We start from the raw sequence: 71608 nt of genomic DNA, 5'->3' as shown, positions 1-71608 counted from the left end.
ATACACATGACCAACTTTGCTGTCTTAAATACTGAACCATGTGTAACACAAAACAAAAAATGGTATCTTACAGTTGTTCACAACTACTCAATGATATCGACTCACAAATTTGGCGTAAGCATTACATTTTGATACAACATGATAATCTTTTGTTCCTTTAATAACTCGACTAGCTTTTTTTTTTTTGGTAGCGGGAGCTATTGTTGACACCTAATATTTGACCTCCCATAAGTTGCTTTAATTACCCGGAGTCCTCGAATATTAAGTAGAGCGAAGTATGTGTTTTTTTAGAAGTCAAAGTAATTTTCTAAAATTATTACAGGAATTATTTTACCAAATTTGTTTGGTAAAATAATTCCTATAATATCTATATCTATATCTATATATATAATAAATCCGGGCAATAAAAGAGTGGCGTGACACCTTTCTTAGGCCAGAATTAATATTTATCTTTTTTCTTAGTTTTTTTGAGATTTTTCCCTTTCTTTTGGTCTAAAAATTCTGCAAAAAACTATTAAAAATACCTTATTCATCTCTCCCCTCATTATTAGGACAATTAATTATTTTTCCTTAAGTTCTTCCTTCCTTCTATACATAGCTGTTTTCTTCTTCCTATTATAGAGTGATTTTCTTCTCAATTAGTCTCACTTAATTTCTTCCCAAAAATCACATCCCACAATCTCTTAATTACACCTCCACCCAATACTCCACGTCCCCCAAAATCTGTTTTCTCTGATTTTTTTCGTTTTTTATTGTTTTCATACATTTACTATATTTAATGTCCACATATTTTTATTGCATTAATAAGGTCCAATCCAATCGACCACTTTACCCCAATTAAGTCGTATCAGCCGTTTGTTTTCTTTTGCTTTCTATAATAAAGTGACCATTTGTAGCGTTTTTAAAATTTTTAATGAATAGAGCATAAGAAGTTGTCTACTATTTAAGTTGGAAAGAAGAAGATTGCCACAATCTTTCACTTCCAGTTTGTTCATCCTATTAAATTATTGCATGATGGAGTATTATTATGTTCTTTTGTTCTTCCAACGATTTGAGGGAGTACTATTAAGATTTATTTTCTCTGCTACAACTTTTTACATAGTTGTTTTCTTTTTATTATTAGTTTGATTTGTTTTATTATTGATCTGTCAATTAAATTTTTATGTTTTTCGGATTTTACATTATTGTATTTTTTTTTCGTTTCACTACTCCAGCAAAAGTCTATGAAATACGATTTAATTAAATATGCTTCAATTTCTTCTACCCTTTGTCAAAATTAATCTCATGTACCAATTTTTTTTTCTTATGTTTGTCCCTTTTTAGGACGAAGACCTCAAGGAGCTTTGTTGTCTTGCGGAGAATCAACTATAGGAGTAAAAAAAATTTTGAAAGACGGAAGAGACAAGACAGTTCTTGAGGTTGTTGATGTAATATTGTAATCACAAAAAAGTTACAAAAGAAATTCCTAATCTGTTGTATTCTTTTGCAGTAATTTATGTATAGAATTTTATCTTTAAGATATCGGATTCCCTATCTTTGCTTTTCTTAATTATTTTCTAAACATCCAAAGATAGGAGTCAACAAAGAAAATAACGGAGAAGGTAGACAAAATGTGAAGTTGTAGAAATGAAAGGCGGTAAAATCTGCTTGTTTCTACCCCTTAATTTGTAGTAGTTATTCTTTTTTTGAAAAACTTCATCACTCTTTGAACAACTAAAATAATTTTATTTATACTTAGGCCTTTTGTTTTGATAGTACCTATATTTTGCTGAAATAAGCTATTCTATTGTATGCATATGCGTAAGAAATTTATTCTATTCTATCTCGAGGAAATTTATAACGGTAGCACTTGCACATAAAAGAATTTGACATTTTTCTGGAAAACGAGCATGTAGGGAATTAAGAAGGAAAATTGAAAAACAGATAGAAAAAAGAAAGAAAAGGACAGTAATAAATATAGAAGAGATTCTTACGATTTAATTCAGTGAATTTGGGTTATATTTATTCGATTTCGATTTTATTTTTCCTTTTTATTCTTCTTTTATTGTTGTTATTAATTTGGAATGAAAAATAGAGAAAAATATAAAAGTAAGTGTCAGAAATAAATTACACCAAAGTGTTAAAGTTGATCAGTCTAGATCTGAAGTCTAAAATAGTTTTTAAGTAAGCAAATGTTTATAAAATTACTTAAGCGTAATACTTTTTCATTTATCTATTCTTAAAAGATCTGCTAATGAAAACTCAGTTCATCTAAGTCTACTTCTAATAAAAGATATCATAACTTTTATTTGATATAATATTAATTATTGTATGCCTATACATAAAAAAATTAATCTATTCTATCTCGAGTAAATTTATAATGATATCAATTATATCCCTTATTTATTAATGTTATGGTTGTACCGCACGAAGCACGAGCTACTACACTAGTTTATAAATTAAGACTCTAACATCACAAAGTCGAGGATTGACTTATCATCATTCTTCCCCCACAAAAATGTCACCTTTAGTTTTAGTAAAATTTCTTCGTAAAGTAACAGTTGTATGATCATATCTGTATTTTAAAATCATAAATTGCACGTGTAAGCCGAATCATGTAGTGTAAGATTTTATAAAATAATATTATTTAAAAAATTAAATAAATGATTACACATAAAAGAATAAAGTATAAGTTCTGCGAATGATCAGCTTGGATGAATATGTGTTGATTTGTTAGTCAAGGTTAAGATGATTGTATATCATCCAAACCTACGAAGATGGTTAGTCAAAGTTTAATAAGATACATGTGATATTTGTTAATTTTTATTGTATGAAGAACAAACGTGCAATGAAGCATATCTAACCTAATACTTCCTTACAGCCTATAGGTGATATTTTCGATGTATGTTCTTTTTATCTGTTTTGATTGACAGCTTCATGTATTTTCATGAGCAATTGTTACTAAAAGGTTGTTCTTTAATAAGTAACTAAATGTCCTTTTTTAATCTATTCAATTTTTGACTTTAGTGGAAAAATTATAACTACCATATAGTTTGACTCTAAAAGCTATTCAATTTTTGACTTTAGTGGAAAAATTATAAGTACCATATAGTTTAACTCTAAAAGCTAAACGTGACAAGTAACAGTGAACGAAGCTAGTATAACTTTTTTTAACACTATAAATGTGTATAACCTTTTTTTTTTTTTTTTTGGTTTAAGAAAAGTTTTGCATGCCCAAATACTGGAGGAGAGTGAGCCAGAAGGCCTTGAATGCTATAATGGCTCATCCATAAACTGTTTCATACCCACATAATCAACGTCCCATTTAAATAGTTTCTCCAGCAGCCCATCAGTTTTTTCTCTTTTGATAATCAACAGTTCATTAGTGACATAAAAGTTTTATTTCGTCCTTTTCGCATCTCACTCATAAAGCCTGTTTAGATTAGCTTATAAGTTGGTCAAACTAGCTTATAGCTATTTTTAACTTATTTGACCGTTTGGTAGAAAATAGTTTAAAATAAACCAAAATCAAGAAGTTGCTCAACCCAACTTTTTTTTTTGCTTAAAAGTCATTTTGATTTGACTAATAACTTTACCCTTTTATTCCTTATATTTTTTGTTAATTTCAATACTACCCTTACTTCTAAAACCCTTTAAGCATTTTTATTCAAACACGTAACTGCTTATTTATAAAATAACTTTCCTTTTTTCAGCTAATCCAGACGGGCTCTAAGCCTAATGTCCATTCGGTCATCTACTTTGCCAAATATGGCCGAACTACTCCTTAATTACCATTTAACCATTTTTTTTTTTTTTTGGTAAAACCTTAGTTCACCATTTTTGCTGCCTTCTTTTTCTAGGCTTTGAAGCTTTTGTTTCACAACTTCAACCTCCCAGCATCTCCTAGCTAAGGCATTAAGGATGATAAGCCTTTCTTTAGGTAAACCCGCGCAATGTGGGCACTTAGGTGATCTATCCAAAAGTTAGATGCTTTTCCATTACAACCATGTGCCAGAAAGAGAATTGCCTTGGGTGAGTCTGGGATTTGCCGTATAATGAATAAGATTTTTCTCCAGTTTCCCCATACAAAACCAAAACTAGAACACAAATTAAAATGAGAAACGTATTAACAACAGGCATCAGTATAAGACGCTAACTATAAAGGAACGTAAGAAAAATGTCAGCACACGAGTTATTCATTTTGTAACTCTTTCTTGGATGAATTGTTTCCTATTGTGCAGTCTCAATATCCAAAGCTTGTAAAAATAGTGCAGATACATTGTTATATATAGTTATACATTGTTTATACATGATTATACAAAGCATATACAGTATATATACAAAGCATATGTAGTGTAATTTGTATATAGCTATACAGAACAAATACATTATCTATACACCGTGATGTAATGGGCTACATCGGTTGCAAACTTGATGCGTGGGAAATATAGCTATACAAAACAAATACATTATCTATACCCTGATGATACAGTGGGCTACATCGACGGGAAACTAGATGCCTGAACCGTATATATGAGTTATTTCCCCCAAAAATTTCACCTTTATTTTCGGTAAAATCTCCCCATAAATTAAGAATTGTATGATCATGTCTGTATTTTCAAATCATAAATTGCACGTGCGTTGCAAGTGTATGCCGAGTCATGTAGTGTGAGATTTTATAAAATAATATTTTTAAAATAAATAACTATACATAAAAGAATAACGTATAAGTTTCTGCACATAATCAATTTGGATCTATATATGGTGATTTGTTAGACAAGGTCAAGATGATTGGATATCATCTAAAGCTGAGAAGATGGATAGTCAAAGTTTAACCAGATACATGTGATTTTTTTCTTAATTTGATTGTATAAAGTACAAATGTGTAATGAAGCATATCTAACCTAATACTTCCTTGTGTAATATTTCCTGTATAAGTTCTTTTTATCCGTTTTGATTGGGAACTTCATATATTTCCATGAGCAATTGTTACTAAAAGGTTGCGTTCTTTAATAAGTACCTAAATGTCCTTTTTTAATCTATTCAATTGTTGATTTTGGTGGAAAATTGTCACTTAAATAGTTTTCCCAGCAGCCCATTAGTGACATAAAAGTTATATATCACCTTTTTCGCACCATATATTTTCGATTAGGGTTTTTGTGCAGCTACAAAGCAAATACAGTATTGACTTTCTGAATTTTTTGCATATACACACACCCAAATAGTTGACAAGGCTATTGTCACAACTTTAATTTTCCAGATCACGTCAATTTTCATATGTGATCGATGTAAGTTTACTACTCTTGATCTTATTCTTTTGTGTGTTTCTTTTCAACAAGCAAATTTAACATTTCACTTTTCCTCTTCCATCAATTTCAAGACATTTCGAGTATGATTTTTGTGTTAACAATATTTAAACGTCAAATAACTATGATTCCTAACAGAAACAACAAAACTTTCATCCTACTAAGGCAAAACTGACAAGTACGGAAAAATCCAATATTATGATGAGTGATAATTTTTTACTCTACAGTTTAACCCCTTTTTTAGTTTTATTCTTTAAAATTAGACCCAATTAAAAGAGGAGCAGCCCGCCACAATTTTTTAACTTTCTAATGAGTGCTAATCCACCAGTTTTGACCAGCTTAAAATGTCTCAAAATGACATAACCTACCCATTCTTTGAAAATTACCTTCCAAATCCTTCCACAATTATGCATTTTTATTTTCAAGATTTTCATCAAAATTGATAGAAATTATTATCTCCAAAACTCTCTGATTTTGAGTGTCTATTTCTTCATCCATATCTCCCCCCACCCCCACCCCCAACCCCCCGGAATCTCATGTAAAATGCTTCAAGAAAACAACTCTAATCAATCAAACAAAGCATAATTCAAAAACAGACTGTCAAATTTGACCTCAGCTGGCAAGTATGCCCTCCAATTATGAATGTGACAAGTAGGCACCCCAACTTGTCTCCACCTTGTAAGTTGAACACTCCAACTTATCAAATGATCATCTAGACACCTCTAAAATTTACGTGCCACGTCAACATTACTTATGCACCCAAAGTTGGAGGACATACTTGCTAGCTGAGGTCAAATTTGAGGGCATGTTTATGTATTATGCCACCAAACAACTATAAGAGTTTATAAATTGAAAAGAATTAATCATAAGATTGTTACTTCAGATGCACTAATATTGATACACTCCCTCGTCTAAAATTTTCTGTCGTGATTTTAAAAATGATTGTCTCAAATTATTTGTCGTTTTAAAAGTTCAAGACAATTTTTTTTTTCCGTTTTAGCATTGGTAGTAGTTGTTTTGAAGATCACAAACAATTCAATTATGGGTTGATATTATGATTGCTCAAATACCATCATGGGTAAAATAGTTAAAAATCCATCCTAATTAATTTCTTAAGACTTAAAGAGACGTGTAAAAGAATCACATTTTGTAGAAACCGACCGCATGAGGTTGATAAATAAATTGCATTTTGTAGAAACCGACCGCATGAGGTTGATAAATAAATTGCATTTTGTAGAAACCGACCTCATGAGGTCGCTTCTTGATTATCATTACTCATAAATTTATAGTTACCGACCTCATATGGTCGGTTTACTTAAGAAAAAATATATATTATCGTAATTTTCCGACTATGTGTTGGTAAAGTTAAATAACAAAAAATATTTTTGATAAAACCGACCACATATAGTCGGTAACACAAAAAATTTAAAAAAAAATATTCAACATACCGACCACACGAGGTCGGTAACTTGAATAAATAAATAAATACTAATATAATTTACTGACCTCATGTGGTTGTTAATGCTTTTGCTGAAAAAAATACTAATTTAATAAATCGACCATATGAGGTCGGTATGTTAATTTTCCTTTTTTTTCTTTTGGATGAATAATGTACCGATCACATGTGGTCGCTTTTTTCCGACCTCATGAGGTCGCTAATTATTTGCGACCTGCCCATACCCGACCTACTTTCAAGGTCGGTTTTGAGGTCGCTTTTTTTCAGAAACCGACCTCGTGGTATATGTAATGTGGTGTTGGCAGATTTGTATGCTTGCACAAGTTGTCAAGCTCTTGTTTTGATATTTATATGTCATTATGTTTGCAAGTTTATGGTTTTTTCTTGGTTCATGTCTTGGTTATAAGGCTGCAAATTTAGGATCTCATTATTTTTTGTTATGTTTACTCTAAAACTGAAATGAAAATAGTTGCTTGTTTAAATTTCGAACAAATCAATTTGTGTAACCGAACCAAAATAATTTAAAACGAATCGAATTGAACCTAGAATGGATCGAGTTTGGTTGAGAATTTTAGAAAGTCGAAAGTCAAAATTTCAACTCAATGATGACCAAAACCGAACTGATTCATGCACAAGCCTAGGTGGAATGTTAACGAGAGATCTTGGGTTCGAGCCTCTTTGTGAGCACTTCACCCACGAAGTGGGTTTTCCAGCATAAATTCGAATTTCGTCGGCCCCCCCGCTAATACTGTTATCGAGTGGAATAAAAAAAAAAGGCTTCCCATTTGCTTATATCCAATAATAAATATCTCACTACCCTTTTGTCCAAAATTAGCTCTTAATTCCACTATCTTATTCCTAAAAGATATAAATGTAAAAAACACACTTGAACTATCTTTTTTTCGTGATTTTCCTATCTAAACTATGTGGCCGAACTATCACTACTTATTTATCAAAACACACCTCAATTATTCCGTGTTCATTTTTCCTACCTAACCTCAACTATTAATTGTTCTCTTTTCGTATCCGAACTATCACTACCTTTCAGGTAGGAAAAATGAACAAGCAATAATTAATTGCATGGTTTGCCTTTCAAATGGGCTGGTGTTTAACTTTTCCTCCTCAAAATTGAACTTATGCCTTACGGACATAAGTTCTTGAAGGTGCTAACATAACTTGAATATTATGATGCGCAAACTCATGCCCTTCTAGACATGCGTTCGATTTTGAATTGAAAAGTTATAGACGAGGTCTATTTGAAGGACAAAACTAAAGACCAGACCAAAGAGGGGGCAAAGTGTAATGACCCTCTAAAATGGTCTCTTAATGAAAGATGAAACTCAATTGTTAAAGGGTGAAGCCCATGCCCTAGAACACAAATTACAAAATTTGGCCTAAGAACTGAAGCATTTCACAGAAGTAGAAGTAGGGGGGCGTAAGGTGTTTGACAAAATTCCAAAGAGAAAAAGCAGATTCCATCATCACCAATCTTCTTGCTTGGTAACCTTGTATGTTTTTATCATTTCTTTCAATACTCTGTTTTAGTTGTTGGTTTCTTTTTGGGTATGTGTATTTGTTCTTTAAGTCAATAAAAGTTACTTCCTTTTGGTAGTTTCTTTTTAAAGCATAAGAAGCTATTTACGTTTGTCCTAAAAATCTTATAAAAATAGTGCTTTTGGATGCACTTTTCACCTACAGCTGAGTCAAGAAATACTAAAAGTGATTTCTGTCAGATACTTGTGTTGGTGTGAGGTACCTAGTGGCATAGTCGAGGTTAGTGCAAGGTGGCTCAAAACGCCACCCGTCATAGGAAAACCATAGAAGGATCCCTTGACCTAACACAATTTACACAGAAGGGGATTGATAATGTGCAACAAAGTGTGTAATAAAACACCCTTTACATTTTCAAAAAGAAAAAAAAGACCGAATATTTATTTTGGAAAATGAGAAATGGAAAGTGCACGAAAGGGGTTCTGGCCTAGTGGTAAATGGAGTGAGTTCCGTCACCGTAACTGTGTGTATATGTGGTGTGGAACTTGGGAGTGAAAATTGGGGGTCTGTAGTTTTTCCTCGGTATGTGTTTAATTTGCAACTTCTAAAGTATAATTTCTAAATATTGTTTGCCACTTGCATTCTTCTTTGCTAAGGAAATGAGGAAGTGGTTCAACATAACCCTTTACATGACCCTGCAAAGATTGTTTTTTCCAGATATCTTAGATATAAAAAGGAAGATATCTTAGAGGTTTGACATAAAGCTAATTTTTTTTGTGTTGCAATGATGAACTTGCTAAATTATGTCTGGAATTAGGAAAAAGAACTGTTTCTCTGTTTTAATAGACCACAAAACCAATTCTCCCGACATACTTCATATCTAGATGACTCTGTAGTTTTGTACTGTAATAAACTAGTATTTTGGATGCACTTCTCACTTACACCATGTCCCCTTTTAGGCTTTTCCTACACCAAAGAAGGCTCCGTTGGCCTAACACAATTAAACACAGAAGGGGTTGATAATTTGCAACAAAGAGTGTAATAAGACATCTTTTACATTTTCAGAAAGAAAGAAAAACTGAATATTTATTTGAGAAATTGAGAAATGGGAACTGCACCCAAGGTTGTGGCTAGTGTTCAATGGAGTGAGTTGAGAACCGTGAGATCTCAGGTTCAAATTCCAGCGGAGTCAAAAATTACTATAGGTAAGTCCGAGCAACTTAGATACAGGTCATCCCCAGAATACTATGGACAGTGCCAAAATAGGTGGTTGATAGTCTTTCTGCTTCCATTGCACATAACCTTGATTTGTTGATAGTAATAACATTTCTTGCAGAATCAGTAACCTCTCCTTTTTGCAAATTATCTTTGGGCAAGACATGCTCCTTTTGGACACCAACAGATAAAATACATAACCTTGATTGGGGCTTGATTTCCATCTCTGTTTAGGGTGGTTCCTGGTTTTCATTTTGTAACAAGACGTCACAGTGAATTTTCCATCTTCCTTTCCTTTCCGTATTAGTCTCTCTGAAAAATTCTGTCATATCTCCTAAAAATAATATTTCGTGAGTTATTGCTTCTGTTCTGAGCCTACAGTCCTATCCCCGCCCTGTGCAAACTAAAAACTTTAGGGGATTTTGTCTCTCAAAGCGGAATGTCAATGACCAAGCCAGTTGTCATGCCAAAAGGATAAGCCTTCTAATATCACCAACCCTATTCTATGTTGAAAGGAAAAAATGGCCAAAGTTGTCTTTCTACATAGACCTACTCCATGAAGTAGAGAACTGCTCTCCTTACACTGTTCATTTTGTTCCACAAACTTTGCTACAACAAGATTTCTCTATCTAAGCCATTTCATCAGAAGGCTTCTAGCATGTCTTCTTGAGTTTCTGACACCTAGACTTTCTTCTTCCTTCCGTTCAATGACTCTGCTCTATTTCACTAAACTGAAAGTCTTTTTTTTCTTGTTGCCCTGCCATTGAAACTCTCTTTCTCACTTTATCAATCCTTTTTTCAACCTTGGAAGACATGTGGAATAAAGACGTGATGGTGGGAAAGAACACCGTTAGTGAAATGGAGCTAATGTTGTTGTTGTTGTTTTTTTTTTTTTTAAAAAAAAGAATAAAGTCTCAAGGGCTATGTTACTCGGACTCTTCAAAAATATCGACGGGTGCGTGTCGGATCCTCCAAAAGTAGTGTATTTTTGGAGGATCCAACACGGGTGCGGCAGCATTTCTGGAGAGTCCGAGCAACTTAGCTCAAGGGTCTTTCTTTTCTTGTGAACTAATATTTCTTATTTTAATTCATTTTCAATTTGATAGTTATCGAAACTCGAGATGTATTTAAGAGTCATAAGGCAAAAATACTTGCAGAAGAATTGAGTCATCTTTTCCCCGGATTGTTACCAAATGCCCTTATGCGTGCTTAACTCTGTTCCCTGTCCTTCTCAGATGGATACTATACATATTTCTCAATTCTTTTTCTTTTTTTCTTATTAAAAAAAAAAAAAAGAATTGTGAATTACATATAGTATCCACATAATGGCGTTAACAATCAGAAGAAAAGGTGACTCCACCTTTTCAGATCTTCCGTCATCAAGAATCTTAATTCTTGGTAAGCTTAAAATGTGTTTTCAGTGTCATTATTTTTGTTTTTAAATTGTTTCTTTCTTAAATGAATTAAAGTCTATTAGGCAGGTTCTATCTTCTTATTTATACCCATTTTTAGAGGTTGGTTTCCTTGGGTATGTGCTTGGGTTCAGTAATTGCGGTTGGTGTTTTCTGCAACTCTCGGTTTTGTTATCATGTTCGATTTTCTTAGCAATGTTGGGTATGACGTCATCGTTCACTCACCACCGTGTTAAACTTGCCAGGAAAGTAAGGGTTTTGTAAATTGTGGGAATTAAGCTACTAAGCTTAGTTTGGTGGTCGGCAATCTAGTTGTAGTGTTATTTGATGTCAAATCCAGTTCACAGATTTTAAGAGTGAAAATTACCAAATACTGGACAAAGTGTTTCTCCTTATCATGTAGCTATAGATGTCCACGGGGAAGCTTAGTAGCAGCAAAAGACAATGTGATTATTTTATGTGCTCTTTTTATTTTTCCTTTCCAATAACAAATCTGTATAATCCCCTGGATTGATGAAGTATTTATGCAAGGCATTCTTGCTTTAGAGAATGCAATTCATTGATATTAACAGGAGATGGATGACTATTGTCTGTTTACCATGTGCAGATAATTTGGAGATTACTTACCTTTATATTCTTGTATATTTTCTGCAGATTCCCATTGGCATTGTATGATGTGGCCTGAGAGCAAAAGGAACGGTTGTCAAAGTTTACCTACTGATCGACTTAGCAACCTTCCAGAGAATGTTATCAATTCCATTCTGATGCGTTTGTCTTTGCGAAGCTGTGAGGACAAGCATCTTATCGAAGAAATGGAGGTATAAATGGTGCAAACTTCCACAGTTGACGCTTGATTATAAACTTTGGGACTCGACAAATGACTTACTATCCCCTTCTATTAAGTTCACAAAAATTATGTACCACATTTTGACCCTTCATTCAGGACCGCTTACTAAGTTTACCCTCTCCATTTCTGAACTGAGAAAGTATCCTAGGATTGGCAGTTTGATATATTTCCTCTCTAGGAATGACATTCAGGATCTTGTTCTTGAATTTTCGGAGTGGAACCGATACAGATTGCCGCCTTCATTTTTCACGTGTTCGCAGTTGAGGCATTTGACTCTCCAAAATTGTGCAGTATGTCCTCCACCATCCTTCAAAGGATTTGATATGTTAAGTAGCCTGAACCTGCGTGATGTCACAATTTCTTCCAAATTACTAGAAAGTTTAATCTCTTATAGCCCACTGCTTGAGAAGTTAGTGTTGAAAATCTCAGATACTTCAAACCACATTCAAATTAACGCTCCCAATTTGAGATCCTTCGACTTCACAGGCTGTATAAAATATATTTCTTTAAGGAATGTTCCTCTTCTTTCGAAACTCTCTCTTCCGAGCCAAGAGTCTCTTAAGGAATCAGAAAAATGTGATTTTGACAAATTTTTTCAGTTGCTTCCTGCTCTTGAGCATCTCTACTTGGAAGGTGGAACTGTTCAGGTAAATGTTGCTTCAGACCTTCATTGAAATGCATTGTCGTAAAAGTACCATCTTTTGGGCCTTGAGTCATCCTTATTTTTCACTTTCGCTGTAGTTCTTGGTTACAGGTGCAGCTGAAGTACCAAGAAGACTTTCCTCTCCTCTTAACTATCTTAAACGTTTTAAGATATCTCTGGGTGGATTAGCTGATGTTTCCTTTGCTCTTTGCTTAATAAGAAGTTCCCCATGTTTACAAGATATTGACATTGAGGTTATTATTGATGTTTATATTTTTCTTTATCTATTTTTTTGTGTTATTCATATGAATGACGACTTTCTTACTTTCTTCTAGTTAGATCTTCAATCTTCTTGATCTTTCGTAGGCATATGGCCTAGGGTTTGAACCTGTGCCGGCGACTAATAAAGTTAATGAAGTATTTGCAAGGTTCTCAGATGTGACATTGAATCACCTTAGGGCAGTTCAACTTGAAGGAGTAGAAGGCATGGAGCACGAATTGCAGCTTATCAAGCTTCTATTGACCAAATCTCCGATGCTGGTGAGAATGCTAATTGAGCCATCATCATCTGGTTGCGACTATGATGAAAGAAGAGACAAGATACTAGCAGAGTTAACAACAATTCAGCGGGCATCAACTAAAGCTGAAGTAGTTGTATTTGATGAGTATGAGTTATATAGAGACGCAATGTGAGGCAGTATATGGTTGTGTTTTGCCCGACAGAGAGAATTTAATATCGTATTTCTTGTTTGTTATCATTACATTACTAAGTGTTTAAATTTGATTCCTGTTCTTGAATGATCTATGAAAATGAGACTAGGAAATATGAGTCTACACTATGGTAATTTATTTTCAGAGTTTTGTGTTTCTCTACTTTGATAAGAAAAATCCTTTTGGCATTTTCTTAGCAGTATGTCCTTTTCTGAGGCCACTCTTTATGTTTTGTATCTTTTTAGAAAAACATACGCAAATATAGTTTTTTGCTTTACAAATGAAAAAATAAACCTAGAATGAGAAAAAAGTATCTTCCGTTTCTCCCAACACTCTTTATCTTCTTCTTACAAAGTAATACTCTTTTTGTCTCAATTTATGCGATACACTTTTCTTTTTAGTATGTCTAAAAAAGAATGATGCATTTCTTTATTTGGTAACAATTTAACTTATTTATAAAATATAACGGATACTTTTCCTTATTTACAACATATATCAATTTATTTACAAAATATAACGGATCTGATAAAATAAAAACTCACCCTTCCATTCCCCTTTTCACCCACCTTCCCTTAGGGTTTTCTCCCTAAAATAATATCCTATACTGTTTTGTAATCTCGTTCGAATATCCACACTACATACAGACCCACCATAGCCTAGGGTGATAGCTGCATTTGAACTATTTTAATTAAGGGAAAAGGGTCAAAAATACCCCTCTACTTTGGGAAAAGGGCTAAAAATATCCTCCAAACTAATTTTGAGTCAAAAATACCTCTCACATCATCAAAGTTTTCACATATACCCCTGTCTTAACGGAAATTTCCAAATCTGCGAAGGTAATCCAGTTTCATTTTTTAAATTCGCTTCATTATTTAAATCCGACCCAACTATATAAAAACCTATGATCTTACAATTAGGGGTGTTCATGGTTCGGTTTGGGTCGGTTATTGGTTAAAACCATAACCAAACCAATTTAGTCGGTTTTTAAATGTCTAAAACCATAACCAAACCAAGTAAAATAATAACCACCGGTTTGGTTATTGTCGGTTTGGTTCGGTTTGGTTCGGTTTTTCGGTTTATGACTAGCCGTGACAATTCAAATATTCTCTCTCTACATTCTTCAAATTTCTTATGAAGCTCTTTTTTCCTCACGGCCCATAAGGATGAACTTTGCTGCATATTGAGGGAAAGACACGCTGTTGGCAAATCAGGTGGACCAAACTTGCAACGCAGTTTAGATTCAAAAGAACAAGTCAAACAGAGGTTTCAAAATACAAACAACCCTTATGCTTATGACTTATTAGAGTTGACTTGGATTGTTGGACATATTCTTTTAAGACATGGGCCTTAAAAATAAGTAGACCAAAATTAAATTAATAATTAAAAGGTATAAAATATCTTTAATTATTTATGAAAAGCTAATATTATACATATAAATAATTATAAATTTTATGTATATAATTATCGGTTTGGTTCGGTTATTTATTCGGTTATTTTTTACTATAACCATAATCAAACCAAATATTATCAGTTTTTCAAATTTAAAACCAAACCAAACCAAACTAAACCAAATGTCGGTTATTTTATTCGGTTTGGTTAAATTTTCGGTTTGGTTTTGATTTTAACCAAAACTGTGAACAACCCTACTTACAATCACATTTTTTCACCTTGGTCTACATGTTTAAAGGGGATTGTAGGATTGTAGGTTTTTATTTAGTTGGATCGGGTTTAAATAATGGAGCGAGTTTAAAAAATGAAATCGAATTACCTTCACAGATTTGAGAATTTCCATTAAGATAGGAGTATATGTGAAAACTTTGATGACGTGAGGGGTATAAGTCCTTTTTCCAAAGTCGAGAGATATTTTTGATCCTTTTCCCTTTAATTAAAGTTGACCTTTGGGAATTTGTTCTAGTTAAGTTTAATTTGTTTAATCTCTGTATTAATTCTGTTCAAACTTCATTGGACTATACCATTTTTTCCTCAAATCCTCTCTCCACTGTGGGTGATTGAAGAAGAGTCCAAATACTGCTCAACAGCTGAAGCACACATAAGGGTACTTGATAATATTTGTAATCCTAGTTCTTGGTAAGCTTAAAAATGTACTCTCTTTTCTTCTTTTTTTTTTTTTTCAAAAAAAAAAAAATCATTACCTTCCTTTTTGGTTTGACCATATTTATTGTTGGCCATGATGGTTAATAAGCTTAGAAGAAGCAAACAAATAATTTATGTAGGATTGTTAGAAAGTGGTCTTGCTTTAAGAATGATATTAGTGGATGTATATTAAGCTATGTTAAATTGATTCCTTTACTGCTACATATCTACTATATATAGGAATGTCAAGTGTTTTTTTCCCAATTAATTTTTCGTGTATTTTAAAGTATCTGTACCAACTATCCACGCCATTATCAGACACATTCTTTTTTGATATGGGTATATCAAGACAAACTAATTATCTGTCCATGTAACATAGATATTAATAGGAGATGGTCGACTAATTTCAACTAGAAGGAACCTTTATTTCTTATATATTTTGATTTGACAGTGTGAATAGCAGTTCTATCCAGATAGTTTGGGGATTCCATACTTCAAATTATTGTTTGTTTTCTACGATTTTTGGTGATTACTGTTATAAGTGATCCTTTTGCTCTTATGTTGATTTGACAGTGTGAATAGCAGTGTTGTCCTGATAGTTTAAAGATTTTGTCAGTTTTCCGCATATGATTTAGAGATTCCTTACTCCGTAATGTTGCTTATTTTCTACAGCTTCTTGGTTATTATTGTTACATGATGTCTCCTAAAGGAAGAAATCATTGTCGAAGTTTACCTTTTGACGTCCTTGTCAACCTTCCTGATAATGTAATTGATGTCATTCTGACACATTTGCCTTACAAAGATGCTGTGAGGACAAGCGTCTTATCGAAGAAATGGAGGCACAACTGGTGTAGACTTATAGAGTTGACGCTTGATGAATCTCTTTGGGAAACACAAAAGGATCTACTAAATCCTACAGCTAAATTTAGAAAGATTATCTACCATCTTTTGACCCTTCATGAAGGACCCATTACTAAGTTTACCCTCGACATTGCCAATTTGAGAAGCAGTCCTGATATTTGCGACTTCATATATTTCCTACCTAGGACTGACATTCAACATCTTGTTCTTCACCTTCCATGGAAAAAGCTATACAAATTTCCTTCTTCACTTTTCAGATGTTGGCAGCTAAGGCATCTAAATCTTCATAATTGCCTAATTATTCCTCCATTGGCCTTTGACAGATTTGATAGGTTAGTCAGTCTGGAACTATGTAGAGTCACAGTTTCCTCTGAATTTCTCGGAATTTTAATATCTCATTGCTCGTTGCTTGAGCAGTTGGTGCTGAAAATATCGGAAACTTCAGACATCATTGAAATTAATGCCCCAATGCTGAGATCCTTTGATTTCATGGGCAATATAAGTTTTATCTGTTTAAAGAATGTCCCTCTTTTGGCAAAAGCATCTCTGATAAGCAAGAGTTCTTCTACGGAGGCAGAGAATTTTGATTATGCAAAGTTTTTCGAGTCTTGTTCTGCTCTTGAGCACCTACTCTTGAACTTTGGTTATAGCGAGGTAGATGTTGCTTTATGATTTCATTGTTTGCACTTTCACATATGGAACTTCTTTTGGGTTGAGTCATGTTGAATTTGGGTATTTTTACCTAGTTCTTTGCAGATGAAGTACCGACAAGGCTTCCCATTTATCTTAACCGTGTCAAACGTTTTCACCTGCCTGAAATTATGCTGAAGGAATCATATAAGCTCTCGTGTGCTCTCTGCTTGTTAAGAAGCTTCCCATATTTGGAATATCTCAAAATTGAGGTTCTTAATGTGTGGCCGGTATTCCTCTTTCTTTGTTTCTTTCTTTGTTTACTTTTTGCTGGTTTTTCTTCATGCTTCTTAGATCCTCAATAATTTGAGAGTTGCTTCTTGTTATCTTTTTAGGTTTACAATGAAGTTGATAGTATTCAAGAATCCCTTGACTTCGAACATTTCTCAAATGTCACATTTAATCACCTCAGAAAAGTTACGCTAGTAAGGTTTGGAGGAACAACGCCTGAAATGCAGCTTATCAAGCTTTTGTTAGCCAAGGCCCCAATGTTGGTGAAAATGGTAATCTATCCAGTATTTTATCTTGACACAAGATCAGAAATACTCGCTGAGCTATCCAAATTTCGGCATGCATCACCTACAGCAGAAATAGACTATCATATGGAAGTTAAAACGGAATAGGTAGAAACAAATGTCGATGTAGTAGTATAACATTGTGTCTTGCCTTTCCGTAATAAGATAAAGAGACAAGTGATTATCTGTTTGGGAACATGAGCATTTTTGGATGGATGTTTTGATTAGTTTGTTCTGTATAACATTGTCATTACATGTTTAAGGATTTTTTTACATTTTAGTGCCTGCTCATAAACGATTTGTGGAATTTACATACACAAGAGTTGATACTGTGGTGGTATTTTTCATTATTATTTTTTAAGGTGGTGGTGTCCGGGCCAACTTTTGTGCCTGAGTTTATTTCAATATTGTGTTGTGAGTGGCAGTGTTAATCCTATACATGTTCAATTCCTTATATATGGCAAACTTGAGGCGTTTCTTTATTCCTGGAAAGTAGATCCGTGCAAATTTATGCTGGTGTGAATTTTATAGTTTGTCCTCTAGCTAGCACATATGCAACTTTTTTTTTTGTTCGAACAAGAAAAATACTCAATATGGTATGATATATATTATTCAGTTGATCTCCTGTTTTGTGGAGCTTATTCTGTTTTCAAGCCAAAGTAATGTTGTTCTTGTTCGTTGATTTTTAAAATATTTTTATCGTTATAAATGCCATTTTGTATAGGCCCCAAGACTTTGTTCTAGCGATAGGAACACAACTCGTAACATGTGATTAAACTTAGTTGTCGAGTTTTGAACTTTGCGTAAATAGGTTTCGGGGATTTCTCGATTAAAAAAAGGGAAAAGGGTCAAATATACCTCTTTACTTTAGTTTATTAGTTAAATATACTCTCCGTTAGCCAAAGTTACTAAATATACCTCTCCCGTTAAGAAAGTACACAAATATACCTCTCAGCTGACAAAATCCCCAATTCCACCCACAATTACCCGATTTAACTAAAAAAATATCTTTTTGTATACTGACACAACCAATCATAATTTGTTCTAAAAGCCTTGGGTTAAGTGCTTCATACATAATGGTTCTCCACTCTTAAAGTTAGAATTCGAGATTTCTGATTAAGGATGAAGAAATTTTTACCACCATACGACACGTATCGTGGTTCATTTATTTATACTCTTCTGTTATTCCATAATTAAAAAGGGACATGGACAAATGAACAATAATAGGAGATACAAAGAATTTTCCGTTGTCAGTAATTTTCCGTTATAGAGAGTTGCTAAATTGCCACACCAATTTGACCCAAATTTGATCACACTTATGTAAAAACCATCACAACCTCTATTATACAATTTTAAATTAAGATAAATTTTGAGGAAAAAAGATAGAAATGACATTAAGTAAGCATAAATTATTAAATTTGACCTAAATAGTCATATGAATTTACCAAATTTGGACCATAGCAGATGAGATCTCGTGAAATATAATATTTAACAGTATAGTATCAGTTGATGAAATCGATGAAGTCACCCAAAGGTTTTAAGTTATGGAGAGACATTCGAGGGGAAAAACCAAAAAAAAGTTTAGTATAAGTAGATATGAAATAAAGAGCCCGTTTGGATTGACTTAAAATAAGTACTCCTTTTAAGCACCAAGTTTGAAAAGCACTTTTTAATTGCTTGAGTTCATTTTATTAATGAGTAGTTACATGTTTGGATAGAAGTGTTTGGTAAGCACTTTTTTTTGTTTGTTTGTTAAAATGACCTTAAAGTTGTTAACAAAAAGGTAATAAAAAAATATAAGAGGTAAAAAAAAATATATTTAATCAAAGGAGTAGCTTTTTAAGCTAAAAAGCAATAAGTTGGGGTTCACCAACTTTTTGCTTTTGACTTATTTTATAAGTCAATCCAAACACCCTCAATATGCAATGCAAATGTAGTCAACACAAGAAGAATGAAGTTTAGGTAAGATTAAAGGAAATTGTTGTGCCAAAATGCAGATAATATAGGTATTAAAGACTGGTTTCCTTGAAAATGACTTTTGAAACTTGTGACATTAAATATGTCATAATAATTGTGTGACAGATTTTTGAAACTTGTAATTTTAAACATGATATAATATTCGTATAGCTATAAAAGGTTTTCATTAAGGATGAAATAAGAAATTTAATTTTAAATTATTTTCAAAATTAGAAAGAAATAATTCTTTTTTAGAGCCAATAAAAGGATATTAAGGTCGCATAAACCAGAACGAAAGAGCATAAGTTATCATTTCAATATTCATATTGTTTTATACTGATACAATTCCGTACATATGCTTTTTACTATTGTATCTGATGCGACAGTTAATGTATAATGACCATCCAAGGACCATAAGATTAAACTATCAAAATGATAAAGTTACCTTTTTAAGTAACAATAATTCAATCAAACCATATAAACAGTCCATGTGTTATATATTCTAACGTTACAATGAATGCTATTTCGGATGATCTAGCATTACAAATATTAATTAAGCTGTCTAATTTTATCAGTTGAATATCAGTAAACATAACATATCAGATTTTGTAAAATAATACAGAGAGATCTTAGTTGTAAGTGGACCTAAAATATATTTCATAAAATAATACGAATCACTTTATCGGAATGTAACAATATAGTAGCAATTGCAGACGGGATCGACATGAAACCTTCTTCACAAAAATCCAGTAAAACTAAACGGTCAATTCCATAAAAGTACTCATTCCGTACATTTTTACTTGTTCATGTTTGACTCAATACATCCTTAAGAAATAACTAATAAATGATAAGTTTACCAAATCACCCTTTGAATATAATAGTAAATTTAATATTTTAAGAAATACATTAGAATTGATTATAATTAATAATAATGGTAAAATTAGGAACTAAGTAATAAATTCTGTCTCGATTTACTAATCCAGACAAATAAAAATAAATATATATTTTTAGTATACTGAACAAGTAAAAATAAAGAGAGAAGTAACATTTTTCTCTATTCAAAATGTAAGTAGGAAGGACATAGAAATGGTTGCTCTTTTTAAACCTCATTAATTACACTCACCCTGTTTGACTGTTTTTCACTTATAGTCCAAGAATGTGGTGTAGTGAATGAGCTCTCCTCCCTTAATTAAATGTCTCGAGTTGAAGCTTCGGTATGAAGCGCTTCCCCATAAATGTGCCCTATCGGCGTGAATCCCTGTAACAGCCTAGCCCACTAGTGATATTGTCCGCTTTGGGCCTAGGCCCGCACGGCTTTAAAATGCGTCACTAGGAGGTAAGACATGCTTACTTATATACCAGCACCTCTCCTGTGTTATGCCGATGTGGGACTTTCCTCCTAAGCTGGGGTGTCACATACACCCCCTCTTATGGACTCAGCGTCCTCGCTGAGGTTTGCCCCACCGCATGGGATTTGCCTAGACTCAGCTCTGAGGTTTGCCCCGCCTACCCGGGATTTGCCTAAACTCAGTTGAACTCTAGCCCCCCATCGACAAGGCTGACACAAGAGTGGCTCTGATACCATCTGTAACAGCCCAGCCCACTAGTGATATTGTCCGCTTTGGGTCTAGGCCCGCACGGCTTTAAAACGCGTCACTAGGAGGTAAGACATGCTTACTTATATACCCAGCACCTCTCCTGTGTTATGCCGATGTGGGACTTTCCTCCTAAGCTTGGGTGTCACAATCCCAATATAGTCGGACTTGAATGCAGGTATCGGGTAAGGAAAAAAAAGAAAAGAAAGAAGTTGTTTTTCACACTTTTGACGTTTAGACAAAATACTAGTCCATCCTTTATTTTATATTATTTATACACTCTTAATACAACTTACATTTTATATTGTTTCGTGTACACTAATACATATTTTAATTAAGTTAAATCCACATTTTGACGCTAGGCAAATATTAAGTCGTCCATTTACAAATCTTTTATTCTTTAGAGGCATTACACATTTTCACTCATTTTTTATCCACAATCTCTTATACTTATTTTTTTACCAATACTTTTTACAATTATTTTGTTTCTTTATTATTTTGATAGGATATTCATTAAACAAACACTCTTTTTAACTAAATGGTAGAAACAAGTCAATTAAACTTCACTTTTTTGAATAACTTCGTTATATAAAATCTTTACACCAATGAATATTCGTAAATTATTTTTACATTCTTTATACACTAATATACCTAGTTATACAATTCTTTATACATTTTAGGTTTGACGTACACTCTTTTACACTTGAAATATGTTCTTTATATGTTTAATAGACATACAATCTTTTAATATACATAGACGCACATTCTTCATATCCTTGATATATATATTTTTTTTTATAGTCTTACATTTTTTTTTATATATTCTTAATATAGTTATACATTCTTTACACTAACATATATATACACTCTTTGTACTAACAGATACACTTTTATACTTACGAGGTACATTCGCTTTATACTCTTTTATATATATTTTTTTTACTATACATTCTTTATGAATACTTGATACTTGATATAAATACATATTTATACACTGTATATACTTAGTATATTATCACCTAGTGTAGCTTTTCATGAAGTCATAACATTTTGAAAACAGGTAATAATAATGATAAATAGATAGATAATCTCCCTCTAGTGTTCAGTTAAACTAAGTCTAAGGACTGTCTTCGGGCAGACTCTGAGGGATGCTTAATACCTTCCCCTCGGGGTAAATAAAACCCTTATCTAAAATCTCATAGGTTTCGTGGACTAAAATGGAGTAGACACACAAATACATATAGGTTTCCTGATTTTCCTAAAAAAAATAAGGTGGCGACTCTAACCCTTTTAAACCAGTTAGAAGAACCGTGAAGTTGCAAACTATCTTGGACTCGTTCAAAATAGGGAGTAACACCCATGCTAAGATCATTTGACTTCAGAGGCAATATAAGTTCTTTTTACCTAAAGAATGTCCCTCTTCTGGTAAATGTATCACTGGTAAGTTATGATAAGCCAGATGATCTTGATTTTGCAAAGGTTTTCGAGTCTTGTTCTGCTCTCGAGGACATCCACTTGGACCTCTCTAATACCGAGGTAAGATGTTGCTTCATGACTTCATTGTTGTGCACTTTAGTGGATGGAACTTCTTTTGGGGTTATATATATATATATCTTGATTTTGGTAAAAAAATTCCTAGATCTTTGCTGAAGAAGGAGATGAAGTACAAAGAAGGCTTCCTTTTGATCTTAACGGTGTCAAACGATTTTACCTGTTCGAGATTATAGTGATGGAATCATATAACCTCTCATATGCTCTTTGCTTGATAAGAAGCTTCCCATATTTAGAATATCTTGAAATTGAGGTTCTCAGTGCTTTGACTTCTTTCGTTCTTTCTGACTTGGTGGCTTTTTACATACTTCTTCGATCCTCAATAACCTGAGAGTTGATTTCTTGTTATCTTTATTAGGTTACTAGTGAAGAAGATTCTAGTTCTATTCTAGAATCCCTTGAGCTCGCCCGTTTATCAGATGTGACATTTAATCACCTCAGGGAAGTTATGCTATATTGGTTTGCAGGACAATGCCGGAGATGCATCTTCTCAACCTTTTGTTAGCCAAGTCCCGGTGTTGGAGAGAATGCTAAGCGATAACATTTTCTAGATTATGAACCTCTTGACACAAGATTAAGAATATGCGCCGAGGTATCAAATCTTTCGCGTGCATCACCTAAAGCAGAACTAATATGCTTTGACTGAGTCAGATGCGCCGAGGTATCAAATCTTTCGCGTGCATCACCTAAAGCAGAACTAATATACTTTGACTGAGTCAGATCGTGCTTTGGCTAGAGTTAAAATTGAAAAGAGAGAAACAAACGTCGATTAGTAGTATATAATACTGTGTTTTGCCTTGCCATAATGTCAGCTTCGGAACATGAGCATTGCTAGATGGATGTTTTGGTTAGTTTGTTTTGCAATAACATTTTCATTACATGTTTAAGGATTTCTACATTTACTGCGTGTTCATGATTCATGATCGTGAGTTATCAAATGTGGCTTATACATGAATTGACACTGTGGTGGTTTATTTCAATGTTATGCTGTGGGGTCGCAATGTGTTAATTCTCTACTTGATAAATTGCTTATATGTGGCATTGGTCGAAGGTGATTAAGACACCATGCTTTATGTTTTCTTCTTCGGCTTTAAGGCTAATGTGTATAATTAGATGACATATTTTAAGTAGTCAACTTATTTACGTAATATGCACTTGAGTAAATGCGCAATTTCCCCCCCACAATTTGACCGGGACGTGTCTAGTTGGAATACTTTATCATGTATTAATGTGCTCAATCAAAACAAGATTTAGTTCAAGTGTTTAAATAAAGTTTTTCTATGAAGTTTAAGGGGTTGTCCTTGTATCCCGTCTTCTTCTTTTGTCCTGTTTTGGAGGGATTGAGAAACTGACTCAATTTTCAGAATTATTTCTTAACAACTTAACCAATCAAAAGAGGATACACCCTTTTACTGGTGAAAATTATTCGCATCAGACGTTTATATCAAACTCATAGATACATTAAAAAGGGTTAGTTGTCACCCTATGAATCCTTAATTTCCAACTTCTGAAAATTTCAGCTATTAAAATTTCTGAAATGTCATCTAACCAGCACTAGAACATAAAAGTTAGCACATCTCTTTGTAACCAGATCTTATAACATTTTCATCTTGAACTAGGTTGTCTACATAAAAGATCACATTCACAAACAATGCAAGAACTTGAGGAATACATCAATTTTTTTTTGTTATAACCATTGGTCTGACTATTATGATTGATAAATATTTATCCGCACTTGATGTTTACACCAAATCAATTAAAGTTACTATGATTAAGTGATTTAATGATGCGGGTTGCATAAAGCTTATTAAATGGGAAGCTTTCCCTACGTTATACCTGCACTCGATGTAGACTTCCTACACTTAGTTCAAGTAAGTACAATATTTAAGGATCAAAATTTTAATTGATTTCAAAGTCTTTAATTTTAGAAAAATGGTGATTTCATCCAAGAAAAAATTTGATTTTAAAAAGTAAAAAAAAACAAAGACATTTTTGCAAAAAATCTTCCTATTTTTAAGACTTTTCATTTACCACCAAACATTATGGTGGAATTTTAGCGAGAGGTCTTGGGTTGGAGTCTCTTTGTGAGCACTTCGCCCACGATGTGGGTTTTTCCAACACAAATCCGAAATTAGTTGGCCCCCATGCTAATATTGTTACCGGGTGGAACAAAAAAAAAAGGCTTCTCATTTGCTTATATCCAATAATAAATATGTCACTACCCTCTCTTAATTCCACTACCTTATTCTTGAAAGAGTTAAAAGGTTAAAAAAAAAAAAAAAAAAAACACTTGAACTATCATTTTCTCGTGATTTTCTTATCTAAACTATCAGGTGTATGAGTTTTCTAACTGAACTATCATCAACTATTTATCAAAATACACCTCAATTATTAATTGTTCCCTTTTCCTATCTGAACTATTACTGTTATACCCTATTTTAACTGGGGTCAAAATAGTTTACAACATCCGGGTAATTCCGGGGTTATTTAAAGTTAGGAGTCGCCACCTAATTATTTATGGTGAATTAGGGCACCTAAGGTTAATTAAAGTCATTATCTAAAGTCGATTTTATTTTAAAGTCTACGAAACCAAATGATTCTAGGTACGGGTTCAACTAATCTAGAGGGAAGGTATTAGGCATCCTCTAAATTACATTAATAATGGTTAACCGACCGGACTCAATTATAGGTTAAGTGTAAATGTAAGAAAGAGATCTAAAGTCTAGGTGTTGAGAGAGACATAACTAATTAATATATATTCGAAGAAAAGGGAATATTTGTACGGAGTTTGGCTACATTACTTCATTTGTTAAACTCTGATATTCTTCTATAACTCATTTTTTCTTCTCTGTTTTATAGTGTTCCGTAAGAAATAGCATGTAAAGATACTAATTAGAACTTGATTTATGAAATGAACCTAAAAGTATTTGATGTGTTTGGTAAAGTCTCTCCTTTTGTATTTAAAGGCAAAGGTCAAAGTCTATCTGAAAAATGACTAAACCCGTTTGTTGAACGTGTCGAACTTCTTGAACTAGTTGTACCTAAAAATTGGGTTCGAAGTGTGGTCTCTAACATTCGCTAAAATTCATCTAATATTAACAAACAAAGTATTAGTCATAAAGTACAAATTAGATGCACACAAAGAGAAACATAAAATAAAGTGAAACTTACATAAACAGCTACCTTTTAATAGCTTCTAACAATTTATAGCTACTTTTTCTATATTTACAAATCGTAGCTAGTTTTTGTTGTATTTGGTTGTATTTCGCATTTTTGAAATACAGGGAAATACACGGAAATACAAAATCTGGGAGAGTTCGCATTTTTGAAATACACTGAAATACAAAATCTGGCAGAGTAAAAATAGGCTGTATTTATGGAATAGATTCTCTTCTTTCATTTTAAATGGTAAGTCAAATTAAATCAACCATGTATGACGCATAACTGTTGAAGTTCCATAACAACCCACGTTTCTCTCTCCAAATTACTCCATTCCAAACTTTTAGAAATACTTCCAAATACAGAAAGATATACACTGAAATATAATGAAATATGGTTGATTGTTTAAGAAATATAAAATTGTAGTATGTGTATGTACAATGAAATATATCAGAAACTGTTTCATAAATTAGAAATATATTAAAATACAACAAAATAGACAACTGTTTCATTTCACTATTTCTAACCACCATCAATCATAGCTGTCCAGCCAACATTATCCTTGGTAGAAACCAGACGAAATTCATCCATTGCCTTATTCACCAACCCATGATCAAGATAGCATGATATCGTAACAGTAGAGGCAACAATATATCTTTGAGGCATTTCATCAAACACCTTCTTCGCATCATTATATCTCTGAGTGTCATACTTACTTGAAAAGATTGTAACTTGAGCATATGCATATCTTAACGAGAAGGAAAAAAAAATATTAACAGGATTGAGATTGAGGAATAGTTGTCATTTGGTGCATTTGCAGGAGTAGTTGAGTTCCAACAGATTTGAGTCACATTTACATGTTGGTAATACCTCCAAGAAAAAGTAGGGAATTGAAATCAATTTCTACTAGATCATTGAATCAGTTATATACTGTGCAATCACAAAAGCTTAAGCTTTACGGTTATGATGTTCATTATTCCAAATCCGATCAACTTGTTTGAAGGGAGCTCGATCTCAACCGATGACAAGAGGAGAGAGAATTTTTTTCTGGCATCACCGACGGCAAGAGCAGCCTTAGCTGCGGGTGGCGCTAAGGAGATGTCGGAGCCGAGGCTACAGTGAGGGGAAAGGGAAAGAGGAGAGAGAATTTTTTTAGGGTTTGGAGAAGATGATAAATATTAAATGTGTAGTGAGGGAGAATAAAGAGGTACATGTATTTCAAAGACATGGAGGCAGCACTTGTGCAACCCAAACACACTTGAAGAAGCGCAGGACATAGAGGGATGAAATTTTATTTCCAGTTTTAAGAACCTATGCTAAAAAAAGACAATACTCAGTAAGTTACTATGTGCAGTAGCAACATCTAAATTGCAGAAGAACAAACAGTCAATACTCACAGCCACTGTTTCATATTAGCATTAATCAAAACAGAAAACTTAAACTTACGGATGAAAGACAATTATGGAGATGGTTCAGTGCCGATCTGTTTTTAATCACATACCCAATATACCTAAGATATACACACCACGGTGTGTATATAAGATGTATATCGAATGTATACCTTCTTCTTATCTTGATAACCCACTGTATATCCTATGTATATTCGGCTTTAAATAGATTCTAAGTCCTGGAAATTCAGTCTAAGCATCCAAACTACAGTATACGTCTTTCAAATTCATTTTAGCAATTAATATTCTATCCTAACAACTCCCAAACATCAAACAAATAACATGACGACAAAGAAACTACATAATTAAAAAAAAAAGCAGAATAAGCTAAAAGTTTTAACTAAAGCATAAACTAAAGACTAAAAGCAATAAGTGTATCACAGTTTACCTTTTGTGTGTGCAATGAACGGGGCGTCGAGGTCTCGGATTTATGCTCGACTCGAACGCGACGAACAGAGGGTGCTCCGATTGAACCCAAAATTCGATTATATGAGAATATAGTGATTTAGAGTAATATACGGCTACTGCTTTTGGGACCCGAAAAAGAACTCAATTTCAACAAATCCAAGATTTTGAGTAATAGTCGGAAATATCGAAATGTTGAATGTGGTAAAGTCGGTTTTTCCCCAATCAGTGTTCCATCCCCTTCGGCTACGGACTCAACGATGTATTTATAGGTGAAGTGACTAGGGTTTCGAGGTTTTTGAATTCACGATTTTTGGCTCCAAACAAAACTAAAGAGCCGTTTGAAATGGTCCGTGAATCGAATCTTTAAAGTTGCTCCTTTTTCAGAAATTTCAGAAGGGTTCTTGGCCATTTGTGTTGACTCGAACGTTGAAGACAAGAAGGGAAAGTTTTTACGCGAAAATGGGGGCAACAGGTCTGCCATGGTTGAAAGAGGGTCTGTGTTTTGCTGAAATGGGGATGAGTCGTGAAGAGAGAGGAAGGGGAGGGAGAGAGAAAAGGTTGGTCGGGTGAGGGATAGTGGTAATGGACTGATCCATTTTGTTACATCCCGTATTTTCATGCGTTGGAAAGCGTGCGAGTTAAATGATATTAGTAACGAAAATGAGGTTATCCTCCAAAGCTTGTAATGGTACAGATGTGTTACAAATATTTGAAGTTAAACAAATCTAAGAAAGTAAGTTTTGTTGAGGTTCGAAATTTATTTGATGAAATACGGTCAAAGCTATAATAGCCCGTATTTTTGGACTAGGAAATTGAACCATCCAATATTAGCAAATTTACCCGAGCCAAAGGATTTGGTAATATTCAAGCATGAAAATAAAGAACTCAGTGTATACGAGGATGAAGTCCCGAAATGATTTAAGATGGAAGAATGTGACGACGATGATTAAAAATAATATTTTATGTGTACCAAAAGGGACTATGGACTGGTGCTATGTCACATAATCATGGCAATGAGTATATGAAGTATATTAAAATAATTGTTATTAAATTGAATTGAGATCAAGAAATTAATTGTGGTATTAATTGAATAAGATGGATAATTGCCACTTACAAAAACTTACATGGAATCATGAGGTGGCAGCCATTTAATGGGAGGGACCACATACTTAATAGGTGGCATCAAAAGAGACTAAGTTGCTCTTCAAAGAGTACAAATATGCTGCCTAGGGGTGATGCATACGTGAATTCCAACACAAAGTCACTTGGACAATTCATATAGCAAGTAAATAAGAATAAACCAAGACCAAAAGAATCTTATTGAAGAATGTGGGCAGCCATACGACCATGGCTTTGAAGTTCATCTTCACAAAAGAATTATGTTGAAGAAAAAAAATGATGAGCAGCCATACACGGCCAGCCTTAGCTTTGAAAAATTGTTTTTAAAAAACAAAATTGAATCATAAGATGCCCCAAACGTTTGAGGGAGGCAGCCATGGTGTTGAAGAAAAATTTGCATTGTTGAATATTTTGATCAAGTTTCAAGTGCAATACAAGTTCAAGGAGATGATAGCAACATTGGATATTAAGTTGGGGAAGAAGAAATTGTAAAATTGGAGCAATTGAGTGTAGAAATTCTCCCGAGAAAAATTTGGTAAGATTTTCTTATTTTATGGTGTAATTGTGTTAATAGTGTTGGAATAGAATTATTAGAATTGGATTGGACGAAATTGGAATTTAGAAAATGCATGAAATCGATGTTATAGGAAATTGTGGGTTGAAATGGGTTAAGAGAGATTGTTGGGTTGTTAGAATTGCTATGGGCTGAATTGTGAGAATTTATTACGTATATCTCTGTTGTTGGTATTTCTGTGTTAACAGGAGAATAATTGGAAATTCGGGTTAGGCGAACATATAGAGGAAATGCTGCTCGATTTTCGTTAAATCTTTAATAATGAAAAACCCTTAACGAGAAAGTATAAGTTAAGGAATAAGTTCTATAAGTGACGGCCTACGGATTTACGAACTAGAAAGTATAGTTACTAACGATAATGTTACTCTTTTATATAAATAGGCTAAAAGGGCGGCGAGGCGAAAAGAATTCACGAATAGTCGCTGACAGGTATGTAAAGCAACCTCCCTTCTTTTGGCATGCCTTAGTTCAATAGGCTAGATTAAAGCCTTAAGGAAAATCCTATGATTCAAAATACGAGCATGATATGATATATATATATATTCCTTGGCACTCTTATGTATGATTTGATAAAAGTATGAACCTTTACGTCTTTGAAATAATCGCTTTCGGAACTTTGTAGAGAAAGGTTTCACTTTAAGGATGTTCGTAAATCTTGAATGCCAATTTTTGCACATAAATGCTCGGATTATCTCAATATTTTCGTAAGAGCCTATATGGCATATGATATGTATGTTTTCCATAGGCGGGCCCGACTCGGGTAAATACCCACCCGTGGGTCCCGCGACTTTCCTTTATGTAATTCGGACGACTTTTGAAAGAATTTGGTATGATTATCATTTCGAATTTCAAGTATGGTCATTTACTTATATTTGAGTCTATGATAATGATTTTATGCATATGGTTACTCATGACTCTGCTCGTGCGTTCTGTTATATCTTTCGCCGGTTCCCGGGCCGGTTCTGTTATCGTGCGCGCTTTGATATACTCCGGAGTTATGCTGTGTTTATGGTTCACCGAGCTACTCGCAAAAGAGGGTCGGGTTCCACCTATATTTGGTGTTATGCTGTGTATGGCGTTATGTTGTGATGTGATATGTGACGGGGATACGGAGATTTGAAACTTTCTGGTGTTATGCTGTGTTATGGCGCCATCGACGGGTGGGCGACCATATTCTTCTGTACCCTATGCATTACTTACATATTTTTGAAAGTAAGCAAATTTTGATATGTTGGATTTTCACTTATGTTTGGTACTTCCATTTCGTTTATGTCTCAGATTTGCTTTCTGTATATTCTGCTTTGCATACTCAGTACATATTTCGTACTGACCCCCTTTCTTCGGGGGGCTGCGTTTCATGCCCGCAGGTACAGACGCACAGTTTGGTGATCCACCAGTTTAGGACACCCTCTTCTGTTGTTTGGAGTGTTCTTCTCATTTCAGAGCATACACTTTTGGTATATATATTTTGTTCGCTATGTATGTATATATTCGTTCAGGGGTACGGCGGGGCCTGACCCGCCATATGATTCGTTTGGTCTGTTTAGAGGTCTGTAGACGTATTTGTGGGTGTGTGTGCCTACTTCTGTACGAGTGTGTTTGGTATGATCCCATTCGTTATGGCAGCCTTGTCGGCGTGCATTCGTATATGTGTTTTGGGCCGTTGTGCCATTTGACAGCCTTGTCGGCTTTTGATATATGTGCATTTGTTCGGCGATGTATATTCCGCCGCCTCTTCTGATTCTGATATAATGTTTTGTACGCGCAATCGCGCAAAATAATATTCGTTCTCAACTCTGTTTAAAAATGATGATTTAGTTTGTATGTCCGTTTGGGTGCCCAAGTAGGGCACCGGTCGCGGCCCACGGGGCTGGGTCGTGACACATTTGGGCCATTAATTGGCTGAAAAAATGTTGATCTTTTCTCCTCTATTTTAATTATTCTTTGGGTTTCTAATTTAATAACTAGTACCATATATGCTATGTGAAGACAATTAATAATTAATATGTAGAAAAATAAGGATTTAACAAAGTGTTGTCTTGTAATTAATTTAACGAGTACGAATCCTAAAATGAAACGATGACGACCATTTAAAATTTGTAATAAAGTAATGAAAGTAACGATGTTAATAGTAATAAAAATAGTAGTGAAAACAAAGTATTTAGCCCGTTAATAAATTTAAAAGCCCAAGGAAATAAATTGGAATAAAGGAGGGATAAAATTGAGTGTCAACAATTACTATCTTTCAAATAGGAAAAATGAACAAGTAATAATTGAGGTGTGTTTTGATAAATAGTTGGTGATAGTTCAGATAGTAAATATCTATTTAATTGCACCGTTTTCCCTTCAAATGGGCTGGTCTTTAACTTTTGGCCCTCGAAATTAAACTTATGATGGACATTACGATGTGAAACGGTATAGGGACAAAAGTGCAAATGACCCTCTAAAAATGTCTCTAAATGAAAGATGAAACCCAATTGTTAAAAGGCCAAAGCCCATGCCCTAGAATACAAAGTACAAATTTTGGCCTAAGAGCTGAAGCATCACACAAGTAGAGGCATAAGGTGTTTGACAAAAGTCCAAAGAGAAAAGGCAGATTCCATCATCATCAATCTTCTTACTTGGTAAGCTTTAAATGTGTAAGTGTTTGCTAAGTCAATAAAAGTTACTCTCTCCGTCTCAATTTATGTGATATAATTTAATTCGACACGGAGTTTTTTTTTTTTTTTTTAAAACTTATGTTCTAAAACAAGTAATAGATATTTGTATTATTATAAATTATTTTATTAAATTTTAAGTTAAATTATTTCTAAATATAAAAATGTATTTACTCTTTTTGGGACAGACTAAAAAGGAAAGTGTGTTGCATAAATTTTTAGGATAGAGGGATTACTTCCTTAACGTAGCTTTTTTGAAAGCATAAGAGCTATAAGTGGAGTCAAAAAACACTATAAGTAATATCTTTTTATTTGCTTAAGCTAAGGTTGGTGGGTAGAGTTACTAGATACTTATGTTGGTGGGAGGGCAGCAGGTACCTAGTGGGATACTCGAGGTTAGTGCAAGGTGGCTCGAAGCCACCCGTCATAGGAAAACCAGTGTTTTGGATACACTTACACCAAAATGATAGCTTTCAAACATCACCAACCCTATTCTGTGTTAAAATCTTGAAATATATAGTGATAGATTGTTAACTGTGTCGTCCGACTTTTTCAAGGTTGGCTTATTGTTTGTAATGGTTGGGGTATTTTCCATATATCAGAGGATATGCTTGTTGGAAGTAATGTTTAGACAGTTATTTATTAATGGGAGATGCCAATCTTCTCTTGGAATTACTGTATTAGCGGGGAATGCCAGAAATTAACAGGTCGTGTTAGTAGATCTCGGAAAAGAATAGTGAAGACCCGAGGCAACAACAACATACATAGTGTAGTCCCACAAATGGGGTGTGGAGTGGGTAAGATGTAGGCAGACCTTAACCCTACCTTTGTGAGGTAGGTAGGTTGTTTCCGATAGACAGAACAGACCCGAGGCGATAGTAGAAAATCGAAAATTGATAATATTAAAAGGAAGTGGCAGTCTAAAAATTGTAATGAGGTTGACTTTTTGGAACAATTTGAACATTCTTTAGATAGGGTCCTAATCACTCTTTGGTAATCAAATAAATTGATAAATGCAAAAAAAAGTGAAAGTAGACAGGAACATAAGATAAAAATGCATGATTATTAATTTGAGACAGAGTGTGTGTCAATTGTGAACTGGTCATATTTGTTTTTTTACCACTTAAAATGATGAGTGTTTCACGTGTGTATAGGAGTGAGACAATTAATTCATATATTTGATATAGAAAACCTTTGATGGTATGATTGAAATGGACTGAAAGTGAGATTTAATTTAAGGAATAGCCTGATGTTTTTAGTCTCTTTTTTAGTGCACCCATGAAGTCTTTATTTGTATAGAAGATTGAATCTCTTTCATAGAGAACCATATTGTGTTGTAGGCTTACTTCTTTTGGTATACCACTTATTTACGTTTTTTTTAAATGGTCAGTATTATTGATACAGTACAAAGATTGTGCGGGAAGACATCCTTCAAAATTCCAAACAACCAAAAGAGGGAAACCTCGACCTATCTATGTAAGCTTTCTATGCAATGTAACAAGGTTTCCACATCATTTACAAAATCCATATTACACCAACTGGATAGCAAGAAAATACAATCAGATCTGATCTTCATTATATTGCTTACTTGTCCTACAAAACATCTTCTATTCCTTTCCTTTCGTAGACACCACCAAACGCGTGTTGGTATTGTATTCCATCTAATCTTCAAAAAACTTTTCACTCTTTTCCTGCTCCAGCAACTTAGGAAGCCTGAAGTTGATCTTGGTATCACCCAGCTCATGCCCAGAATACTGTAGAACAGCTGCCACACTAATAGGTGGTTAATAGTCTTTATGCTTCCATCACACATATAACATTTGTTACAGAATCGGTAACCTCTCCTTTGCAAAATATCTTGGGTAAGACATTGCTCCTTTTGTACACTAACAACATAAAACACATAACCTTGATTGGGGCCTTTGATTTCCATATCTGTTTCGGGGGGTTTGAACAGGGGAACAGTTGGTTCCTGGTTTGCACTTTATAACTAGACTAAACAGTGAATTGTCCATCTTCATTTCCGTCAACCCTGTTCTGTCTTAAAAGAAAGAAAGGTGAAAGTTCTCTGATATTTCTCCATAGACCTACGCCATGAAGTAAAGAACTGCTCTCCTTACACTGTTCATTTGGTTTCCCAAAACTCTGCTACAATGAGATTTCTCTATGAGGCCTCCCTCCTCGATAGTCAATCTCCAAAGCCATTTCTCTATTATGTCTTCTTAAGTTTCTGACATCGAGACGTTTCTCTTTCTTCCTTTACATGACTGTGCTCTATGTCACTAAACTGAAAGTCTCTTTTACCCTGTTGCCCTGCCATTGAAACTCTTTCCTCACTTTATCAATCCTTTTTTCCACCTTCGAGGACATGTGGAATAAAGACATGATGTAGGCAGGAAAGAGCCTGTTAGTGAAATGGAGCTAATGTTTTTTCCAAAAAAAAAAATCTCAAGGGTCTTTTTTTTTTCTTATGAATTAATATTTATTACTTTGACTCATTAAAATTTTTATAGTTATAGAAATTCGAGATGTATTTAAGAGTCATTAACTTTCGCAAGGCAAAAATACTTGCAGAAAAATTGAAAATTATATATAGTATCCACCTGAGAAGGACAGGGCAAAAGAGTCATCAAGAATCATAAGTTTTGGCAAGCTTAAAAGATGTTTAAGTATCATTATTCTTGTTTCTGAAATTGTTTCTTCCCTTTTCGGACGATATAAGTCTATTAGGCAGGTTCTATCTTCTTATTTGTACCCATTTTAGATGTTGGTTTACTTGGGTATGTGCTTAGGTTCAGTAATTGCGGTTGGTGTTTTCTGCAGCTCTCGGTTCTATTGTCATGTTCAATTTTCTTAGCGATGTTGAGTATGACATGATTGTTCAGTTCCCACTGTGTTTATACTTGGCAGGCAAGTCAAGTGTTCTGCAGATTGTGGGAATTAAGCTACTAAGCTTAGTTAGGTGGTCGGGGATCTAGTAGTAGCGTATTTGACGTCAAATCCAGTTCACATCTTCTAAGCAGATTTTGAAGAGCGAAATACTAAATACTGGACATATTTTTCTCCTTATCATGTAGATGTCCATAGAGAAGCTTATTAGCAGCAAAAGACAATGTGATTCTCTTATGTCCTCTTTTGACTTTTCCAATCCAATAACAAATCTGTATAATCCCCTGGATTCATAAAGTATTTTTGGAAGATATTCTTTCTTTAAAGAATGCAATTCATTGATATTAAGAGGGAGATGGATGACTGTTGTCTGTGTATTATGTGCAGATAATTTGGAGATTACTTACCTTTGTGTTCTTGTTTATTTTCTGCAGATTCCCTTTGGCATTGTATGATGCCACCTGAGAGCAAAAAGCATGGCTGTCAAAGCTTACCTACCGATCGACTTAGCAACCTTCCAGAGAATGTTATCAATTCCATTCTGATGCGTTTGTCTTTGCGAAGAGCTGTGAGGACAAGTATCTTATCGCAGAAATGGAGGTATAAATGGTGCAAACTTCCACAGTTGACGCTTGATTATGATCTTTGGGTAGAGACAAACGACTTACTATCTCTTTCTATTAAGTTTACAAAAATTATGTACCACATTTTGACCCTTCATTCAGGACCACTTACTAAGTTTACCCTCTCTATTTCTGCACTGAAAAAGTTTCCTAAGATTGGCAGTTTGATATATTTCCTCTCTAGGAATGACATTCAGGATCTTGTTCTTGAATTTTCAAAGTGGAACCTATACAGATTGCCACCTTCATTTTTCACGTGTTCACAGTTGAGGCATTTGACTCTCCAAAATTGTGTAATATGCCCTCCACCGGCCTTCAAAGGATTTGATATGTTAAATAGCCTGAACCTGCGTGATGTCACAATTTCTTTCAAATTACTAGAAAGTTTAATCTCTTCTAGCTCGTTGCTTGGGAAGTTAGTGTTGAAAATCTCAGATACTTCAAACCACATTCAAATTAACGCTCCCAATTTGAGATCCTTCGACTTCACAGGTTGTATAAAATATATTTCTTTAGGGAATGTTCCTCTTCTTTCAAAACTCTCTCTATCGTGCCAAGAATCTCTTAAGGCATCAGAAAAATGTGATTTTGACATATTTTTTCAGTTGCTTCCTGCTCTTGAGCATCTCTACTTGGAGTGTGGAACTGTTCAGGTAAATGTTGCTTCAGACCTTTATTGTAATGCATTTTGGTAAAAGTACCATCTTTTGGGTTTTGAGTCATCATGATTTTTCACTTTCGTTGTAGTTCTTGGTTACAGGTGCAGCTGAAGTACCAAGAAGACTTTCCTCTCCTCTTAACAATCTTAAACGTTTTAAGATATCTCTGGGTGGATTAGTTGATGTTTCCTTTGCTCTTTGCTTGATAAGAAGCTCCCCGTATTTACAAGATATTGAAATCGAGGTTATTATTGATGTTTATATTTTTCTTGATCTATTTTATCTTTTATTCCTTGTCTGACCTTTTTGTCATGCTTTCTCTTGAGCCGAGGGTCTTTTGGAAACAGTCTCTCTACCTCCCAAGGTAGGGGTAAGGTCTGCGTACACTCTACCCTCAGACCCCAAGTTTCCTCTCTACCTCCCAAGGTAGGGGTAAGGTCTGCGTACACTCTATCCTCCCCAGACCACACTTATGGGATTACACTGGGTATGTTGTTGTGGCTATTATTTTATGTTTTATTCGTATGTAATGACGGCTTTCTTAGTTTCTTCTAATTAGATAATCTTCTTGATCTTTCGTAGGCATATGACCTAGGGTGTGAACCTGTGCCGACGACTAATAAAGTTGATGAAGTTTTTGCAAGGTTCTCAGATGTGACTTTGAATCACCTGAGGGCAGTTCAACTTGAAGGAGTAGAAGGCATGGAGCTCGAATTGCAGCTTATTAAGCTTCTATTGACCAAATCTCCGATGCTGGTGAGAATGCTAATTGAGCCATCAACATCTTGTCATGACTATGATAAAAGAAGAGACAAGATACTAGCAGAGTTAACAACAATTCAGCCGGCATCAACTAAAGCTGAAATAGTTGTATTTGATGAGTATGAATGTTATAGAGACACAATGTGAGGCAGTATATGGTTGTATTTTGCCCAACAGAGAGAATTTAATATCGTATTTCTTGTTTGTTATCATTACAAAGCTAAGCGTTTACATTTGATTCCTGTTCTTGAATGATCTATGAAAATGAGATTTGAAGCCTATTAGTGGAAAGATTTTACGTATGTTCATTGAGGGCTAAAGTTATAGAAGAAACTGAACTACCTATATGACGAAGCTTTATACCAATCTAAACTTACTAGGAAGTAGCGATAAAATTTTCATTCTTTTCGATTATGAAGCGCATGGGTCATTTTCGAAAAATTTATTAAAACATGAATAAAATGTAAACAGAACCTTCAAAAAGATATTTGAGAAAATCAGCCTAAGCCACCCCTTAGGCAGAAAATTTTACCGAATGGCCATTTGGTGAGGTTTTGTGTAACTTTTGTTCCCATTTTAAAATTTGTGCAAGAATAACCCTTTTTTTAAGTTTTGACGAGCGTGTTAAAACTTCACACAAGTTTTGACGTAGAGTCAAAACTTACAACAACAATAACAACATATCTAATGAAAATTTCACAAGTGGGGTTTGTGGAGGGTAGAGTGTACGTAGACCTTACTCCAATCTTAACAGAGATAGAGGTTATTTCCGATAAACCCTCAGCTCAAGTTAGGCCTGTGCACAAATCGGTTCAATCCGAATTTCCAAACCGATTCGAAACAATTCAGATAATTTAATTTGGATAATACAATTCGATTTTGATTTACAAATGCAATTGTAAAATATTACGGTTTAACGGTTCGGTTACGGTTTGCTTCAATTATCAACCGAACCGATCCGAACAAACCGAATTTATATGCCACTAGTGACTAATATGACTAATTTGGTATATGTAATGTGGTGTTGGCGGATTTGTATGCTTGCATAAGTTGTTAAGCTCTTGTTTTGCTATTTATATGCTATTATGCTTGCAAGTTTATGATTTTTTCTTGGTTAATGTCTTGGTTATAAGGGTGCAAGTTTAGGATCTCATTATTTTTTGTTATGTTTACTCTAAAACTGAAATGAAATAGTTGCTTGTTTAAATTTCGAATAAACCGAACAAATCGATTTGTGTAACCGAACCGAAATAATAAAAAACGAATCAAATTGAACCTAGAATGGATCTAGTTTGGTTGAGAATTTTAGAAAGTCAAAATTCGAAATTTCAACTCGATGATGGCCAAAATCGAACCGAACCGATTCGTGCACAGGCCTAGCTCAAGTAAAGCAGAAACATAGTAATTATGAAAACACAAGCGGTAACAGAAACGTTCGACAGATCCATCAAAACTCGTGATAGAGATTGTTCACAACTTTTGAGTGTCTTTCAAAACTTGAAAATTGGGGGCTATTTGTGCAAATTTGAAAAATGGACACAAAACTTAAACAACACGCTAAAAGAGCCTATTCGTGCAAATCATACCATGGGCTGTCTTTTTGCTCACTATTTTTGTAAATTTCAATCTATGCTTTTCCCCCCAATTCCTCAAAGCAATAAACCCTTGATTGGTATTGGTAAGCTTAAAATGTACTTCTCACTCATTTTTTCTTTTTATTTTTGTAAAAAAAATCATTTCTTTCCCATTGGGTGTAGTTATATAGCTTCTTTATGGTTTCCTAAGAATTTGATGTTCAAATCTTGCATAAATCTGGTCAAATCAGCTTCTTAGGCTTATTTTAATTATCCCTGCGTCACAATTTATGAGATATAGTTTGGCTAGGTACGGAGTTTAAGAAATAAAGATTTTTTTTTGAATCTTGTGGTCTAAAACAAATTAAAGATATTTGTGTGGTTATAAATCCTCCCGTTAAGCGTAAAAGACAAAGTTTAAAGTTAAATTGTTGTCAAATAAGAAAATGTATCATTCTTTTTTAGACGAACTAAAACGAAAATGTGTTTAAAGTTAAATTATTGTCAAATAAAAAAATATATCATTCTTTTTGGGACGAACTAAAATGGAAAATGTATTTCATAAATTGGGACAGAGGGAGTATAAGACATGGATTTCTCTACTGCTACATATCCACTATAGGTATTATGTTTAAGTGTTTCTTTTCCTATTAGTAATTATATTATGTCAAGGCAAATTAATTATCTGTCCATATAACAGTGATATTAATAGGAGATGGTTGACTAATTTCAACTAGAATGCAGCTTTATTTCTTATATATATTTTGATTTGACAATGTGAGTAGCCTTTTTGTCTAGATAGTTTGGGGTTTCCGTACTTCATATTATCGATTATTGTGACAGTTTCTTGGTGTTTATTGTCTATGTTCCTATGTTGATTTGACAGTGTGACTAGCAATTCTGGCCTGATAGTTAGGAGATTCCTTACTAAGTAATATTGCTTATTTTCTACAGCTTCTTGGTGATAATTGGTATATGATGCCTCCTACGGGAAGGGAGCGTTGTCAAGGTATTCCTCCTGGCGTCCTTAGTGACCTTCCTGATAATGTAATCGATGTCATTCTGAGGCGTTTGCCTTGTAAAGATGTTGTGAGGACAAGCGTTTTATCAAGGAAATGGAGGTATCACTGGTGTAGAATTACAGAGTTGACGTTTGATGTTTCTCTTTGGAGAGAACAAAAGGATATACTTTACCCTACAGTTAAATTTAGAAAGATTGTCTACCAGCTTTTGACCCATCACGAAGGACCCATTACTAAGTTTACCCTCGACATTCCCGCCCTACAAGAATGTCCTGTGATTGACAACTTCATATATTTCCTCTCTAGGAAAGACATTCAACATATTGTTCTTCACCTTCCACTGGATGAACTATACGAATTGCCTTCTTCACTTTTCATTTGTTCGCAGCTGAGGCATCTAAATCTTCATGATTGTTTAGTACATCCTCCATCGACCTTTGAAGGATTTGATCGGTTAGTCAGCCTGGAACTATGTAGAGTCGAGATTTCTTCTGAATCGCTTGGAAGTTTAATATCTCATTGTCCGTTGCTTGAGAAATTGGTGCTGAAAACCTTGAAAGTTTTAAGCGTACTTGAAATTAATGCCCCGATGCTGAGATCCTTTGATTTCACAGGCAGTATAAGTTCTCTCTGTCTAAAGAATGTACCTGTTCTGACAAAAGCATCTTTGATATGTGAGCATTCTTCTATGGTGGTAGAGAATTTTGATTATGCAAAGTTTTTCGAGTCTTGTTCTGGTCTCGAGCACCTCCTCTTGAACTTCGGTTATGGTTATGATGAGGTATATGCTGCTTCATGACTTCATTGTTATGCACTTCCACAGATGGAACTTCTTTTGGGCTGACTCATGTTGAATTTTGGTATTTTTTCCCCTAGTTCTTTGCAGATGAAATACCAACAAGGCTTCCCTTTTATCTTAACCGTGTCAAACATTTGGACCTGTCTCAGATTGTACTGAAGAACCCATTTAAGCTTTCATGTGCTCTATGCTTGATAAGAAGCTCCCCATATTTAGAATATCTCAAAATTGAGGTACTTAGTGTGTGGCTTGTATTTTCTCTTTCTTTCTTTCCTTTTCACTGGTTTTTTCTCATACTTCTTAGATCCTCAATAATTTGGGAGTTGACTTCTTGTTGTCTTTTTAGGTTAACAATAGACCTGAAAGTGATATTGAAGAATCCTTTGAACTCGAACGTTTCTCAGATGTCACATTTAATCACCTGAGGGAAGTTACGGTAGTAAGCTTTGGAGGAACAATGCCTGAGATGCAGTTTATCAAGCTTTTGTTAGCCAAGTCCCCCGTGTTGGTGAAAATGCAAATCGATCCAGCATTTTATATTGACGCAAGATCAGAAACACTCGCTGAGCTTTTGAAATTCCAGCATGCATCACCTAAAGCGGAAATAGACTACATATCATATGACTGAATAGGTAGAAGCAAATGTCGGTGTAGTAGTATCACACTTTGTTTTGCCTTGTCGTAGTAAGATAACGAGTGTATCTATTTTTTGGTAAGATGATCATTTCTGGAAGGATGTTTTGATTTGTTTGTTCTGTAATAACATTGTCATTACATGTTTAAGGATTTTTACATTTAGTGCCTGCTCATGAAGGTTTTCTTTATAACCATGAGATTCCCGAGCCAGCTGGTGCACAGTTTGAAACTCGGTCTATATAATAAGTTCATCCCTCTATCCTACTCCACTTAAATGCCAGGCCTTTGATTGCAGCAGGGTTCGACATGTGACACGCACCTGACCCACACATCTTTTAGTTCTTGCTCATGGATGATTTTTGGAATGTGATATACACATGAATGGAAAATATGGTGGTCATTTTCAATATTACATTGTGGTCACATTCTGTTGATTCTCTGCCTGGTCAATTCTTTAAGTATGGCAATCTTGAAGTACTGGTTCTCGGCCATTCCTGTCAGGTAGAGCCATGGAGATTTGATACTGGTATGAAGTTTATGGTCTATCCACTAGCTAGCACATATGCAACTTTCTTTCTGTGTTTTAAGAAATTACTCAATATGGTATGATATATATTATTCTTTTGATCTCCTATTTTATGGAGCTTATTCTATTTTCAAGCCGAAGTAACGTTATCTGTATTCACTCATTTTATATAGGCTGCTTTTGTCTAGATGTAAGAGCGCTGTTATATTTACTATAGTGCTTTGCTATTACAAAAAAAAAACAACTGAAATTAATGCAGTATGATTGAGTAATATCTCAATTCTATATTTATTATTTTCCAACAATCATAAACTACAACTTTGGGTCAACTTAGAAATTTATCACTTTAAACTAGATTTAAAGCTAAGTTTGGATCAATATGATCCTGAATCTGAGGTGACATTTCATGATCAGTTGACTTTTTGGATGTTGTTCTAGTTAAGTTTAATTTGTTTAATTTCCGTGTTAATTAAGTTAAAACTTCATTTGACTCTAAGGATTAAATACTTAAATAAATTGTTGCTGATAGCTACGTTTGAACTATTTTAATTTAGTTGATTTTTGGGATTTTGTTCTAGTTAATTTTAATTTCTGTATTAATTTGGTTAAAACTTCATTGACTCTACCATTTTTCCTCAAATCCTCTCTCCATTGTGGGTGATGAACGAACTCTAGATTGAAGAAGAGCCCAAATATTGCTGAAAGTCAACATAAAGGGTATTTGATACTATTGGTAATCCTAGTTCTTGGTAAGCTTAAAATGTACTCTCTTTTCTTCTTATATTTTTTTTTCAAAAAAGAAAAAAAAAATCATTACCTTCCGTTTTGGTTTGATGTTGCAATTTCTGTATGCTAGCTGCAGTTCTATTGGTTCTTATTTGATGTTCAAATCTTGAAAAAACTCTGGCGTAACAGCTTCTTAAGCTTATTTAATACTTGAAAATAACCATAAGCGTAGAAGAAGCAAACAGATAATTTTATGAAGTATTGTTAGAAAGTGCTCTTGCTTTAAGAATGATATTAGTGGATATTAAGCTATGGATTCCTTTACTGCTACATATCTACTGTAGGTATGTCAAGTGTGTTTCTTTCCTATTAATTTTCGTGTATTTTAAAGAATTTGCACCAAATATCCACGCCATATGAGACGCATTTTTTTCGATATGGGTATAACATTAATTATCCGTCCATGTAACATAGATATTAATAGGAGATGGTTCACTGATTTCAACTTGAAGGAACCTTTATTTCTTATATATTTTGATTTGACAGTGTGAATAGCAGTTCTGTCCAGATAATTTGGGGATTCCATACTTCAAATTATTGTTTATTTTCTACGGTTCCTTGGTGATTATTGTTGTAAGTGATCCTTTCGTTCCTATGTTGATTTAACAGTGTGAATATCATTTTTCTCCTGATAGTTTGAAGATTTTGTCAGTTTTGTGCATATAATATAGAGATTCCTTACTTCGTAATATTGCTTATTTTCTACAGCTTCTTGATTATTATTGGTACATGATGTCTCCTAAGGGAAGAAAGCATTGTCGAAGTTTACCTCCTGACGTCCTTAGCAACCTTCCTGATACTGTAATCGATGTCATTCTGATGCATTTGCCTTACAAAGATGTTGTGAGGACAAGTGTCTTATCGAAGAAATGGAGGTATAACTGGTGTAGACTTACAGAGTTGACGCTTGATGGATCTCTTTGGGAAACACAAAAGGATCTACTAAACCCTACAACTAAATTTACAAAGATTATCGACCATCTTTTGACCCTTCATGAAGGACCCATTACTAAGTTTAAGCTCGACATTCCTACCCTGGAAGGATGTCCTAAGATAGACAGCTTCATATATTTCCTATCTAGGACAAACATTCAACATCTTGTTCTTCACCTTCCACGGAGAAAGCTATACAAATTGCCTTCTTCACTTTTCATATGTTGGCAGCTGAGACATCTAAATCTTCATAATTGCCTAATACATTCTCCATTGGCCTTTGACGGATTTGATAAGTTAGTCAGTCTGGAACTATGTAGAGTCATAATTTCTTCTGAATTGCTCGAAAGTTTAATATCTCATAGCCCGTTGCTTGAGCAGTTGGTGCTGAAAATATCGGAAACTTCAAACATAATTGAAATTAATGCCCCAATGCTGAGATCCTTTGATTTCACTGGCAATATAAGTTTTATCTCTTTAAAGAATGTCCCTCTTCTGTCAAAAGCATCTCTGATAAGTAAGAGTTCTTCTACGGAGGCAGAGAATTTTGATTATGTGAAGTTTTTCGAGTCTTGTTCTGCTCTCGAGCACCTACTCTTGAACTTTGGTTATAGCGAGGTAGATGTTGCTTCATGATTTCATTGTTTGCACTTCCACAAATGGAACTTCTTTTGGGTTGAGTCATGTTGAATTTTGGTAGTATTTTCCTAGTTATTTGCAGATGAAGCGCCAACAAGGCTTCCCATTTATCTTAACCTTGTCAAACGTTTTCACCTGCCTGATATTCTGCTGAAGGAATCATATAAGCTCTCGTGTGCTCTCTGCTTGTTAAGAAGCTTCCCATATTTGGAATATCTCAAAATTGAGGTTTTTAATGTGTGGCCGGTATTCCTCTTTCTTTATTTCTTTCTTTGTTTACTTTTTGCTGGTTTTTCTTCATGCTTCTTAGATCCTCAATAATTTGAGAGTTGCTTCTTGTTATCTTTTTAGGTTTACAATGAAGATAGTATTCAAGAATCCCTTGACTTCGAACATTTCTCAAATGTCACATTTAATCACCTCAGAAAAGTTACGCTAGTAAGGTTTGGAGGAACAACGCCTGAAATGCAGCTTATCAAGCTTTTGTTAGCCAAGGCCCCAGTGTTGGTGAAAATGGTAATCTATCCAGTATTTTATCTTGACACAAGATCAGAAACACTCGCTGAGCTATCCAAATTTCGGCATGCATCACCTACAGCAGAAATAGACTATCATATGGAAGTTAAAACGGAATAGGTAGAAACAAATGCCGATGTAGTAGTATAACATTGTGTCTTGCCTTTCCGTAGTAAGATAAAGAGACAAGTGATTATCTGTTTGGGAGCATGAGCATTTTTGGATGGATGTTTTGATTAGTTTGTTCTGTAATAACATTGTCATTACACGTTTAAGGATTTTTTTACATTTTAGTGCCTGCTCATGAACGATTTGTGGAATTTACATACACAAGAGTTGATACTGTGGTGGTATTTTTCATTATTATTTTTTAAGGTGGTGGTGTCCGGGCCAACTTTTGTGCCCGAGTTTATTTCAATATTGTGTTGTGAGTGGCAGTGTTAATCCTATACATGTTCAATTCCTTATATATGGCAAACTTGAGGCGTTTCTTTATTCCTGGAAAGTAGATCCGTGCAAATTTATGCTGGTGTGAATTTTATAGTTTGCCCACTAGCTAGCACATATGCAACTTTTTTTTTTTTGTTCGAACAAGAAAAATACTCAATATGGTATGATATATATTATTCAGTTGATCTGTTTTGTGGAGCTTATTCTGTTTTCAAGCCAAAGTAATGTTGTTCTTGTTCGTTGATTTTTAAAATATTTTTATCGTTATAAATGTCATTTTGTATAGGCCCCAAGACTTTGTTCTAGCGATAGGAACACAACTTGTAACATGTGATTAAACGTTAGTTGTCGAGTTTCGAACTTTGCGTCAATAGGTTTCGGGGATTTCTCGATTAAAAAAAGGGAAAAGGGTCAAATATACCCCTTTACTTTAGTTTATTAGTTAAATATATCTTCTGTTAGCCAAAGTTACTAAATATACCTCTCCCGTTAAGAAAGTACACAAATATACCCCTCAGCTGACAAAATCCCCAATTCCACCCACAATTACCCGATTTAACTAAAAAAAAATATTCCCGCCCCGTCCCGACCCGCAAATTAATTTCTTTCCACCCAAATATACCCCAATTATGAAATGATTAAATTGCATGCATATTTTGAACCTGAACATAAGGAATGACCTCTAATTGCACACGAGTTCTGCGAGTTTTCAAGTGACAAACAGGCATTTGAGGGAAAACTTCACCATGCAAGTTCGCGGATAGAGCAATTTTGCTATATCCAGGGGAGATAAAGTGCCAAATTAGCAACGAGGACGGCATACCTTCTTTCCTGACAAAAACGTGAAGTGCCAAATTAGCAACAAAGTTTGGGTGGAATTAATCATTTGTTCCAGAACATAGCAGCGTTGTTCTGGTTAGATGTATGCGGGAGTCCTGGTTAGATGTATGCATGCAATTAATCAAGGTCTGCATAATCATTGGTGGATCCATGATTTGATGTTTATGGGTTCTTATAGTGACATCAAGTTAATATACAATAATTATTAGTTACGTTTCTTTTCTCAATCATAGAGATTCCAGGATGATTAAAAAGTATTAAAATATGTACTTTTTTGAGGCTACTCTTTGTATTTTGTACATTTTTCAAGAACATTTGTAAATATAGTTTTTCGCTTTACAAGCGAAAGAATAAACCTAGCCGGAAAAAAGTATCTTCTTCTTCCTCCTCCCTCTTGTCTTTAGTTTGGTACAAAATACTCGGCTGGACTAGCCTGATTTTAATCACAACATTGGTATGAATTTCAAATGCAACAGTTCGAACTGCAAAATACTTTATGCTAATGTTGTCTAACTAAGAGCCCGTTTGGATTGGCTTATAAGTTGCTTATAAGCTGTTTTCAGCTTTTTTGAGTGTTTGGCTAACCAACTTAAAGTCATTTTGTGCTTAAAATAAGTTAAAAAAAAATAATTGAGCCCATTTGACTTAGCTTATCTAAAGCAGCTTATAAGCTGAAAACAGCTTATAAGCCCAAAAAAAAAAAAAAGTTAGACTAACCAATTTATTTTTTTTAGCTTATAAGCTGTTTGCTGCTTATAGGCATAAGTCCATCCAAACAGGCTCTAATACTTGTACTTTGAGCTTGACTTAATTAGAAGAGTAGGTTAAAGTCAAGAACCGGAAAGGTTTTACATAAGTTCATTGAGGGCTAAAGTTATAGAAGAAATTGAACTATATGACGAAGCTTTATGCCTGTCTAAAGTTATTAGGAAGTATCTGTAAATTTTTCATTCTTTACGATAATGAAACATATAGGTCATTTTTGTAAAACTTATTAAAACATAAACAATGACCTAAAAAAAAGCTATTTGAGAAAATCAGCCTGAAACACCTCTTAGGAAGAAACTATCATCAAATGGCGCTTAGGTGGGGTCTTGTTTATTTTTTATTTCCATTTCTTAAATTTTTGCAAGAACAGTCCTATTTTTTCAGTTTTGATGAGCGTATTAAAACTTCACTCAAATTTTGACGTATGAGTCCAAATTTTATACGTTCACATACGTCAAAATTTTATACGTTCACAACTTTTGACGAATCCATCAAAATTTGTTAGTTTTTAATAGTGGCCCCAAGTTGTGAACAAAAAGAGAGAAAACTCAAAGAGCAACTGCAACCTAAGAGAGGATAATAACAACAAGGGAAAAGGGTCAAATTTACCCGTATACTTTGAACTAAGGGGCAAATTTACCCCTAATACTTTAAACTTTTCACCTCTATTTTTACCGTTATCAAACATTGCAAAAATATTCCCAGCCAGTCAGCATGCCACGTGAAAATATTTTAAAAATAAAAATAAAAAAATGATTTTTTAAATAAATAAAAAATAATTTTGAAAAAGCATTTATATAATTCTTTTTTAAAAAGTATGTTTTGTACAGGGTCCTCTCGTCATTTTGTGAGATATAGGGACCTATCATCATTTTGTGAGGTACTCACAATCTTTAGCCCAAGGGACCTATCATCATTTTGTCTTTTCTATATCATGATTTTTCTGTATAAATTTACTATGTTTTTTTCATTTTTATAGTAGAATGAATTAAAATGTATGGGGAAAAATTAATGCCTAATAACTAAATATTTGATAAATAATTGAATTCCCTATGAGGAGATATTGAATTTTCGGAAGGATAAAGTACGTATGTATACATATTAAGGAGAAATATTTACGAAACGTGACGATAGTTTTCTGTTTACAAAACATAACATTACAAATCCTATAAAAAACATAATTTTTTAAAAAGAATTATACAAATACTTTTTATTTTTTCTCTCTTTAAAAAATCAGTTTTTGTTTTTTAATTTTTTTTTTTTAAAAAAATATTCCATGTGACATGCTGACTGGCTGCCCAGGTGGCGGACATGGTAAGCCACCTGGGCAGCCAATCAGTATGCCGTTAAGGCTGGGGATATTTTGCAAAGTTTGATAACGGTAGGGGTAGGAGTAAAAAGTTTAAAGTATTTGGGGTAAATTTGCCCCTTAGTTCAAAGTACAGGAGTGAATTTGACCCTTTTGCCTAGCAACAAATATATCGCTTTCTATTTTCGCTCTATCAGGAAGTCCCGGTTAAAGGAACCCCGACCCGAGAAGATCATACTCATGTAAAACTGAACGTTCGACAGATCCGTCAAATCTTGTAATGAGATTCCATGATGGAGTTAAGATTTTTACTAAGAAAATTAAAAAATATAAAATAGTGAACAAACGAATAATTCCATCCGGAACCCCTAGCCATTACCTGGCTCCGTCCCCGATGAGATTGTTCACAACTTCTGAGCCTCGTCAAAACTTGAAGAATTGGAGTTATTTATGCAAATATTAAAATAGGAGGACAAAACTTAAACAATGCTCTAAAAGAGGCTATTCTTGCAAATCATACCTTTATTTCCTCCAACACTCCACTATTTCACTCTAGCTTTTTTCTCCAATTACTCTTTTCATTGTGATGATGAACGAATCCTAAATTGAGATTGATTAAAGGTATTTGAAATTTACTACTACTTTTTATTTTTCCTTTTCAAAAAAAATAAAAAAAAATAACTTTCCCTTTTGAGGTTAATTAGGGTTTGCAGATGTTAATACTAGTTAATCTACTAATTTGATGTTCTAAATATAGCATAAACAGCTACCTATGCTTAGTTTATTAGTTAAAATGAGCAAATTTGATGAGTTGATACCGATAATTATCCTATTGTTAGTTGCTGCAGTTACTGTTTCCTTCCTGCATAATGTTTGTTATGCTTTCATTTATATTTTGCCATGACTTATTTTAACTTCTGTTAATTCTTGTCTGACCTTCTTTGAAATGATTTTTCTTGAGCCGAGTTTCTATAGAAACAACCTCTCTACCTCCAAGGTAAAGGTAGAGAGAAGGTCTGAGTACACTTTACTCTCCCTAGACCCCACTTGTGGGAATATACTGGATATGTTATTGTAGCCTTAATTCTTACTCTGAGTCGAGAGTCTGTCGGAAACAACCTCTCTACCCCACAAAGGTTGAAGTAACGTTTGTGTACATCCTACCTTTTCCAAACTCCACTTATGGGATTACACTGGGTATTCCGTTGTAGCCTTAATTCTTACTCTGAGCCGAGGGTCTATCGGAAACAGCCTCTGTATCCCATAAAGGTTGAAGTAAGGTCTGTCTACATCCTACCCTTCCCAGACCTCACTTGTGGGGTTATATTAGGTATGTTGTTGTTAGCCTTGATTCTTAATTACTCCCTCTGGTTCATAATAAGTGTACACTTAGCCTTTTTATTTTGGTCCAATCGAGAAGGAATTAACTTTATTTTCATCCAAATTTAGCCCTATTTAGATAAGTTAGTTTTTATGTAATCAAGAAACTATATTGATTGGATGGTATTTAATTAAGGGTAATTTAGTCAAAGTACCTATTTTTTCCTACGAGTTAGTATTTTCTTAAGGGTATTTTAATTGAAAATCCTAGTTCTTGGTAAACTCAAAATGTAATTCTCTCGTGTTTTTTTTTGTTTTTTGTTTTTTGGGTCGAAAAAATAAAAACAGTTACTTCCCTTTTTGGTTTGATGTTGCAATTGCTGTATGCTAGCTGCAGTTATATATGTTCTTTAGCGTTTCCTTATTCTAGTTTGATGTTCAGATCTCGCAATAAAGCTTTTTTTTTTTTTTAATTAACTTAAAATTCCCATATCCTATTGTTGGCTTAGAACAAGAAGCAAACAGAGAATGTGATTCTGTTTTTTTTTCCCTTTCGAATTCGTATTGATTGAAGATGGTCTTGCTTTAAGAATGATATTAGTGTATATTAGGCTATGTTACATGGATTCCTTTACTGCTACATATTTTGTAGGGGTGTGTCAAAGTATCCAGTATGTCTATGTCAAGTGTTCTTTTTCCCTATTAATTTTTCGTGTATTTTAAAGAATCTGCACGAAATATCCACGTTGTTGTCATACCCATTCTATTTCAATATGGGTATATCAGTGCAAATTAATTATCCATCCATATAACATAGATATTAATAGGAGATAGAATGAATAAACTTTTATTTCTTATTTTTTTATTTGACAATGTGAATAGCCCTTCTGTCCCTATAGTATTTTATGAAGCGTTGGTAGAAAGTTCTGTTGCTCTAATAATGATATTCGTGGATATTAAGCTATGTTACATTTATTCATTTACTGCTACATATCCAGTAGGGATGTGTCGAAGTGTCCACTATAGGTCTGTCAATCGTCTTTTTTTACCTATTGATTTTTCGTATATTTTGAAGAATCTGCACAAAACGCCGTTATATGGGTATGTCAAGGCAAAACTGATGATCCGCCCATATAAACATAGATATTAATAGGAGATGGTTGACTGATATCAGCTAGAATACACCTTTGTTTCTTATATATATTGATATGGCAAGGTGAATAGCCATTCTGTCCAGGTAGTTTGGGAATTCGGTGCTTTGTATTATTGTTTATTTTCTATGGTTTCTCGGTGATTATTTTTATAAGTGATCCTTTCGTTTCTATGCTGCTATGACAGTGTGAATAGCAGTTTTGTCAGTTTTACCCGTATAATTTGGAGATTCCTTACTTCATAATATTGCTTATTTTCTACAGCCTCTTGGTGATTATTGTGATATGATGCCTCCTAAGGGAAGAGAGCATTGTCAACGTTTACCTCCTGATGTCCTTAGTGACCTTCCTGATTATTTTATCGATGACATTCTGATGCGTTTGCCTTGTAAAGATGCTGTGAGGACAAGCGTCTTATCAAGGAAATGGAGGTATCATTGGTGTAGACTTGCAAAGTTTAAGCTTGATGAATCTCTTTGGAAAACACAAAAGGATAAATTTTACCCTAGTGTTAAATTTAGAAAGATTGTCTACCAGCTTTTGACCCATCATAAAGGACCCATCACTAAGTTTAAGCTCGACATTGCTTATCTGGAAAGATGTCCTGAGATTGACAACTTCATATATTTCCTGTCTAGGAAAGACATTCAACATCTTGTTCTTCACCTTTCACGGCATGAGCTATACGAATTGCCTTCTTCACTTTTCATATGTTCGCAGCTGAGGCATCTAAATCTACATAATTGCTCAATACATCATCCATCGACCTTTCAAGGATTTGATAAGTTAATTAGCCTGGAACTATGTGAAGTCACAATTTCTTCTGAATTGCTGGAAAGTTTAATAGCTCATTGCCCATTGCTTGAGCAGTTGGTGCTGAAAATCTCGAAAACTATAAATGTAATTAAAATTAATGCCCCGATGCTGAGATCCTTTGATTTCATGGGAAGTATAAGTTCTATTTGTTTAAAGGATGTCCCTCTTCTGGCTAAAGTATCTCTGATATATAAGAGGTCTTCTTTGGAGGCAGAGAATTTTGATTATGCAAAGTTTTTCGAGTCTTGTTCTGCACTCGAGCACCTCATCTTGAACTTCGGTTATGGCGAGGTAGATGTTGCTTCATGACTTAATTGTTATGCACTTTCACAGATGGAACTTCTTTTGGGCTTATTCATAATTAATTTTGGTATTTTTTTTCCCTAGTTCTTTGCGGTTGAAGCACCAACAAGGCTACCCTTTTATCTTGACCGTGTCAAACATTTTCACCTGTCTTATATTCAGCTGAAGGAATCGTATAAGCTCTCATGTGCTCTTTGCTTGATAAGAAGCTTCCCATATTTAGAATATCTCAAAATTGAGGTGTGGGTTGTATTCTTTTCTTTTCTTTTTACTGGTTTTTCTTGTACTTCTTAGATTCTCAATAATTTGAGAGTTAACTTCTTGTTATCTTTTTAGGTTTACAATGAAGGAGATAGTGGTATTCAAGAATCCCTTGAACTTGATCGTTTCTCAGATGTCACATTTAATCACCTCAGGGAAGTGATGCTAGAAAGCTTTGGAGGAACAACACCTGAGATGCAGCTTATCAAGATTTTGTTAGCCAAGTCCCCAGTGTTGGTGAAAATGCAAATCGTTCCAGCATTTCAAATTGACTTAATTGACGCAAGATCAGAAACACTCGCTGAGCTATTAAAATTTCAGCATGCATCACCTAAAGCAGAAATAGACTACGTATCTTATTGAAGTTAAAACTGAACAGGTAGAAACAAATGTTGATGTAGTAGTATAACACTGTGTTTTGCCTTGTCGTAGTAAGAAAAAGAAACTTGATTATCTGTTTGGGAACACGAATATTTCTGGAAGGATGTTTTGATTAGTTTGTTATGTAATAAGATTGTCATTACATGTTCAAGGATTTTCTACATTTCGTGCCGAATGTATTTATGGAATGTTATGTAGACATGAATTGATACTGTTGTGGTTTATGTCAATATTATGTTGTGGGTCTCAGTGTGTTTCACTACATGGTCAATTCCTTATATATGGCAAACTTGAAGCACTTCTTTATGCCTGCAAGGTAGATCCATGGAGATTTATACTGGTATGAACTTTATAGTTTGTCCACCTAGCTAGAAAAAAAAAAAAATCTACTCAATACGATCTCCTGTTTATATGGAGCTTATTCTGTTTTCAAGCCGAAGTAATGTCATTCTTATTCAAAGATCTCCACACGGTTATAAATTTCATTTTGTATACGCCCCAATACTTTGGGCTAGTGGTAAGTGCGCAACTTGTAATGTGTGAGTAAGACGCACGTTTTGAATTGTGTGTATGTCAAAGAGCTTCGGATTGCGTGTTTTGCTATTATAGATGGACCAATTGAGACTAATAAAGTATGGTTGTACCCTAACAGTAAAACAAATTGATGAAAATAATATGTGGGAATTGGAGTTCAAATTTCCGCAGAGGCGGTATTATGATTTCTTCCTTGTTATGTCACTCCATAGCTTAAACCTTTGGGTGACCTAATCCTCTCTGCCCCAAAAAGATTGAGGTAAGGTCTGCTTATATCCTACCCTCTCCAGATCGCACTTTGTGGGATTTCATTGAGTTGTCGTCGTTGTTTATAAATATTATACAACACGAGTTCTAATCTGCTATATAATTGCTTAATGATTTCTCAACCACAGACTAAATATCTTGAATTCTAACCTTAAAAATGAAAAACCATTATGTAGGAAGTACTTTACCAAGGTTTTTTTTTTTTTTTGGAACAAACTGCAATTAGTCGTTCCAGAGTATTTTAATATCGGATTGTGAGACAAAAAGAGATATATGTAGTACTTCCTCCACCTCAAATTAACTGTCGCTCTTTTTAAAAGTAGTCGTATCAAATTATTTGTATTTGAGAAGTTAGACAAAATTAAATATTTTCCCCCATATTGACCTTAGTAGTAATTATTCTTAAAGGCTATAAACAAATGGTAAAATAGTATAAAAAATTTCCTAATTAATCCTCTCTCCGTCCCAAAATAAATGTCCCTGTAGCAAAAATAAAATAAAATTGTCCCATAATAAGTTACCTTAGGAAACCGAAACATAAATTGACTACTCCCTCTGTCCCAAAAAAATTATCCTCTTTTCCTTTTTAGTCCGTCCAAAAAAAATTATCCCTTTTCTATATTTAGAAACAATTTAATTTTATGAGATGATTTACAGTCACACAAATATCTAAGACTTATTTTGGACCACACATTTCAAAAGTCTTCTTTTATTTCTTAAACTTTATGCCAAGTCAAAAGAGGACAATTTTTTTGGAACGGAGGGAGTAGTTTTTTTAATTCTATCCTTAGAGAAAAACTGATAAGTAACATCTAACTGATGATTGAAAAAATCGCTTAATAAACTAAATATAAGTAATTTATTTTTATAATATAGCGGTAATCTAGTAAACTTTACATTGCACCATTGATTTCTTAATATGTTAATTTTTATTTTTATTAATGTGATATTTATTATGGGATGAATTAAGTATTGTGTAAAAGAGAATCATGAGAGATAATTTGAGACGGAGCGAGTACTGTTTCATTTAGTGTTTGAAGAGAATATAACTTTCTAAATTTAGAAATAAAGTTAAACTTAAATTTTAGGGATAAAAGTGAACGCTTTCCATCTGCTTAAATTGAACATATCTCACCTGTGATTCCTTTTTTTAGTGAACCCTAAAATCCCAATTTTAGGGTTTTTGGATATTCCATCATCATTATCAATCTTCTTTCTTGGTAAGCTTCAAATGTGCTTCCTTTATTTATTGTTTGTGTTTTTATCATTTCTTTCCTTTAATCTGTGAATATATAAGGCTGTTATCTTAAGTTTCATAATCTGTTTTAGTTGTTTGGTTCCCTTTTTAAGTATGTGCTTGCAAAGGCGAATATAGGATTTTTAGAATATGGTGCATCACTAAAATCTCTACTCCTCTAGAAAAATAACTTAACTTTTAACAAAGTGTATCATTTAGCTTTCTTTTAGCATGGGTCCCAACCGTTAATATTACACTAATTTTAAAAAACAAAACAAAAAATACCTAGTTTTACGAAGAGAACATGGATTCACGTGCTGCATTTTTACTACATAAATTCGCCCCTGTGTGAAGGAAAATATTCTATTGATAAACTCTACGAATTCTTTGAATGCTCTCTACAATCTCTATAATATAAAATAACTAGCAGCAACCCTATTGATAATAATATAAAACCTACTTTAACTCAAAATAGGAAAATCTATTCCTATACTAATTTGACTATAAATCCTAATTAGACATGAATTAAAATACCAAATCCTAATCAATTTTGGTTTTCTACAATTTTGAATTATTATTTCCAACATTCTCTCGTAATTCAAAATTGTATATCTAATTCTTGATGCACTTGTCACCATCTTCCAATTTTGGAGCACTTGTTTGCAGCCCATCAATTGTTGAAGCACTTTCTCGTCAACCGTCACTCTCTATCTTCCAATTTGTTGACGTCACTCACTATCTTCCAATTTGTTGAAGCACTTTCTCTAAAACCTTCACAATCGTTGGAGCACTTTCTCTCTAACATTCCAATTTGTTGATGCACTTTCTTACCAACCTTCAATTGTTGAAGCACTTTCTCTAAAACCTTCACAATCGTTGGAGCACTTTCTCTCCAACATCCCAATTTTGTTGATGCACTTTCTCATCAACCTTCAATTATTGAAGCACTTTCTCTTCAACCTTCACAATCGTTGAAGCACTTTCTCATCAACACCCCTTTTTTTTAACCCACTTCTCCGACTTCTAAAGAAGACAATTCGTTCCTCTTGTGCATATTTTCTTGCACCTCTTTAAACTTGCAATAGTTTGTTAGTCCTTGTCAGCATGATTGTTTTTCATGCATATCATTAGCTCGACGTTTGCCACCATCATCATCATTGGCCAGACGGGCGGCATATATGAGTCATAGCCGCCCGCCGGCAGTGGAAACTCTTTGATTTTCTACCAGGATTGTAGAAGCTCTGATACCAATTTGAAAGAAAATATTCTATTGATAAACTCTATGAATTCTCTGAATGCTCTCTACAATCTCTATAATATAAAATAACTAATAGCAACCCTATTTATAATAATATAAAACCTACTTTAACTCAAAACAGGAAAACCTATTCCTATACTAATTTGATTATAAATTCTAATTAGACATGAATTAAAATACCAAATCCTAATCAATTTTGGTTTCCTACAATTTTGAATTATTATTTCCAACACTGTGTCTTTGTGTTTTTTAGATTATGAAAGTTACTTCTTTTCTGTAGAAAATCAAATGTTATATCTCTTGGGGCTTTGGTCAAGTGATAAGACTGCAACACTGATGTATAGATTAGGAGGGAGGATCACGGGTTTAAACCCGGGGTCTAACAGACAAAAGTTGTATGGTATTTAAGTGGAGAAGGATAGAGGGATAGGTCCTTGCCCTCGGGATTATGAAACGTGAATTGAGTTAGGGAAAAAGAAGTCCAGCTCTAGGCTTTAAAGAAGAGAAGAAAGACCTGGCTTCAATGAAAATGCTTTAAGAAAGGAAGATCCCAAGCTTATGCTGAATTGAAAGTGGAGTTGCCTTGGTCTTCTTTTTTATTTTTTATTTATTGATAATCGTGGTGGCTGGGCCAGCTTGCATGTATCTCGACTAATTCCACTTTTATTTTTTGATGAAAGTGGCGGTCTAAGAGTTGAAATGAGGTTGATTTTTTGGAATAATTTTAACATTCTTCAGATAAGAATGGGTCTGAAGTACTCTTTTGGTAATCAAATAACTTGATAAATGTAAATCAGAAGTAGACAGGAACCACTTGAAATGATGAGGTTTTCACTTATGGAAAATTACCAAATACTGGACAATTTTTTCTCCTTATTGTGTAGCTAAATATGTCTGCTGAGAAGCTTATTAGCGGCAAAAGACTGTGATTACCCTATGTATGAGTGTGTGCGTGTGTTTGTAAACCGAGTCTGATTATCGTATGTGCTTTTCTGATTTATTCATTCCAATAACAGATCTGTATAATCCCCTGGATTCATGAAGTATTTGTGCAAGGTATTCTTGCTCTAAAGAATGCAATTCATTGTTATTAAGAGGAGTTGGATGACTGTTGTCTGTGTACTATGTGCAGATAATTTGGAGATCACTTACCTTTGTGTTCTAGTTTATTTTCTGCAGATTCCCATTGGCGTTGTAAGATGCCACCTGAGAGCAAAAAGCATGGTTGTCAAAGTTTACCTACCGATCAACTTAGCAATCTTCCAGAGAATGTCATCAATTCCATTCTGATGTGTTTGCCTTTGCAAGAAGCTGTCAGGACAAGCATCTTAGCTAAGAAATGGAGGTATAAATGGTGCAAAGTTCCACAGTTGACGCTTGATGATACACTTTGGGAGGAGACAGATGACTTACTATCCCCTTCTATTAAGTTTACAAAAATAATGTACCACATTTTGACCCTTCATTCGGGACCACTTACTAAGTTTACCCTCTCCATTTCTGAACTGAAAAAGTATCCTATGATTGGCAGCTTGATATATTTCCTTTCTAGGAATGACATTCAGCATCTTGTTCTTGAATTTTCCAAGTGGAACCGATACAAATTGCCGTCGTCATTTTTCACGTTTTTGCAGTTGAGGCATTTGACTCTTCAAAACTGTGTAGTATGTCCTCCACCGGCCTACAAAGGATTTGATATGTTAGTCAGCATGGAACTGTGTGATGTCACAATTTCTTCCAAATTACTAGAAAGTTTAATCTCTTATAGTCCGTTGCTTGAAAAGTTAGTGTTGAAAATCTCAGATGCTTTAAATCACATTCAAATAAACGCTCCCAAGCTGAGATCCTTTGACTTCACAGGCTGTATAAAATTTATTTCCTTAAAAAATGTTCCTCTTCTTGTTAAACTTTCTCTTTATTATGGAGGATCTTTAGAGGATTCAGAAAAATGTGATCTTGACAATTTTTTTCACTCGCTTCCTGCTCTCGAGGATCTGTACTTGGAAAAGGGAAGTATCCAGGTAAATGTAACCTCATTTTCATAAATGTACCATTCTTTGGGCTTTGCTCATCCTGATTTTTCATTTTCTTTGTAGTTCTTGGTTGCCGGTGTAGCTGCAGTACCAAGAAGGCTTTCGTCTCCTCTTAATCTTAAACATCTGCACATATCTCTGGATGTTTTAGATGATCTTTCCTGTGCTCTTTGCTTGCTAATCAGCTCTCCATATTTACAAGATCTTGAAGTGGAGGTCATTAATGTTGTTTATGTTTTTCTTTCTGTTTTATATATGATATTCGTATGTAATGGCGACTTGCTTGTTTTCATACTCATTAGGTTTTGAATTTCTTAATCTTTCTTAGGTATATTGTGTGGGGTATGATAAATCGGGTGAACAACCTGTGGCCGCTGATGAAGTTGATGAATTTTTCGCAAGCTTCTCAGGTGTTACATTGAATCACCTTAGAACAGTTCAGCTTGAACAAGTAAATGGCACGATGCTTGAAATGGAGCTTATTAAGCTTCTGTTGGCCAAATCTCCGATGCTGGTGAAAATGCTAATTGAGCCCAATCTATGTGAATTTGATGAATTAAGAGTCAAGATACTTGCAGAGTTGACAAACTTTCAGCGGGCATCATGTAAAGCTGAAGTAGTTATATGTGAGCTAGATTAGAAAAGAGTCTCAATGCAGTAGTACATGACAAACTTTCAGCGGGCATCATGTTTTGTTTTTTGGCTTGAATTCTAGACTGCCTGTTTGTCATCATTACTAGTCTTAGCTTTACATTTCATTCCTGATGATCTCTGAAATGAGACTATGAATCTACACTGTGGAGGTTTACTTTTAATGTTATGATGTGTTGGTTCTCTACTTAGATAAAAGAATCACGAGTTTACCTTATGATGTGTTTTGAAGCTCTTGGCCGCTGCTTGAACTTTTCCTGCAGCCATCTATTAGTTAACCAACCCCGATCTAGCTCAGAGTTTGAGAAACTTTCTTCTCATGGTGTTGGGTATAGAACCAATGGGACCTCTGGGAGAGAGCGATATGCATAGACCAGGTGAATGGGAATGCAGTTTCATGGACGACTCGTTTGGTCTGATAGGTGGCGATGTCACAGCCTTCTTAAGGAAAAGACGCGACGCTTCCTTCTAGTAGTTTTTCTTAACAATTCTATCTCTGTATAGTAGTGCCATGCTATTTCATGCTCCATTTGTGGGTAAATCTATGGAATGAGCTAAGAGAATCTTATTTAACTCTTTCATTTTCTTAATTGAAGAAATAATAAAAAAATAAAACATGTACAAAAATGAGTAATAATCCCTGATAGAGATTGGTACGATACAATTCAACATATTGTTCGTTCGAGTTTGATTGTGTCGTAACTCTATAATTCGGATTAAGTTTATCGTTGGATGATCTACATTGCTGATATTGATCCCAAAGAAAAAGACAGTAGGTACAGCTAGGCCGTGAACAACCAACCATCGTACTTATATATAAAAAATAAAAAAATAAAAAAAAATAGAAAGAGAAGGAAAGGGAACAAACCTTGATGGTACCGGTATCGACAACCGAAGTTGAGCATACATACATCGACTTTCCTGCACTAATATTGTGTTTGGTATGACAAACAATATTTTTCTACTTTTTAGAAAAATACATTTTATGAAGACATTATTTTTAATGTTGGGTTTTCAAAAAATATTTTTCAAGAAAACATTTTTTTTTATAATAGAGAAATTGTCTTTTCAATCGTTTACAGCTATCTTAACTGTAAGTTAGTAGTATCTTGCTGCATTTCAATACTGAAGGTTTTGATCAAAATTAACCTATAAAAATGTTTCTTTAGGAAGTACTTACACGATCAACCAAAAATAAATAAAAAATAACAAATAACTTTTTTTTATAACATTTTCATACCAAACATGCCCAAGTTATTGTTGTTACCTTTTCAATACAATAAATCAAACAAACTATATAAATAATTCATATATTATAAATTATAACATTACAATGTGACATTTTTTCGTATGAGATTCAGTCTGTAATTCAAATATTACAAATTTTAGTTTAATTATATAACTTTATCCGCAGCAAATCAGTAAAAATAATGTATCGTATCTGCAAAAATAATAACAGAAAGATCTTTAGTGTAAGTGGACATAAAAACTTTAATTAAGAAAAAAAAAATGAAACACCGAGCTGGTGGAAACATAAGACCATATTATTTCGTTTCATTTGTCTAAGTATTGGTGGGCGGAGCTGTTCGATATTTGGTTTAGTGGAAGGTAATAAGTACACAATAGTATTAGTTGAGGCGTGTGCAACTGGTCTGAATATGATATTGAAAAAGTAGGAATACGACAATCTCTTAAACTTGTCAATAAATTTTATTTAAACATTCGAATTATGCTTTGTTTCAATTATGTTCTTAAATACATGATAAAGTGTTCCTATTAGACATTTCCGACATAAATTTTTGAACTTTCTTTTTATGCGTTTTCTCAAATGCTTCATGCATAGATAAATTACCCACATAAAATATGATATTTCGTTTTAATTTTACATATCAATCTCAATTGAAACATATTGAAGTTCTATAGCCTATTTAGGCTAATATCTATATAATTAAGTGAGGTAATATATTTTAAATGATTAATTTAATTAAGGGATCCTTTATCTAAAAAAAACTTATTCATTTACGTCATTTATCAATAGTTTGACTCATTTATACCATCGCCGTTACGAAAATAACTTATTCATGCCTTTCATCATAATACCAAAAATGACACAAGACCTCTAATTAGAGGTCCACATTCTTTAATTTAACCAGTACAAATTAAACCCTAAATTAAAAAAAAGCTGTATTAGAATATGAGTTATACATGTTGAATAGGAATACTATATAGTCCCTTCCATTTTACACTATTATTAAGAAATCATAAATAAGAAGGTATTTTTATAAATATACCCTTATCTGTCTTCAATTTGCACTCCGATTAATATTGATTATTTTAAAAAATAATTAGCGTTAAGGGTAAAGTAAGAAAAACATAATTACTTCTATCTTAATTTTTAAATGAATAAGTGTTTTGGGACGAATATTTATAGTAACGTGGTGGACTCTAAAAAAGAGCACTGCAATTTTTAAGGCGGTGATGTATTACTAAACTGTTTTCACCGTTTTCTTTTCCCTAAAGAGTCCAAATATTTCATATTAATCAATAATCCCAGTTCTTGGTAAGCTTCAAATGTATTTCTCTCCTTTTAATTGGTGTTCTGATGCAGTTACAGAGGTTCTTTAATAGTAAAAGTTACTAATTTGATGTTCAAAATCTTGTGAAACTGCTTCTTTATGCTTATTTTTTAGAGTTGACATTACCCAAAATTCTGGAAAATATTTTTCTTCTTATTGTTAGCTATGAATGGTTGATAAGCTTAGAAGAAGAAGAAGCAAGGAGAATAGGGTGTGTTTGGTATGAAGGAAAATGTTTTCCATGAAATGTTTTCTTGGAAAATAAGTGTAGTGTTTGGTAATTAATCCTTTTCTTAGTTACATTATTTTGGTATCGAGTAGATCATTATCTTTATGTGTGTATTACTATGCTACGCCAGTTGTTTTGTATCTTGATATTTTGCTGTCTTATTTTTCTTGCAATCCTGCATCGATTATGTTTCTTTTCAGCCGAAGGTCTATCGACAGTGGTGAAGCCAGGATTTTTCACTAGGGGTTTCAAAAATATAAAAGAGTAAGAAATGAGGAAGCCAAGGGGTTCGAACATCTATTATTTATACAAAAAATAATAATTTTAACCTTGTATATACATGATAATTTTTCACCGAAGGGGGTTTGGGTGAACTCCCTGGCCATCACTTGGCTCTGCCACTATCTAACGGAAACCGCCTCTCTACCCTAAAAGGTAGAGGTAAGGTCTGCGTATATATCTTACTCTCTCCGGACCGCACTTGTGGGATTACACTAGGTATGTTGTTGTTTGGTAATTGAGCAAAACATATTGTGCTTGTTGACTTTATTACTCCCTCTGTCCCAAATTTATGTGATACATTTTGGATTACGACAGTCAAATAAAAAATTTTTGACCGAGATTTATTCATATGCCCTTTAAATATTTTAAATTGTTAACTACTGTGACTTATACTACTTTTTACGTAGTTTCTAAATATGTAAATTATTTTTTAAAAGATTTAAAAGATTGTATGTCCAAATTTAGGGTCAAAATAAAGAAGTTTGATTCTCGAAATTCGAACTGTATCACATAAATTGAGACAGAAGGAGTAGCTCCCTAAGCATTTAGGTGGTTCTGTGTTGTTTTATTTTGCAGGGAGACTTACTTCTTTTGTTATCTGCTTTTTGCATTCGCTGGATGCTTATATTAATGAAATCTTACCTTACCTGAAAAGAAAAAAAAAAGCAGAAGATATTGTACCAAGAGCATTATGCGGATGGACGGGGTGGGGAGTGGGGGTTTGGAGTGGCGGGTGTTTGGGGTTGGACGGAGACAATGAGCTTGAAATGTTACTTATGGAACTTGTTTTTCCGTATCTTTCCTCATTTTTAAGGAACTTGATTTACCAGAGAAAATATTTGCAAAACATTTTGACCAACCAAAGATGAGAAAAGCGGAAAACATAATGTTTTCCTCCATTCCAAACTCACCCATAGTGTTATTCTTGTATATATTGAGGCTAACTTCAAACGAAAGGTGTTCTTGCTATGAGAATTCAAGTAATGGATATTATATTAAGCTATATGTTACTGTATATCTTTACAGGTACATATCCAATGTGTGTATGTCAAGTGTTTTTTTTTCTTCTTCTGATTTTTTGTGTATTTTGATGAATCTGCATGAAATACCCAAGCTGTTATCCTGCCGCTTTGATATGGATATCTCAAGGAAAATTACGACATAGATACTAAGAGTGGATAGTACTGATTTCAACTAGAATGACCTTTACTTTTTATGTTGATCTGACCATATGAATGCCGTTCTGTCTAGATAGTTTGGAGATTCCTTACGTCGTATTATTGCTCAACTTCTAGAGGTTCTTGGTGATTATTGTTGGAAGTGTTCTTTCCAATCTTATGTTGATTTGACAATTCGAATAGCAGTTCTGTCCAGATAATGTGGAGATTCCTTACTTCGTATTATTGCTTATTTTCTTCAGGTTCTTGGTGTGTTTATAATGCCTCGTAAGGGAAGAAAGCATAGTCGAAGTCTAACTCCTGATGTCCTTAGCAACCTTCCTGAGAATGTAATCGATGTCATTTTGGTACTTTTGCCTTGTAAAGATGCTGTGAGGACAAGCGTCTTATCAAAGAAATGGAGGTATCACTGGTGCAGACTTACAGAGTTGACGCTTGATGCATCTCTTTGGAAAACAGCAAAGGATTTACTAAATCCTACAGTTAAATTTACAAAGACTATCTACCAGCTTTTGTCCCTTCATGAAGGACCCATTACTAAGTTTACCCTAAACATGGCTTTTCTAGAAAAAAGTGGTCCTATGATTGACAACTTCATATATTTCCTCTCTAGAAATGGGATTCAGCATCTTGTTATTTTTTTCCATGGGATCATTTATACAAATTGCCGCCTTCACTTTTCACTTGTTCGGAGCTGAGGCATTTAAATCTTCATAATTTCTCAATACATCATCCATCGGCTTTTCAAGGATTTGATAAGTTAGTTAGCCTGGTGCTATGTAGAGTCACAATTTCTTCTGAATTGCTGGAAAGTTTAATAACCCATTGCCCGTTGCTTGAGCAGTTGGTGCTGAATACCCCAGAAATTTTAGACACAATTGAAATTAATGCTCCCGTACTGAGATCGTTCAATTTCACTGGCAATATAAGTTCTATCTGTCTAAAGAATGTCCCTCTCCTGGTAAAAGTATCTCTGGAAAGTGACGATATCAGGGCAGAGGATCTTGATTTCGCAAAGGTTTTTGAGTCTTGTTCTGCTCTCGAGCACCTCAACTTGAACTTCTTTAATAGCCAGGTAAATGTTGCTTCATGACTTCATTGTTATGCACGTCAGCGGATGAAATTTCTTTTGGGCCGTGTCATATTTTATTTTGGTTATTTTTCCTAGATCTTTGCTGCAGAAGGATATGAAGCACCATCAAGGCTTCCGTTTGATCTTAGTGTCAAGCGATTTTACCTGCCTCATATTTATCTGGTGGCCTCATATAAGCTCTCATATGCTCTTTGCTTGATAAGAAGCTCTCCTTATTTAGAATATCTCGAATTACAGGTTCTTACTTCTTAGTGCTTTGACTGTTCTCTTTCTTTCTTATTTAACGGCTCTTTTCATACTTCTTAGATCTTCAGTAATCTGAGAGTTGACTTCTTATATTTCTCAGGTTTACAGTGAAGCTGAAGATGATGATGGTATGCTAGAACCCCTTGAAGTCGAACGTTTCTCAGACGTGACATTTAATCACCTCACGGAAGTTAAGCTAGATTTCTTTGGAGGAAAAACGGCTGAGATGCAGCTTATCAAGCTTTTCTTAGCCAAGTCCCCAATGTTGGTGAGAATGCTAATTGATACATGTTATCTAGATGGTAAACCTCTTGAGAAAAGATTAAAAATATTCGCTGAGGTATCAAAATTTGTACGTGCATCACCTGAAGCCAAAGTGATCTACGATAAATTCAAGTAGCAGATCATGACCTTTGGCTGAAATGTTTTGAAAGTTATAATCAAATAGATAGAACGGAATGTCGATGTAGTAGTATAACAATGTGTTTTGCTTTGTGAATATCTGTTTGGGAACATGACCATTTCTGGATGGATGTTTTGATCATTTTGTTCTGTAATAATATTGTGATTACTGTAATTGGACTTAATCGCTCCAAAACTTGAAGAAAAGTTTGAATCTTTGAAGAAGAATTCCAAAGTCTTGAATTCTTGAACCTTGGGATGGGTTTTCTTGAAAACTCTAGTTCAGGAACAATGATTTCTTGCTTCGATTGTTAGAGTATATATTAGAATTGAGTTGGAAAAGTTTATTCAAGTTAGAAAGAGATTAGAGACTTGAATTCAACCTAGAATCATGATAAAATTTACCTTGTAGGGTTCTTGAGGCTTGGGACTTGTTCTTCCTGACTTTAGGGTAATTTTTCGTGACTAGGGGTGTTAGGGAAATAAACCCCAAGCTTAAATATAACTTAAAACGCGAAATCTCGACTTTTTGACCCGAACCCGACCTGTTACGCGAAGGGTCCGCGATGCGGGTCCATCGCGCGACATTTTGTAGGTCGATTACTCAGATTTTCGCGATCGTCCCCCGATGCGAGGCCATCGCATGCGCCCCCACGCCTGAAAAAGCGACGTGTGTCGGTTCTGTACAGTGTTCGGTAAAATGGACATAAATTCTTGTACGCAACTCTGTTTGGGCTCCACAATATACCGTTGGAAAGATATTTCGAAGGGCTACAACTTTTATGTTTTAAGTGTTCTCAAATTCCCAATGGATTTTCACGAAATTTGACTAGAAGGCAGATGTATCGAAAATTTAGCCAATTCTATAGAATTTTAAGTGCCTTACTATTAGCCATATTGAGACGATCATACCTCCTTGCTCCGATCTCTGATTGGATTGGTCCTTATATCGTTAGAAAAGTATTTCTACATACTACAATTTTCATTAAGGGTACTTTCCCAAATTCCTAACTAATCAAGGATTTATGGCTGCCCGAAGTAGACCTATCAACCATTTTCGCAAAACGTTCAAACCTTCAGTTTTTCCACTAAAACTCTAATGATATGAGTCTAAACTTAGTTCCAAGATACGGGGTGTTACAATATCTCCCCCTTGGGATCATTCGTCCTCGAATGATGGGTCTTGGTTAGGTATGGGACTGGGCACGACATGAATACATCGACATGATGAAAATGACATGAAACATATGAGCTTGACATGATTACATGAAGACATAGTCATGGATCATGAGAACTGAATACGTGATTACATAGGAACATGTACATAGGAACATGAAACTGAGTAGCACCTACATGAACTAGAATCATGAAACCATTGTCCTCGATTCATAATAATGATTAAGAGTTACTACTAACTCTAGAATTTACGAAAATTATGGCAGGACTTCCTTCGTAATTCGGACTCTCATGACATTTCTCAAACGCTTGTCAGCTAACTAAAGTATCAGCATAAACCTCACAGGGTATCTTAATACGTATGATGTGGCATAATCTTAATTACTGAATCTTGAATGTGGCTAACATGAATACTGAGCTGGCCTGAATACATAATTATTGGCTGAATGATTACATGATTACTATACATGGGGTTTGGAAGAGAATTTGTAGGCATGAATGGCATGAGTACTGGAAAATAGGCAGGAATATGACATGATTACCTGGACGTGAGGAGCATGACATGAGACATAAATACATGAAGACTGGCTGGCATGTAAACATGAGTGCTAAACTTTTATAAGATACAAACACGTGTAAACATGGACATCAACATGAGATCTGAATGTCAAAAATATGATTGTTACAACATGAGGGTTGAATACTGAGCGCAGGTAGGATCTGAACACTTAGAGACTTGATTGTAGATGTTCATGTGTTACCATGATAGACATACGAGATAAAAGTACGACTTAGGCTCTGAATTTAAGTGCAAATCTGTACGAATGAGATAGAGTTGAGTCATATACTAGGAATATGATTCTAACATAGGTATTCATAAAGCTCTAGCGTAGGCATGACATGATACATCAAATCCGATTGGAATACTTTTGAGGTAAGTACTATAGAATACCTGAAGGGATCTCACTATGAACTTGGAACATACCTTACTTCGAACCTAACCTTGTTCACTCTGAAACATAGATATGAATATCTTGTCTTACCTTGCTTATTATTGTAAGCAGATCATTAAGGAGTGAGAAAGGGATCATTCATACGAATCAGACACTTCATCTTCGAAGATACAAGTGGCATGGGTACATCAGACTGAAGAACATAACATGGAACATGTATTCATGGAAATGGGACTAATATGGCATAAGACATGAATACATGAGTAGCATGGCATGGGGAATGAGAGATACAACGTTTACATAAGTACTTTGAAGCTACGTACCCTGACATTTGGACATTAGGTCATGAATATTGAAGTGTGAATAAGACATAAGTGTGACTTAAAAGGAGTATAAGTTGTAGGCTTCACTCTTGAGTACTTAGAGACATAGGTATGGATAAGATATCACTTTTGGAACTTAGCTATACTTACAGAATGGGATATGGTCAACATAGTTTACTCTTATTGCTGTAAGTCGACACCTTCATTATAAAATAAGATTCATGAAGGAAAGGATCATAGGCATGAATACTTCATTCGTCTAGCACCTAAAGCATAAGTAAAAAGTCACCTTGAACTTAAACAAGGCATAGGTACTTCGGAAAAGAAAATGGCATCCTTTGTGCCAAGCTACGAGCTACTTTAAAACAGTAGCCAGAGGAACATAAGCATGAGTTACGTAGAATCGTGGGTAGGACATCCATCTTGACTTACTCTTATCATTACCTGCCAAATCCACTGTTATGCTATTTCTATATGTGGATGCTCAAAGAAGTCGGTCGTGGGCATGAGTACATGAGAACGTAGGTAGCATATCTTTGGAGTTGAAATAAATCATTTACCTAAGGCTTTTTTTTTCCTTCTTCAAGGACCAGGTGGGCATTCCATAGGATTCTTAGTCTTTAAACTATTGTGTTACCTTCTCCTCAATCATTATCAAAATCAACATCCTATTTGGAAAGCACTTAGAAGCTAGAACGTGGTCATGGGTATAAAAGCACGATAGATACGCTAGACATGAACGCGGTCTTTAACCTTGGACATGAGTACAACCTGAAGTGCCAGACATGAAAGGAAATTCCCTTGCATAACTTACTATCGTATGAAGTCTTAATTCTTGTATCTTAAACATGGAGTGTAAAGCTTTAACAAGGGCATAAGATAGGTATGCTAGGCATGTGTAGAGTATGTTTGGGCATTGGTACTACATAGTGCATGAATTATTCTGGAATTGGAAATGTTACACTCTTAAACCTTTTATTCGCCCTAAAACGTGATCTCAGCGACATGACAAAAGACGAATTTCGCACACTTTATCTTAGCTACATGAAACTGTGATCCTCTGACATTATCCTCTGACACCTATCAACTTACGAAACACAATATCTATATCGACACCTTATCATATTATCTCCCCCTTAGTTCAAAAGCAGATGTCTAAAGCCTGTGGATCCCTTAAGGTAGCAATAAGTGGTAATCTAGTGGTTCCATTAATTTCCTCTAAAATACTGACAACTCATTTCTTTGGCTTAATTCAAGCAATACTGGGAAAACTGGATTACTTAAATGAATGGGTTTCTAATGTACATGACTGGCATAACCTGGCTTTGTCAGTCTTGGGGAAAACTCTTTTCTGATAATTCTTAAAGGCTCTTTTTCTGTAGCTTGCTCTCTTACTAATTAGATGATTTCCTTCTTTCACCAATTTCTATACCTCAAATTTAACTTAGACCCTTTGGGTTCTAACACGCCTTCGGTGTATTCAGACAATTATCCACTCAGTAGTTCTAACTTGACTTAGTAACTCAATTGTACTTCTACTGACTCTATTGAAAATTTGTACTTCATTGTATCTATTCAAACTTACTCACTATGCTTCTGTTAACCACTTGCTAGCATCATATTATCTAATTCTTCTCTGAGTACTAAAGTGAAGCATAAGGTTATTTCTAACTTTTCCTCCTTATCTGACTCTATTCTGGGGTTGTATACTATCTTTCTGAACTATAGACATAGATCATACTTAGGGAAATTTTATATGTCTCAAACAAGAAATTGGAACAACTAACCCCCACTTTCAAAATTATACCACACTATACACATCAGGGATAAAATACTTAATAACATAACCCTAAGAGAGAATTGTCATATCTTTTTATCTTATAGTAATATTTGCTTCTTGTAGCAACTTACTAACGTCATACTCTCTAGGTCTGATTTGAATAAGCTTAAATAATCTAAAACTGTCCCTAGAAATTTGATATCATCTCCTCGTGGTTAACTTCATAACATGTTACCTCGTGGGGTCTTAAATATGAAACATCATCCTTATACTATAGCTCCATGGTCAAAGAGTCCAAATAAACTTACTCTATAGGGTATATAACTTACGTGTGCTATTTGTCTTTCAAATGGTACTAACTCTTGATAAACACACCATGTACTATTTGGCAAGTCTTGGGTCTCAAATTTCCTTCTTGCCGTTTATACATTTGATACGTTCAGAATTCGATGGAAAAAGAATGTTACTTACTGCTCTAAGCTTCATGGCACGAGTTAGAATAATTCATGATGACTCTATCGGAGAGCAACACATCGATAACGACTAGCTTTACATCTTCCTTATCCATTGAGACTAGGCGTATTCAGCAGAATGGGAAACAACACATGAGTTCGAGGGATTTCCGAGAACACAGCTCTATTACACGATCTAGAGTTGAAAGAAATGAGACAATCTTAAATGTCTTGGTGATCAACTGTTTATATGTGTGGCGCGCACACACATATAAAAGTGACTCCACTGGACACAGTTTCATAGACTCCCTAAGACACTTGAACCTAGGATCTGATACCAAGCTTTGTCATGCCCCGAACTATGGCCTGGGCGAAACACGACACTCGGTGTCTTACTGCATGTGACCGAGTGTCGTACCCCATTTTAACCGGGTTAAAATAGAGTATAACATATTGGTGATTCCTATTTTTGTTTATTTTAAGGAGTTGCTACCTAATTATTTATGGTGAATTAGGCCACCTAAAATTTATTAAAGTAGTCATCTAAAATTGATATTATTGTAAAGTCTACGAAACCAAAAAGATTCTAGGTAAGGGTTCAATTAGTCTAAAGGGAAGGTATTAGGCATCCTTTAAGACCCATTAAGAATGATTAACCGACCGAACTTATGTTAATTAATTAAGGCTAAAATGTAGATGCAAATATTTGAATATTTAAGAAAATACCTTGTAAGTATTGCTAAAGTTATTTAAAGTAAAACTTGTAGAAAATAATAATTGCATAAAGAGTTTAGTTAAAAATAAACTAAAAGAAGCGGAACATGTAATGTTTATGTGTTTGGAGAAAAGTGAGTTATACCGACTCACAAATTAAAAAGAGTTATTGTAAGATTAATATTAAATAAAGCTTAAAAGTTTTATAGCAAGACTATTAGTTTAACATATATTGTGCGAATGTTGGTTTAAACAAATATGTATTTCAGGAGTTGGAAAGAAACTAAAGTGAAAAAAAGTTATCCGTTAAGACTAACTTGCCTTTTATTTCTTAGAATAAGCTAACATTATGTAAAATTCGTGACGTTTAAAACTTCTAAGATGGTAAGCATAAATTGCGATTCCTTTAGCCAAAATATGTAGTCATGCTATTTTGAAGATCAATTATTCTAAAAATAAATATTATAGATACTATAAATAATTTAGAACATAATATAAACTTGTGAAATTAACTACCCATTACTAAACTACAACCCTTAATATACTAGAATTTATCTAAGTTAATAAAATAAGATGTTAGTCATATAAAGCAAAGAAAAAATGCACAACCACAAAAATAAGGAAGAGAGCAGAAGAATAAATGAGTTTGGCCCATTTATTATGGGCTCAACTGCCGAACTGTTCACGTTTATTGGGCTTAGGCCCAATAAATTCCCTTGTATTGCCGCTGCGGGCTGTTACAGTCTATTGAGCCTTGGTTCAGAACTTGTATTTTGTTATTTTTTGCTGTGGACAGCGCTGGACAGGAGAAGGGTCATGTTGGGCTTTTAGCCCAACGCCATATGCGGAAGAAGAACGAGTCTCGCGAACTCGTATGCGATGGTCATGCATAAAAACAAAATAAAATGATTAGTATGTAATCCGTAAAACTCAACAGATGTAATGCAAATCTAAAATAGGCCAATAGATTTCAACTAAACAGGGGACTGCCTGTGATTAGTATATTAAATAAGTAATGAGAAAAAAAAGTTAAACAAATGTAATGGGTCCATATTCAGATTAGATATCCACAAAAGAGTTTCAACAGCCACACGAGTAGCTGAGCAGCAACCCATAACAATTAAGTAACAACCAACACTAGTCAACAATGTCTAGCCAAAGTGATATACGACAGTGATTCAGCCAGATAAACAGCAATCCTCCTTCGAAACAGGTACCAAATAAAGAACTAACCCAGACAAATGTAGTAAACATTTACTGAAAATATGCAACAGCCCAAATTGATCCAAAAGCGGTGTTTTCCGCCTTAAAAATACGATAATAACTCGGCTGAGAATGAGAACTGAAATTTCACTCAAATCGCAACATAAACTCAGTTTAAGCAAAATGCAACAATATATGACCCGAAAGTGCAACAACAAAATGGCTAAGATACACCAGTAGTTTCAGCTCTTAATGTACGAACTAGCTGTTTTAATAATCAGGGCAAACAGTATATTGAAAGTGTGTCATTTGACTATAGCATTCTAATCATGATTATTGTTAACAGAAGTAAGACTAAATACACATTTCACAAAACAACTTGTTCTAAATATCTCACTAGGCTCACTTAGAGAAAAAGAAGAAAACATTCTTGATTTCTTGAAGAAAATATTTATGCTAAGATACACACAGCATGCAGGTTTGACAAATGTTTAGGATAGAAGTTTGAAATCTCCCAGGAAACAAGGACTGAACTTTAGACAAAAACACCTTAAACTTGAATCATATTGACCATCTCACAGGTTTTGAAAGAAAGAGATTAATCACTTCATAAGACTAGCTAACCATCCAATATTAAACCTTAAACACCTATACCAATCTAAACATATCACTTCAGGATTCTATGCATATAAGCCTTTGCAGTTGGCTGACAGAAAGGTATGCACACTCGACACACTTGTCAAATATAAAGCATAAGGATCATGCATTTTATGTGTAAATTACAAGGCAGCATGCAGCACATTCAGATGAATTACAGACTTTAAGCATACAGATTTAGATCAGTTTAAGCACATGCATCTTATTAAAACCATCCTGGACACAATGTCTAGAAGTTTCAGACTAGCTGGTTAACCAAAGGATCAACTAATCTAATAGAGACAAACAAATGCGATCAGTCATATCATGTGACAACTAACCTAATCAACTCTAACAAAACAGCATGTGAACATGTATAAGATTCAAATTGAAACCCAAACAAGGTTACCATTCATATCAGGGGACTATACTGAGTAAATAGATACAAACATGCTGATGTCTAATATCACTTATCTATATTAGATAGGAATGATATCTATAACTAACACGACCAAACAATATTTCAACACAGGCTAAAGTTAAATAATACTATATGCAAAACACTAGCACATGAACCTCCTCATAATTAAATACATATTAGAGGTAGTCAAAGTAACCAAGTAAATATCTTACCTTGAATCAACAGGCTAAGACACAAACATGAATCAAGCACAGAGTTATTAAGGCATACGGACTAAACGGCTTCTAATGAATTCCTAATTGGATAATTTCCAC

General features: G+C 34.3%; 5 protein-coding genes and 3 pseudogenes across 10 annotated transcripts; all 8 read left to right on the top strand.

Annotated features, from left to right (window-relative positions):
* Positions 1–11393: 11393 nt before the first annotated feature.
* Positions 11394–13173, top strand: LOC132614881 (F-box/FBD/LRR-repeat protein At1g13570-like; annotated as a pseudogene).
* A 1705-nt stretch (positions 13174–14878) lies between these two features.
* On the top strand, positions 14879–17529 carry LOC132614550 (F-box/FBD/LRR-repeat protein At1g13570-like). Its single transcript, XM_060329018.1, has 4 exons — positions 14879–15148; positions 15827–16669; positions 16762–16935; positions 17041–17529. Exons 2-4 carry the CDS (start codon positions 15848–15850, stop codon positions 17326–17328), a joined length of 1284 nt encoding a protein of 427 aa, XP_060185001.1. The 5' UTR covers positions 14879–15148; positions 15827–15847; the 3' UTR covers positions 17329–17529.
* A 13972-nt stretch (positions 17530–31501) lies between these two features.
* On the top strand, positions 31502–36901 carry LOC132615558 (F-box/FBD/LRR-repeat protein At1g13570-like). Of its 6 annotated transcripts, XM_060330166.1 has the most exons (5): positions 31504–31654; positions 33078–33163; positions 35011–35852; positions 35947–36102; positions 36441–36901. In XM_060330166.1, the coding sequence occupies exons 3-5, from the start codon at positions 35028–35030 to the stop codon at positions 36765–36767; spliced, it is 1308 nt and encodes a 435-aa protein (XP_060186149.1). In that variant the 5' UTR covers positions 31504–31654; positions 33078–33163; positions 35011–35027; the 3' UTR covers positions 36768–36901. The 6 variants fall into 6 exon arrangements, 5 of the variants coding, with proteins under 5 accessions (XP_060186148.1, XP_060186147.1, XP_060186149.1 ...); XM_060330165.1 differs by lacking the exon at positions 33078–33163 and having other exon boundaries at positions 31502–31654; XM_060330164.1 differs by lacking the exon at positions 33078–33163 and having other exon boundaries at positions 31503–31669.
* Positions 36902–38141: 1240 nt separating this feature from the next.
* On the top strand, positions 38142–40842 carry LOC132615549 (F-box/FBD/LRR-repeat protein At1g13570-like). Its single transcript, XM_060330152.1, has 4 exons — positions 38142–38298; positions 39149–39997; positions 40093–40248; positions 40362–40842. The coding sequence occupies exons 2-4, from the start codon at positions 39170–39172 to the stop codon at positions 40641–40643; spliced, it is 1266 nt and encodes a 421-aa protein (XP_060186135.1). The 5' UTR covers positions 38142–38298; positions 39149–39169; the 3' UTR covers positions 40644–40842.
* Positions 40843–42220: 1378 nt separating this feature from the next.
* LOC132614878 (F-box/FBD/LRR-repeat protein At1g13570-like) lies at positions 42221–44427 on the top strand. The gene has a single exon (XM_060329429.1). The coding sequence runs from the start codon at positions 42693–42695 to the stop codon at positions 43530–43532; it is 840 nt and encodes a 279-aa protein (XP_060185412.1). The 5' UTR covers positions 42221–42692; the 3' UTR covers positions 43533–44427.
* Positions 44428–47883: 3456 nt separating this feature from the next.
* LOC132614442 (F-box/FBD/LRR-repeat protein At1g13570-like) lies at positions 47884–51896 on the top strand. The gene is made up of 4 exons (XM_060328897.1): positions 47884–48039; positions 50154–50996; positions 51093–51248; positions 51345–51896. The coding sequence occupies exons 2-4, from the start codon at positions 50175–50177 to the stop codon at positions 51630–51632; spliced, it is 1266 nt and encodes a 421-aa protein (XP_060184880.1). The 5' UTR covers positions 47884–48039; positions 50154–50174; the 3' UTR covers positions 51633–51896.
* Positions 51897–56050: 4154 nt separating this feature from the next.
* LOC132614759 (F-box/FBD/LRR-repeat protein At1g13570-like) lies at positions 56051–57794 on the top strand (annotated as a pseudogene).
* Positions 57795–60065: 2271 nt separating this feature from the next.
* On the top strand, positions 60066–63811 carry LOC132615294 (F-box/FBD/LRR-repeat protein At1g13570-like; annotated as a pseudogene).
* The last annotated feature ends 7797 nt before the right edge of the window (positions 63812–71608 follow it).

Source organism: Lycium barbarum, chromosome 10 (genome assembly GCF_019175385.1).
Source record: "Lycium barbarum isolate Lr01 chromosome 10, ASM1917538v2, whole genome shotgun sequence".
Taxonomy (NCBI): domain Eukaryota; kingdom Viridiplantae; phylum Streptophyta; class Magnoliopsida; order Solanales; family Solanaceae; genus Lycium; species Lycium barbarum.
The sequence above is the reverse complement of the archived record's forward strand: the minus strand, read 5'-3'. Positions and strand labels throughout refer to the sequence as shown.

Excerpts from the sequence above, each read along its gene's own strand:
- LOC132614550 (XM_060329018.1), top strand. The coding sequence starts at position 15,848 with ATGATGTCTCCTAAAGGAAGAAATCATTGTCGAAGTTTACCTTTTGAC. Across the intron at positions 16,670-16,761 it reads TGAACTTTGGTTATAGCGAG|TTCTTTGCAGATGAAGTACC; the intron begins GTAGATGTTGCT and ends ATTTTTACCTAG. Across the intron at positions 16,936-17,040 it reads AGGTTCTTAATGTGTGGCCG|GTTTACAATGAAGTTGATAG; the intron begins GTATTCCTCTTT and ends TTATCTTTTTAG.
- LOC132614878 (XM_060329429.1), top strand. The coding sequence starts at position 42,693 with ATGATGTCTCCTAAGGGAAGAAAGCATTGTCGAAGTTTACCTCCTGAC.
- LOC132615549 (XM_060330152.1), top strand. The coding sequence starts at position 39,170 with ATGATGCCTCCTACGGGAAGGGAGCGTTGTCAAGGTATTCCTCCTGGC. Across the intron at positions 39,998-40,092 it reads TCGGTTATGGTTATGATGAG|TTCTTTGCAGATGAAATACC; the intron begins GTATATGCTGCT and ends TTTTTCCCCTAG. Across the intron at positions 40,249-40,361 it reads TAGAATATCTCAAAATTGAG|GTTAACAATAGACCTGAAAG; the intron begins GTACTTAGTGTG and ends TTGTCTTTTTAG.
- LOC132615558 (XM_060330163.1), top strand. The coding sequence starts at position 34,765 with ATGTCCATAGAGAAGCTTATTAGCAGCAAAAGACAAT. Across the intron at positions 34,802-35,010 it reads TATTAGCAGCAAAAGACAAT|ATTCCCTTTGGCATTGTATG; the intron begins GTGATTCTCTTA and ends TATTTTCTGCAG. Across the intron at positions 35,853-35,946 it reads TGGAGTGTGGAACTGTTCAG|TTCTTGGTTACAGGTGCAGC; the intron begins GTAAATGTTGCT and ends CTTTCGTTGTAG.
- LOC132614442 (XM_060328897.1), top strand. The coding sequence starts at position 50,175 with ATGATGCCTCCTAAGGGAAGAGAGCATTGTCAACGTTTACCTCCTGAT. Across the intron at positions 50,997-51,092 it reads TGAACTTCGGTTATGGCGAG|TTCTTTGCGGTTGAAGCACC; the intron begins GTAGATGTTGCT and ends TTTTTTCCCTAG. Across the intron at positions 51,249-51,344 it reads TAGAATATCTCAAAATTGAG|GTTTACAATGAAGGAGATAG; the intron begins GTGTGGGTTGTA and ends TTATCTTTTTAG.